The sequence below is a fragment of the Rhinopithecus bieti genome, unplaced genomic scaffold (assembly GCF_001698545.2).
Source record: "Rhinopithecus bieti isolate Rb0 unplaced genomic scaffold, ASM169854v2 scaffold_2247, whole genome shotgun sequence".
Classification (NCBI taxonomy): Eukaryota; Metazoa; Chordata; class Mammalia; order Primates; family Cercopithecidae; genus Rhinopithecus; species Rhinopithecus bieti.
This window is the reverse complement of record NW_016803732.1, coordinates 1,725,576-1,787,216: the sequence shown is the minus strand read 5'-3', so window position 1 is coordinate 1,787,216 and position 61,641 is coordinate 1,725,576. Positions and strand designations below refer to the sequence as shown.

Genomic DNA, 61,641 nt, shown 5'->3' with positions numbered 1-61,641 from the left:
TTTTTTTTTTTTTTTTTTTTTTTTTTTCCAGTTAGGTCATCTTGGGTTCAGAACAGATCTTGGATTCTAATATCATTTTCCAATAAAAGGAACCAAAGCTCCTTGGAGAAATGGATGATTCTAGGGCTGGGGTGGGAAAGATGCAAGGTGAGCCTGGAACATCTTGTGGTACAGCATACCTGTATTCCCAGCTACTCAGGAGGCTGAGGCAGGAGGTAGCTTGAGCCCAGGAGTTTGAGGCTGGAGTGCACTACGATCATGCCTATGAACAACTACTGCATTACAGCCTGGGCAATATAGCGAGACCTCATCTCTAAAAAACAAATAAATAAATAAATAAAAATAAAGTCTATTTAAAATGAAAACACTTAGAAAATAAAAATATAAGCCAGGCACAGTGGCTCATGCCTGTAATCCCAGCACTTTGGGAGGCAAACCTTGTGCTCAGTAGACAAAAAAGAAAAAAGAATCCAAGATCTGAGCACAAGGTTTGTCTACAATTATATATGTATGTACATGTATATGTGTCTATATATACACAATATGTATATATAGACACACATATATACACAAATATATCTATATAATTGCAGCAATTAAAAATATTAGAAACATTGGAGTATTAAGTTGTAAGAATTTCCTAGAGAGTAGATTAGAAAGGCAAATACTTAAAAAATAGGAGTGAAAGGATAGTAAAATTAGGGAGTCAGACCAGGAATTTCTACTCAAAAAAGAAAGGGCTGGGCACAGTGGCTCATACCTGCAATTCCAGCACTTTGGGAGGCTGAGGCAGGCAGATCACTTGAGCCCGGGAGTTTAAGACCAGCCTGGGCAACATGGAAAAAACCCGTCTCTACAAAAAATACAAAAACTAGCCGGGCTTGGTGGTGCCCACCTGTAGTCCCAGTTACTCAGGAGGCTGAAGTGGGAGGATTGCTTGAACCTGAGAGGTCGAGGCTGTAATGAGCCGAGATCGTGCCACTGCACTCCAACCTCAGTGACACAGTGAGACCCTGTCTCAAAATAAATAAATAAAAATAAAACAAAATAAAAAGAAAGGAGAAAGGACAAGAAGGAAATAGGAAAGAAGAAAGATGAGGGAGACAAGACAGGTGAGAAGAATAAAAAAATTTAAAAAGGGAAGAAAGAAAAGGAAGAAGGAAAAGAATGAAACAGTAATTATTACAGAAATAATAAAAGAAAATGTCCCAGAATTGAAGGACTTATGTTTTCAGATTACAGAGCTCAAAACACTAGGCAGAAAAATAAACAAGAAAGCTAAGGTTTATTGTTGAAAGTTTAGACCATTGGAGATAAAGAAATCCAAAAAGCATCCTGAGAAAGTTGAAGCGATACCTAAAGGGAAATCGGAACACCATCAGATTTCTGAACTGCATTGAAAGTTAGGATACATCTCCGGGAGCTTTCAAAATCCTAATTAAAATTACAGAATTCTAGACCCAGTCAAACTTCCCATCAAGGATTTATGCTCCATTCACCCTTTCTCAGGAAGTTAATACAGAATATACTACATCAAAATAAAACAATGCAAGTAAGTAAATCAAGAAAGATAAACCACAGGATCTAAATTTCAGCACGAGTAATCAACACATTTCTGAGGCCCATGGTGAGGAGAGTCCCAGGATAATATCCATTCAGTAAGCTCAGAGAACACAAGTGCAAACTGGAGCAAAGGGAGAAAAGGCTCCTAGAAGCATCTGGAGACCTCTAAAGAGATGTCTTGAGGAAAAATAATGGAACTGAGTGATTGTCAGATTTAACCATAAGGAATATTCTATCTAGTGCAAGAGTAGTCAACTCAAGAGTCGAAGAAATGTCATTTAATATTTTGTCTGTTATTTTACTTTGTTTCTCTAAAGCTAGGTAATTTTCTAGACTATCATATTAACATAAGTAGAACTTTAATATGGATTTTGAGAAGCCAATCAATATATAACAGTTGTCAAGGATACAGACTTTGAAGTCAGCCTGTCTGGCTTTATAACATGGATCTTGGCTTTATCTGCTATGTGATATGGGGCAAGTTACTTTACTTCATTGTGTCTCACTTGTCTCATCTCTAAAATAAGGAAAGCAATAGCATTTTCCTCCGAATACCCGTAAAGCACTCAGTACCTTTGGTCACCTGACATCATTGTGATTGCCTCTCTGTGAGCATTGGTAAAGAGAGGACACAGGAAGTGAGGAGATGAGAAGAGGGAGGATGATCTGTAGGGGCATGGGGAAGGAGGAAGATATAAATTGGGAGGAAAATGATATAAAGAGGTTTTATTAAGAAAGTCTTGCTGTGTGCTATACAATTCACCTCTTTCTGTTTTCTCAGAAAGCAATCCTCAGTAAAGACCTACATTACTTTTCTCTTTCTCTCTCTCCATATATATGTTCGTATATATATATTTTTTCTGAACAGATTTTCTGAGTTTTTTTGAGGGGGGAGGCGGTGGATGTGATACTGTACTAATGTCGGTTTCTAGGTCGTTTAATGTAACTCTTATTACATATTTACCTTAAAGGAGTCAGCAACTCCACCACAAAGGCTGTTGTGTTTAATAACCATCTCCATTGTGTTGGCAATCTGTCTGAAACATAGTAGGCACTCAAAACAAAACAAGCCAAGACAACTTGAACAAAATGAAACAAATAAGTGAAACAAAAATTTTAATTATAAAAGAAAACTTAGATGTTAGGCTTTTCTAACACCAATCGCAGTAAGAAAGATGAAGGTTACAAACGCTAATTCGCTTAGTACAGAATACTTACAAAACGTAGAGCAGGGTTTCTCGAACTCGAACTCCTGACTTCAATTGATCCGCCCGCCTCAGCCTCCCAAAGTGCTGGGATTACAGGCGTGAACCACCGCGCCTGGCGTAGAGCAGGTTTTTTCAACCTCTGCACTGTTGTCGTCTCTGAGCCGGATAATTCCTTGTTGTTAGGGGGTTGGTCTGGTGCCTAGTAGGGTGTTCAGCAACTGACTTGCGACTTGGCCTCCACCCACCAGTTGCCCCCCGCCGCCACCCACCCCCATTTGAGACAACCAAAAACATCTCCAGAGCTTGCCAAATGTCCCCTGGGGAGAAAACTCACTCCAGGCTGAGAAGTACCACATTAGACGTATTCGAACAAAAATAACCCTCATCTAGAAATGTAAACTTTTTGTTTACATAAATAAAATTACAGAACACGGTTACATCTAACTTATTGTTCTATAGCCAGTTTTTTTCTTCCCTCGGTAATGCAGCATTCACATTTTCATTATGTGATATCCCTCTACAGGATGAGTTTTAGTGGAGGCTGGTGCTAACATCGTATGAAATTGAGGTAGGAGGCGGGACTCTGACAACAGACCAGATTGAGGACTAGCTAATCATCGTACTTTACATAAGGAATCCGTAGTATTGGAGATTTGATTGTTTCAAATAAGGCTGGTTTCGTTATTTGGTTATTTCCTTAGAATAGTAACTCCAAATCTAATTATTTCCTTAGAATACATTCTTATGAGTAGAACTGCAGCTCAAACTAAATTTGGTGGTGTCCATTGGTATGGCGATGGACCTCAGAACATCCTCCAGTCTTGCTCTCACCCCACAGGAGCCCTTTACTGGGGATCCATTCTCACGCAGTCTTCCTCTGCGACCGCCCCGCGTGCGCTCGGCGGGATGACAAAGACGGCCTCGGGAGGGGTGGTGAGCAGTATCGGCCTCCTCCAGCAGGGGGCGCTGTGGGATCCGCCGCGGTCCGGGACGAACCAGCAAGCCGCTCTCGGTCCGCAGACTCTCTGCCGGTCCGCCAGCCCCTTGTTCCCCGGGAGGCCGCGGGGTTTGGGGAAGTGTTTCTAGGAGACGGCGCTCGCCGGCTGCGCCTGCGCGGTTGACGCTACCGGGGCCGCCTGACGGAGCCGCGTCGCTGGCTGGCGGAGGGAGTTCCCGCTTGCTCTCGGTCGCTGTCACCGCCCTGTTTCTCTAGCCCCATGGTACGCCCGTGAGACCGGCTGCTGGCTGACGTCTCCTCGCGATGGAGCATATCCGGACGACCAAGGTAGTCGAGCGCGGGACAACCAGTCTTCAGGGGCCCTGGTCTGACCCGGCTGAGGCAGGAGGAGACGAAGGCTCGGCTGGCCTGACCGGGGCTGGGGGCCGGCCCGGCGGAGACCCGGCCCGGGGCGGGAGGGTCTGGCCAGGCCTGGTCTTGGAGGGCAGGGTCAGCTTGGGCCAAGCGGGGTGCAGAGGCCCCCTGTACCTACGGGAGCAGGGGTCCCTCCTGCAGCATCTCGGAGTGCGTAGGGACAAGTCTGGGAAAACTTGTCACCGCCCTCCTAGCTCCACGTTTTCTCGGGCGAATTGGGGCTCCTTTAACTTTGGGGTCTTTCGGCCTTTCGTTGCCTCATCTACTGGAAAATCGGTCTTTAACATTATAATGCTGTGTAAGCTTGTCCTTGCTCACATTTCATTGTCCCGTGTCGCAGATTCACAATACGAGTTTTGGAGGAACGGAGATCAGCTCTCCGCGCCACCTCCCTTTGCTGTCTCGGTCTCCAGTCTTTCGGATCGGGTGTTCCCGTGTAGGTGCTTCAAACTTAAGGCATTGTCCTAAGTGTCAGTAGTCAGTTTAACAGGAGTTCTGGAGAAGGGAAAAATGTTATTCCATATTTTAAAAGGTGGGACGCAGCTTTATTCGATTAATCTTATTACACTCCAGCCTTAATTTTTGTGTGTGGAAGACCTTTATTTTGAGAACGAACAAATATTTTATTTCATTACACATTTAAAACGGAAGGAAATGACGTCAGAATATTACCAAATTACGTTTCCAACGACATTTAAGTTTAACTTTGGGAGGGAGAAAAACAAATCGAGACGGGAAAAGTAACATTTTAAAATCACTGCGAGCCCACTGCAAGGCAGCCTCTCCACGTTTTGACAAAGCTGAAGCCCTGTTAGGTGCTGCCCATCTTAAAGTTCCTGCTCATTTAGGGAACCAGCAGATGTTCGTTATCTTCATTATTCCAAGAAGAATTTGTTTTAAAAAATTTTTTTAAATGTTTCACAAACCTTTTAAAGGTACCCATGAATTTTATTAGAGTTTGTCTTTAACGTTGTGCATACCATATCTAATAAAATTGAAGATGCTGAAAACTAACCCCTTAAAACATTTTTTTAAGAGAAGAAAGATAAAATAACTTGAGAATGCAAGTTGTTGGTACTTAAATTTTGAAAATAGAAGGGTGCATAAGTCTATAACCAAACTAGTAGAAGGTGCACAGACGGAAAAGAGGACTAGAGTAGACATTGGATCAGGTTCTTGTATTGGTTCCAGATACGTATTATATAGTAGCTAAGTGCACGTGACTTACTTCTGCATCAGTTCGAACCTCCTCTGTTTTTCATGTGCTTTCTACGGTGCATAGCACACAATCGAAAACCAGTAAAAGGCTGGGCACGGTGGCTTATGCTTGTAATCCCAACACTTTGGGAGGCCATGGCGGGCAGATTGTTTGAGCCTAGGAATCCGAGACCAGCCTGGGCAACATAGTGAAACCCAGTTTCTACAAAAACAAACAAACAAACAAACAAATTGCCTGGGCACGGTGGCTCACGCCTGTAATCCCAGCACTTTGGGAGGCCGAGGTGGGCGGATCACTTGAGGTCAGGAGCTCGAGACCAGCCTGTCCAACCTGGCAAAACCCCATCTCTACTAAAAATACAAAAATTAACCGGGCGTGGTGGCGGGCGCCTGTAATCCCAGCTACTCAGAGGCTGAGGCAGGAGAATTGCTTCAACCCGGGAGGTGGAGGTTGCAGTGAGCCAAGATGGCGCCGCTGCACTCCAGCCTGGGCAATAGAGCCAGACTCAGTCTCAAAAGAAAAAAAAAAAAGCCGGGTGGGGTGGTGTGTACCTGTAGTCCCCAGCTACTCGGGAGGCTGAGATGAGAGGATGGCTTGAGCCCAGGACTTGGAGGTTGCAGTGAGCCAAGATTGCGCCATTGCACTCCAGCCTGGGTGACATAATGGGGGCGGAAAAAAAAGAAGAAAAAAATCAGTAAAAGTAAACTGAATCTGATCAACTAGAGCAAATTCTATTCTTAGGTGGATAAGAGTGAGCAGACTTGGAAAATATTTAGGATCTCTTGGTTATTTTAAATCTTTCCTCCTTCAATGTATTGTGAATATATATCTTTGTTTTTATTTGTAGAGTTGTAGCCCCTCTTATTAGCTCTTTGAAAATTGTCACCATTGACTTTCATTTTGTCTGATATTCCTCTTTATCAATGGATGACGTTTTCTTCAAGTAATGTTCTGATTTTGACTTATCTTTACACAGTGGTCCCATACTGGTGGTATAATAAGACCTTTTTAGAGATTAAGAAATTTCTGATGATTTTCTATTAAAACTACTTCTCAAATATGCTCTTTTATTACTTTGGGTTGTTTTTCTAGTATTGGATCACTACTCTGGAGTAATATTAAGTGAGTGTATGTAGACCACAAGTAAATATTTGCTAGGTACCTAGTATGTGCCAGATGCTCTATTGACACTGGGTATATCACAGCAAGATGGAGGTGGACCTCAGGGTACGTTCTGTTAATTGTTGTGGGGACTGTAACATTTTCTTAAATTACTAATGTATTGGGAAAATAACTTATTCTTAAAAGATTGGTTTGAACATAGCCAACCTTTTGTTTCCATTATGCATAGCCTTCATCTGGATTTAGTTAGTTTGCTGCAAAAATAAGTGTAAGTATTTAAAAACCAAAAGTGGATTGTTTTAGATTTATTAGCTGTTTTGACCTTTATGTAGTTTAGTCATTAGGATCAAAATTGACTGTAGAGTGTCCTTTATGACTATTTAGTGATTTATGTTGTTCAGTCAGCTGTATTTGAAAAGTAGTAATTACCATTTGTTGAGCAACTGTATGTCAGTATAGCCAATTATACAATATTATTGCTTTATAATATGTACAATTGCATAAATATGTTAATTTATACAGTATCATCACTGATCTCTTAAATAACCCTGTCAGTTGGGTAGTATTATCTCCATTTATAGGTGAGGAGGAAATAGGCTTAGGAATTTAAGAAACCTGCTCAATTAGCTCATGAGAGATATAATTAGTATTTAAACTAAGGTGTGTTTAACTCCAAAGACTATGTATGCTTTTTCCAGTGCCTCTCTAGTTTTAATCTAATTGTTAAATGTGCATTAGTATTAATTCAGAAATAAATGATAATAATTCTAAGAGCTTTCCCCCCAACCTCTTTTTGCCATAAATAATATTTATGTGGTATTGTTTTTAAATAATATTTAGGATTATTATTGCTTGCTAACCAGAATTTTATCAGATTAAGTATTTTAGCTGAATACTAATGAACATATATATCATTCTGTTTTGGTCACGTTTGGTTTACTAACTGTATAGCATCAAAGATGTCAAGTCCCTGAATCTGGATTTCTGAAAGAGCATTTCCAAGCTTCGCTTATGAATCTTGTGGCTACTGCCTATCGCTTTGAGCTCTAATTTTGCCGTCATGACATAGTCCTGCCAAGAAACAATGAGAAATGTGCGGAGGCGGTTCTTCATGCAGCCTTTCTCCTTTCTCTGCCAGTGCTTTGGCTGACATCTTATGTTGATGTCAAATGATACTGTCTTGTCTGTGAATGGAACTTTACTGAATGGAATGGAAGAACTTTTTTTAAGCTATAAATGAAAGACTGACTGCTAGGGTTTGTAATCAAATGGAATGTCTCATAAAAATCTGGTGCTACTAAGGCCCAAATTGAGTTATTACAAAAGTTAATGCCTAACTTGTTCTTTAGCTTGCTCCCTCTTTTTGTCATTAGAATGTGATATCATCCATGTATGTATACAAATATATCTTCCCTCTGAAAGAAGGAAGGAGATATACAAATAAGAATGAATCAAGAGTAAGGAGAAACTGATAGTATTTAAATTGTCTTTGAAATAAGAGCCAATAGGTTTTGAGGAGCACCTGAAGGCTTTTTTCCAAGTAAAGTGCTGTTTTGATTTTCACTAATACCATCCCATTTTACAGGTGAGGAAACTGAAACCCTTAGAGAATAAATAAAATAACTTGTCCTGGCTCGCACAATTAGCTCTGCCAAAGAAGAGGTGGAGGTGGGAACTTGAATTTAGGTCTTTCTGATAGCAAGCCTATTCTCTTAACCACACTCTCTTGCCTCACAGAATAATGATCTAATCAAGAGATTTGATTAGTTAGTTGGGGCAGTGTGAGTAAGAATACAGAGCAGGGGATGAATAGGAGAAGCTTAGGTGGTCAGACTTTTTCTAGTAGCTAGCTGATTGTGAGAATCTAGTGTGAGTGGCTTCAAGAGTAGATTTGGGAGGGAGTTGTGTTTAGGTAAATCATTGAAATTTCTATTTTGGATGAGTTTATGCAAGAATATGTTGAGACTCTGTAGAGAATAGTCTAAACATTTAAAAAGGGCAAGCAAGCCGGGCATGGTGGTTCATGCCTGTAATCCTAGCACTTTGGGAGGTCAAGGCAGGAGGATCACTTGAGGTCAGGAGTTTGAGACCAGCCTGGCCAACATGGTGAAACCCTGTCTCACTAAAAATACAAAACATTAGCGGGGCATGGTGGCGGGTGCCTGTGATCCCAGCTACTTGGGTGGCTGAGGCATGAGAATCACTTGAACCCGGGAGATGGAGGTTGCAGTGAGCCGAGATCATGCCACTGCACTCCAGTCTGGGCGACAGAGCAATGCTCTGTCTCAAAAAGAAAAAAAATAAATGGGTGGGGGGCAGGCAAGCAGAGGAGGAGAAGCCAGATGAATTTGGAAGAGGTGAAGCACAGATGGGAAGGGGACAGTCTTCCCTGTTCTAATTTCCTTCTCTGCTCCATCCTCTGGCTGCTTCCTCCTCCTTGGGCCAGGCACTGTTGTAGGTTCCGACAAAAACTCCTGCCCTTATAACTTATCTATTTGGAGAAGAGATAACAATAAACAAAATTAAGTTCAATTTATAGTATGTTAGATGGTGGTAAATGCTATGGATAAAAATAAAGCAAGCCAGGGCTCTGGAGAGTACGAGGGTTGAAGAGGGGGTTTAAGGGAGGACCGCTGTAAATCGAGTGGTTAGGGAAGCACTTACAGAGAAGGTGACTCTTGAGTACAGACCTGAAACTGGTGAGGGCGTAAGCCATCCCCACATGGGGGATGTGGAGGAGAGTCCCAACAAAGGGAACAACGGGAGCAAAAACCCTTTGAGGGCATGCCTGGTTGCTAAGAACAAGCAAGACAGCTAGAGCAGGGTGAGTGAAGAAGAGCATAGTGGAAGATTAAAGTTGGGGGACAGGGGCAAGTTACTGTAGTCTTGAAGGCCACTGTAAAGTCTTGGTTTTTTTTTTGAGTGAGATAGGAAGCCATTGATGGAATAAGCAAAGTAAGATAAAACTGAAAAGTGCCCACTGGATTTACAATCTGAGGTTACTCTCTCCCCTCTTGAGGTCTGTGACTGTTTCATTTCATAATTTATGCAGCCAGACACTGTTCTGGAAATTGGGATACATGAACAAAAAACATAATCTGGCCGGTGTGCTCTAAGCCTGTAATTCCCAGCATCTTTTGTGGTGAGGCCGTATGTTTATCTGTGTGTCGATCACGATGTCTATGAGTATCAATGATTTCATTCTCTGTGCTTAATATCGGCGTAAACCCTGTCCTGTCTCTACTTTAAAAAATACAAAAAACTAGCCGGGCGACGAGGCGATCGCCTGTAGTCCCAGCTACTCGGGAGGCTGAGGCAGGAGAACGGCGTAAACCCGGGAGGCGGAGCTTGCAGTGAGCTGAGATCCGGCCACTGCACTCCAGCCTGGGTGGCAGAGCAAGACTCTGTCTAAAAAAAACATAATCTCTGCTCTCCACTTCCTGCACACAACTTGAAGTGCTCCGTTTTTGAAAGCTAATTCTTGGCAGGATGTCAGTGTGGAATGATTCTGAGAGTCCCAGATGAGTGCCTGGCTATAGGAAAGGAGTGCGACAAGCCAGAGGAGCAGTGATGGTGCACTTTCTGCTTCAGTAGCCACCGTGTCTATTGTTGTAGTCATAGAATAAGTACAACTGTTGGTCACAGAAGTCTGATTGAAAGCCATTGGTCCCTTCCTGTCCCAGAGGCCACTTTTTCCTGAGGGATAAAGAGGTGTCTAAATTTTCTGAATGTGATTCTGTTTGTGAGACTCCCTTTGTTTTTCATTTCCAACATTTTCTTCTTTCTTTTCTTTTCTCTTCCTTTCCTTCCTTTTCCTTTCCTTTCTTCTTTTCTCTTTCCCCTTTCCTTTCTCCTTTCTTCTTTGTCCTTTCTCCTGTCTTTCTCCTTTCTTTTCCAGTAGGATCTTGCTCTGTCACCTAGGCTGGAGTGCAGTGGTATGATTATAACTGATTGCAACCTCTACCTCCTGGGCTCAAACGATCTTCCTGCCTCTGCCTCCCAAGTAGCTGGGTCTACAGGCACATGCCACCATGCCTGGCTAATTAAAAAACAATTTTTTTTCCCCTGTAGAGATGAGGGTGTCACTGTGTTGCCCAGGCTGGTTCTCAGACTCCTGGTCTCAAGCAGTCCACCTGCCTTGGCCTCCCAAAGTGTTGGGATTATAAGCGTAAGCCACTACACCTGTGATGGCCCCAACATTTTCTGAATGTGAATCCGTATGTGTGGGGTTCTCTGTATTTTCCAGTCCTAACTTCATAATTGGCTGAAATTTGAACTTTCTCCATAGACCATTAGGGTACCTTTTAGTGTAGGCCCATAGTTGGCAACGATTCAACTAAATAGTCCTTAATGTGTGTTGGCCTTTACCATTCCTCACCGAAGTGACATCTTCCAATTCCTTTCTCTTTGCCCCATTTTTATTCTTCGTTCTTTCTTTTCCCAAAGGCTTTTTTCTTTTTTTCCATTTTCTTTTTGGCTGTGATGAGACCTATAATTTAAGGATCCTGACAGTTTCTGCAGTACCTCAGTGATAGTGACCTGAAAGAGTTGTAGTTGCTTCCTAAACATCTGACTTAACACATTTCTCAGAACAGACTGGGGAAAATCTGTAGCAACATCTGTAAAATACTTTTAGTTCCTTGGTGAAAAGGGGAAATATAAAGAAGCAGTTGGTTTTTAGAAGTTGACTAAGTCTGTGGTTTGAAATTTGTATGTCAATGATTGTAGTAAAGAGAAATATTTGATTTCCCCTCCTTAGAGGTGAGGGGTGGGATTTGCCACAAAGAGCAAAATAATCAGTGTATTTTCTTAGAAATTCTCTTATTTTCTTGAGAACTTTAGTGTAAATACTAAATAAATGTTTTGGAATGATTTCAGATTAATTTCACTATCTGTCACTTTCATATAGAGATTACCCTATTGAAGCAGTTGTATGTAATGATTTTCTGTTATATAAATTTGAATATAAGTTGGCATATGCTAAGATAGTCCTCAGTTTGTTATATTAAAGACATCCTTTCTTTCAGACGTTTTCTTCTCTGTACTACTTTATCTTAGTAAATGGCAACCAGTGTGACAAGCTTAAAACCCTTAAGGAACCTCTGTTTTTCCTCCTCTCTTCCTTCCCCTGTCAGTTTTGTTATTATCTCAAGATGGACTTCCTCTCTATCACAGCTTACTCCAGGCCCTAATATGAACCAGTCACCTAGATGGCTTCATTAGCTTCTTACCTGGTTGCCCTTAATCAACCCAGCATTTTCTCCACATTGACACTGGAATGATCTTATAAGCGATATTTCTTAATAGACTACTGTGCTTAAAAACCTCTGTATCTTTTTTAATCTACAGTACAGATTTTGTACCTTAACATGTTTTTTTAATCAGATAAAATGTTGTGCCTCTGCTATTGAGACATAAATGTTGTATTTCCTATGTTGAGAATTTTATATTTTCCGTATTCCCATTAGTGAAGAACATTTTGTATTTTCTGTATTCCCATTAGTGAAGAACATTTTGCTGATCTTTGCTTTCATCATTTACAGTAGTTTTTTTCAACTGTGGAGCACCTTTAAATATGGAATTTGCTTTTTAAACTCCATACGTATCCTTCTTCCTTTCTCCATTTGAACTTAACTGGACAGTAGCTTGACATAGAGGACTGTCAGGGCTCTACCTACTTGACCAGATTACTAACTACAGTAGTTTTGCAAATATTTACTAGAGCACTTTATTGCTTATATTTATTAGGCAGACAAAGATAGAGTATGTGTATTAGTCCATTTTCACACTGCTGTAAAGAACAACCCAAGACTGGGTAATTTATAAAGGAAAGAGGTTTAATTGCCTCAAGTTCCACATGGCTGGAGAGGCCTCAGGAAACATACACTCTTGATGGAAGGTGAAGGGAGGCAAGGCATGTTTTCTCATGGTGGCAGGAGAGAGAGAGAGAGCAAAGGGGGAAAGTGCCCTCCTTTAAGACCATCAGAACTCAGGAGAACTCACTGTCAAGAGAGCACAGCATGGGGGAAACCACCCCCATGATCCAATCACCTCCCACCCGGCCACTTCCTCCACACATGGGGATTACAATCCAAGATGAAATCTGGACAGGGACACAGAGCCAAACCATATCAGTACCTGACATTTATTATCCAACCTTTCAGTGCTTTCTGAAAAGAGATTATTTTAGAGATTCAGGTAGATTGGCCTTTAGTTGACAGCCAGTACATTTTTGATGAGTGAATCAGAAAGCTCTTTTCCTGATATATATATATATATATATATATATTTATCTGCATGTTCTTCAAAGATGTATGTGTGTTTGGGTGTGTGCGTGCATGTAATGCAGTTATGCATCTTGTTTATTTTATGACAGAGTCTCGCTCTGTCACTCAAGCTGGAGTGCAATGACTCAGCCTCTGCTCACTGCAACCTCTGCCTCCATCCAGGGTTCAAGCAATTCTCCTGCCTCAGCCTCCCAAGTAGCTGGGATTATAGGTGCCTGCTGAGCTAATTTTTGTATTTTTAGTAGAGACAGGGTTTCACCATGTTGGCCAGGCTGGTTTTGAACTCCTGACCTCAGGTGATCCACCCACCTTGGCATCCCAAAGTGCTGGGATTACAAGCGTAAGCCACTGGGCCCAGCCGCTGATTTTTATATTTTTAGTAAAGAAGGGTTTCGCCATGTTGGCCAGGCTAATCTCAAACTCTTGGGCTCAAGTGATTGCCTACCTCTGCCTCCCAAAGTGCTGAGATTACAGGCGTTGAGCCACCACAGCCGGTAGCAGTTGTGCATTTTAAAGGATCAAAGTTGTAATAAGGTCCTTTAAAAAGTGGGAGAGGTGGATAAACTGAGCCCGTAAATATTTGGGAAAAGAGCCTAAAGGTAGAGAAGGAAGCTAACCTCATGTTGAGTCAGAGGAATTAATTTGGAGTTAAAAGTTAGAAGAAATACCAGTTGCATAAGAATGAGCAGGTGAACTTATGAAAAATATGGATTCTTGGTCTCCATCTCCTCAGATAGCTGAGTGAAGTTGGGGTGAGGCTTTGGATTTGTACTTTTGCAAAGTTTTAGAGGTGATTCATATGAGCAGCTGGGATTTGAATCGTGTATAGCTGACCAAAGTTAAAGATCTAACAAAGAGAATTTCAGATTATTTTGCATATAAAACTAGGCGGAGTCAGGAAATAGGCTTAGAGTGTTGGAAAGAGCATTTTCAGCAAAAATTTCCCGCCTTGATAAGAGACCCAGCCAGAAGGAACTGTACAGTTCTAGAAGAGTGATTTTATTCTAATGAATGATGGAGTAGAGATAGAGGATTGAAAGTCCAGATACGTACTACACACAGAAAAAAAACCCAAACCCCGAAACTGAACTATACATATGTATTCTATTAGTAGTTTTCTATTTACTTTTAGTTTGTTGCTGGTTTATTCAAGCATTACTGAATGAATACCTACTGTTCACCCACTGTGTAGGAAAAAGAGAGAGAGATGAGGAAAAGTATGATGGGATAAAGAAGAATCTTATTTAATAAATCAAATGATTTCAACAAAAGGGATCACTGGTAAATTGGGCACACCTTCTGGTTTTCACCTGGGGAAAATAATTTTTCTGTGGCCGTTCATCTTAGTTCAACAAACATTTATTATGTCAGACACTCTACTAGCTGTTAGGAGATATTCATGCATAAATGAAAGACAGTCTTTGCCCTGGGGTATGTTAGTCTTTAGTGGAAAAGACAGATACATGAACAGAGGCTTTCTTATAATTTAGGAATTGCTTTAATACTGGTGGAAGGGGCAGATTTAAAAATATTTAGGTGATAAAAATCATAGGAATTGGTGATTGATGGAATGTTGGGGATTGAGAAGAAGTCATAGGATGATTCACAGATTTCCAGTGTGGGTGACTTGATAAGGATGGAGGATTAACATTAACTCACATCCAAAATACAGAATTAGAAACCTATTTGTGAGGGGTGAGGGGGAAATCAGTTTTGCTTTCAGTATGTATAACATGGCTCCGTCACATCTAGTGGAGACAGTATAGCATAGTAGGAAGGTGTTTTGGCTTGGGAATCAGATCACGTAGGTTTATGACTAAGCTATACCACTAGCTGCTTCTCGCTGTGTGACTTTGAGATGACTAACCAACCTCACCAAGTCCCAGTTTCTGTGGGGACAGTACTAGTACATACTATACAGGAGTTGTCAAAATTAAAAGAAATAATGTATGGTAAGCACTTGTCACAGCAATAGGCACATATGAGACCTCACTAGTATGTCAAGAAATACTATCTGTGTAGCAGACAGTATGAACTCAGGAGAGAGGGGAGCTGGACGTACAATTTTGGGAGTCATTAACATATAGGCTTACATAATGACAGTAGGTAAGTTCCCTATAGAGAATGGACCCCTGAGGAAGAGTAATAGTGGACAGGGGATGGACAGAAGAGGAATAAAATCCAAATGAAAAGTGGTGTGATTGTTTTCCATGTATAGAAGCTTTATAGATACTTATGCCTCATAGATAAGTTACAATTTGAGATTTATAATTGGAGCAAGCACAACCAGGAATATTTATGATCTTCAAAAAATCCACAAATTTAAAATTTCACATGGATTTCTTTTTAAAGCAAACTTCCTATTTAATTAAATAGTAATAAAATCAGCCCCTCCCCACTTTTAAACTACTTGCCAGTAGACTTTTTAATTTTTTCTGAGAAGCTATTTGAAACCCTACTGAATGATGTGGACACAGATTATTTGCTTGAGTAGTGTTGATACTTTATGGTAACCTTTATTTCCATATATATTCATCTGTTGTCTTCTTGTTAGAGCCTTAAAAACTTGGTTTTAATAGCTTAGGAGATGATATGGTTTGGTTCTGTGTCTCCACCCAAAAAGATAGGTGAGATCCACATTGCGGTAATTGCTCAGTGCTGGTTGGCCACAGTGCCCTTTCCAGCCAAGTCACGCACAATGAAGAGGAGTAAACAGTAGTTGATCCCATTTGTCTTGAAAGGTGTTTAAGTTTGGATTTGCAGTGTGTTGTAAACTGAAGCTAGATTTTTATTTAAGGAAGAAATGGTCCTGAACAATGAAATAAATGTTGACCTCTAAGAGAAATCTTTATTCAGGTTTATAAGTAGAAAGCCTTCCTCTCTCGTCTCCTGCCCTCCCCTCCTTTCCTCTTCTTTTTTGAGACAAGAGTTTTGCTCTTGTTGCCCAGGCAGGATTGCAATGGTGCAATCTCGGCTTACCACAACCTCTGCCTCCCAGGTTCAAACGATTCTCCTGCCTCAGCCTCCCGAGTAGCTGGGATTATAGGCGCCCGCCACTATGCCCAGCTAATTTTTTGCATTTTTAATAGAGACGGGGTCTCACCATGTTGGGCAGGCTGGTCTTGAACTCCTGACTTCGTGATCCACCCACCTTGGCCTCCCAAAGTGCTGGGATTATAGGCGTGAGCCACTGCACCTAGTGGTGATGAAATATATTAATATATGGGAAAAAATTATAGCATTAATGAGCTAGTGATTAGCTATCTAGATGATTTTGAAGATATAAACAATTTAAAAAACTGTCTACAACCTGCTGGTACACATAAATTAACGTTTTTTTGCTTGTTTGTTTTTTTGAGATGGAATCTCACTCTGTCGCCCAGGCCGGAGTGCAGTGGCACAATCTTGGCTCACTGCGACCTCCACCTTCCAGATTCAAGCAATTCTCCTGCCTCAGCCTCCCAAGTAGCTGGGATTACATATGTGTGCCACCATGCCCATCTGCTTTTTGTATTTTTAGTAGAGATTTTATCATGTTGGCCAGGCAGTTAGGTGATCCACCCACGTTGGCCTCCCAAAGTGCTGGGATTATAGGCATGAGCCACTGTGCCTGGCCCAAATTAACATTTTTTAGGTTGGTAGTGGTTATTTTACTTTTTTTCACAAGGATGAATAATACAAAGATTCCCAGCAGTACTCTCCTGCACATTCCTGGTTAGTCCTAGTCCCACTCTCCACTCCAGCAGCAACATCGTGTGTGTGTGTGTTTGTGTGCGTGTGTGTGTGTGTCTGTCTACTAGTATTCATAAACACATACTATGTGCCTTACCAGCTCAGGCACTAGAGGAGGCCAAAGCAGCATAGGACATAATCTGTGCCAGGGAATTTAGAGCTACAGAGGAATACGAAGCCAAGACGTAAGTAATGAACGAATTCTCTAATAAGGATTAATGTTAGGAGGCAGGATGTTAGTGAGTCTTGAAGAATGCTTGCCACTTAGCTAAGCAGAAGAGACGATTTTAGAAGCAGAGAACAGTGTGAGTAAAAGCCCAGAGGTGGACAAAAAACAATCATTGCCCTGGTGTGGGATAGTGAGGAGAATATAGAGACTAGTTGGAGTTGGCAACCATTTAAATGTTTCCTGATTTAATTTTTCTGGTAGTTTACTTTAAAACTCTATATAATAATATATTTATTTTTTGATTTTCCAACTTTAGATAAAAGTGTTGACTCTTGGGTATGAAAAATGTTTTTGCTTATTTGTACTGCACCCCTCTTTCTTGCTACCCTCAATATAAGTGTTACTGTTTTCTACAATGTGGTTCTCTATTGGTTACATTTGTAACTGTAAATAATCTCTATGTTATTTGTGGCTTATACATTCCCCAAAAAGATATATGGAATTTAACAGTAAGTATTAAATAAGCTCTTATGATTTTAGACAGAATGAAGAAAAAAATTGAGAATGGTGCATGTAAGTCCTGGGCTAACAGAAAAATAATTTATACTACTTTTGAAATGAAAAATAATATCTTTTTTCTTTTAGGTAGAACAAGTAAAATTACTTGACCGATTCAGTACCAGCAACAAGTCATTAACAGGAACACTGTATCTTACGGCTACACATCTATTATTTATAGACTCTCATCAAAAGGAAACCTGGGTAAGGAGCACCGCAGCTATACTGTTTATCATACTAATAATGGACTTGGTCTGTCATGTTTTATTTTGAATGTGTATAACACAATATATAACACAATTTTTAATCATTGGTTACCTATCTCAACCAAAATATTTTTTGGTCTCCAGATCACTCCTGCCCTCCCTTCTAATAAATCAGTTACAGAAGAGTGTGTAACATGGAATTCTATAAAATACCACACTCTTATCTCCATAAATAATTTTGAAATACCTGTTGTTCCTAGGCTGGACACGGTGGCTCATGCCTGTAACCCCAGCACTTTGGGAGGCCAAGTTGGGTGGATCACGAGGTCAGGAGTTCAAGACCAGCCTGGCCAACATAGTGAAACCCTATCTCTACTAAAAATAACAAAACATTTCAGCAGGGCGTGGTGGTGGGTGCCTGTAATCCCAGCTACTCAGGATTGTGAGACAGGAGAATTGCTTGAACTCAAGAGGCGGAGGTTGCAGTGAGCCGAGATTGCACCATTGCACTCCAGCCTGGGCAACAGTATGAGACTCTGTCTCAAAAAAAATAAAAATAAAAATAAAATACCTATTGTTCCTTTTAATTTTTAAAAATCTAAAAAATATGTACATGTTAACAGATCAAATGGATTGTTTGGTATATTCCACAGTGTTTTTATACAAATTTTAATTAGGGTATTTTTTTTTTTCTAGTATAAATATTGCAGTATGCATATACATGTAAACAACATTTTGTGTATTTATATGAGACATATATGTTTCTTTCTGTATATTTGCCAGAGTTCCTCTGGGATATTTGCCTGGGAGTAAAATTATGGGGTCTTGAATAAGCGCATATATAACCTTACTAAGTATATCACCTCTTCAAAATGGTTGTTCCAATTTATTCTCACTAGTGTATTACACAATGTTGTACATCCTCAACAACATTGATATTGTCAGTTTAAAATTTTGTGCCTATCTAGTAGATGTCCAATTGTAATGTTAATGAGCTGATTACAAAGAATTTACCCTTTTCAGATAAAGAAAAAGGAAAGGGTTTCCTTTTCTTTTTTTATTACATTGTCTTTTATTGATTTTATAAGAGTTCTGGGCTACAAATAGAATTACCATTCAACCCAGCAATCCTGTTACTGGATATAAACTCAAAGGAAAATAAATCATCCAACCAAAAAGACATGGGCATTTGCATGTTTGTTGCAGCACTGTTCACGATAGCAAAGATACGAAATCAACCTAGGTATCCATTAGCAGTGGATTGGATAAAGAAAATGTGGTGCATATACACCGCAGAATACTATGCCCCCTTAAAAAAGAACAAAATCATGGCCTTTACAGCAACATGGATGCAGGTGGAAGCCATTATTCTAAGTGAATTAACACGAACAAAAAACCATATACTGCATGTTCTCACTTACAAGTGGAAACTTAACATTGGGTACATATGAGCATAAAATGGGAACAATAGACATTAATAGACTCATAGAGGTGGGAGGGAGGGAAGTAGAGGAACAAGGGTTGAAAAACTACCTCTTGGGTACTGCGTTCACTATCTGGGCTATGGGTTCAGTTGAAGCTCAAACCTCAGCATCATTCAATATATCCATATTACAAATCTGTACATGTACCCACTGAATTTAAAAAAAAAAAGTATTACTCAAGAAAAGAAAGAGTTCTAGGTTATAATGCTTTGTCAGATGTGTGTGACGTAGATAGCTTTTCCCAGTGGGTGGCTTGTGTTCTGTGTTTTTTATGTGTCTTTCAGTTAAAGTTTATATTTTTAATGTTATAGATTTTTCATTTTTTTCTTTAATTGTTTGTGCTCTGTTGTGACTTAAGAAATCCTTTCCTATGTCAAAGTCATAAAGGTTCTTCTGTATTTTCTTCTAAAAGCTTAAGTTTGATCCTGTAAGTTGTTAATACATCTGGGAAATATTTTGGTGTATGACGTGAATAGGGATTCATTTTTATTTTTTCTTATAGACAACTGGCACCATTTATTGACTGTTTCATTTCACTCATCTTTAGTACCAGCTCTGTCATTAAAAACATCTTCCATGTATGTGAGGCTTTGCTTTTGAGTTTTCTCTTCTATTCGTTTGGTATACTGACTACACTGTACCACACTGTTTTATTGACTATAGCTTTTAAATGAATTTTGATATCAAGTAGAGCATACCCTTCCAACTTGTTCTTCCAAATTGCCATGGCTATTTTGGACTCTTTGTTTTTCCTTTTCTGTTTTAGAATTCATTCATTTATTCATTCAGCACACATTTATTGAGCATCTACAGTGTGTTTCATATCACTATTCTAGATATTTTGGAAACAATAACCAATAATAACAGGTACGAATTCTGCCCTCATGGAGCCCACATTCTAGTGCTGAGAGATATGGATAACATCACCAATAAATAGGTAAATAAGTAAAATACATAGTGATAAGTGCTAAGCAGAAAAAGAAATAGAAAAGGGAGTTAGAATATGGGGCTTGTGTCTCTGTGCTTGAGAGGAAGAGACTTGGGCATGTTTCTGTGCCACTAGCTCTGCCAGGTTTTAGAACCTCCACTTTATAGATGAAGAAGCTGAAGCTCAGCGAAGTGGTAATTCATTCAGTGTTACACAGGCAGTGTCACATAGTAAAAGGAGCTCATGTAGGCTGTGTTGTCAGGTAGCTTTGGGTTCAAATGTCAGCTCTGCTATTCACTGCTTGGGTGACTATGTCAGGGTACTTTTGGCTGTAAGTAAATGAATACCTGACTGAACATGGTGCCAAACCTTGCAAAGCAGGAGAGGTGGGTAGGCTTTCCTCAGTAGCCACCTCTCCTTTTATCAGGGAGGAGAGACTCTCTCAGAAGGGCCCCCCAGCCGACTTTCCCTAACATCTGATTGTTTGAAAATCCGGTCACTTAGCTACTCCTACCTGAAAAGGAGGCAGAGAATGCAGACCCTAGTATTTTGGATCTCTTGAGGGAAAAGGGTGTTTACAAGTAAGGAAGGTGGGGAGGAATGGCAGACCAACAGTGTCTGCCAAAAAGTACGTAACTTTCGAGCTTAGCACCCACGTAAAATGGGTATATAGCATCCGTCATCATGTAGGGCTTTCGTGAGTCTTAGATGAGAGAAAGTACGAAAAACATCTGTGCCTAAAACATAGTAGTGGCAGTAAATCATAGCTGCTCATACTACTTTTCTAAGCAGTAGAATCAAGATTAGAGGTCAATTATGCCTCCCAGTCCAGAGATTCATGTTGCTCTGTGGTACACCACTGTACTGCACACATTGTACTCTTCTCTTTCTCTCTTTGATTGTCCCCTTCTGATTTCCTGAAGAAGGCTGACCAATTGATATATGATTCCATATCAGCTGTTAAGGAAACTCACTTGAGATACTGATCTCAGAGAAGTTGTATTCCCTAGAGGCACTGGATCCCTTCTCCATCCAGAATTGCCAGAAATTTTACCTAGCAGTACCTTCTGGAATAATTAGTCATAATGTCATCCACTCCATCTACCCCTCCTTTGTCCACTTGCTTCAGTATGTTCTCTATTGTCCGTCTCATAGAGATATAAATGAAGGCTTTCCATATAGCTATTCCTTCAGCTGCTAGGAATATAGTTTGAGGGGCAGCAAAAAGATATCTGTGTTATTCTCTACTCTCCTATTGTTGTCTTTTAAATGCTTTCTTATCAGTATATTCCCTTATGTTTCCCCTAAATGAAGTGTGTTTAGTATACTGGAGCTGTAGAAATGAACATTTTAGAACCAGAAGGGGCATTACCAACCTTATGTCCTTTTTCTCACTTTATAGTTGATTGTGTTTTCAAGATCACATAACTAGTTAGTGGTAGGACCAGGTTTCTTCATCATTTTCTTCCTGCAAATGCTTTTGGGTCTTTATAGTTAAAATCAGAACAGTGATATACAGGTTGAATATCCCCAATCCCAAATTGAGCACTGACATGATGTTCAAAGGAAATGCTCATTGGAGCGTTTCAGATTCCAGATTTTCAGATTAGGGAAGTCAGTTGATAAGTATAATAAGTATAATGCAAATATACCAAAATCTTTAAAAATCCAAAATTTCAAATACTTCTAGTCCCAAACATTTTGGATAGGGGTTCTCAACTTGTAATATTACAGTTAGCTTTTGTTCCTTATTCTCTGTTTAAATGTTATTATTAGATCATTTTTGGTAACTTATCACAGTCCCATTAATATAAGTGATAATGGTGCTGAATCTTAGCCGTAAGTAAGGGCCATATATGTGTGTGTGTGTTAATTATTTGTTCTCTGTGTAGTTTTAATTTCCATTGACAGCTGCTTCTCATTATTGTTTTTCAAGCTTTTCTTGATTATGTGCATTTAATTTTGCAGGTGAACTTTAGATTTAATATGTATAATTAATATTAACATAGTATTATAATTATATATGTGTATTATATAAATAATCATCCCTCACTCACTACAAAACAAAGCAGATTGGAATTTTTAAACTGAAATTTATGTTGAATTTTTAGATTAATTTGGGATTAATGGATCTCTTGCCATGATTAGGAGCCTATGGTCTTTTGTTCTCCAGAAAAGTTTTCTATAAATACTTTAATAGGAGTGGTATTAAGAAAAAGTAGGCAATTTTAGTAGCGAACAAAATGTTACTGGTAGTAGGTGAGAATGGTAAGCATATATTGAAAATGCCATCAAGTATTGAATTTGTAGTAGGGCTTTTTACTCATTCATTTAGTAAACTCTTATTGTGATAAAGGAGGCATCAGGGATGACATCCATATTTCTGGCTTGGGCATTCACATTTAAAAAATTAAAGTTGAAGTGTGTGATATATAACATTTGTAAGCTTTTTGATCTGAGGGGGGCAATTATAATGTTCCAGGTACTGTGTTAGGTGCTGGAGATGTAGTGTTGATCAATGCCGCACCATGCCACCCGCGGGCCCTGGGCCTCCCTCCTGTGCTCATGGGCACCCAAAGTTTCAGCCTCAGAAGTAGTTTCCAGAGGGGCCAAGGCAGCCAGGGGTTGGTGTGTCAGTGCCGCCCCAAGCACATGTACAACCAGCTAGGTCACGGCAGTACCTGGGCTGGGCTATTGGGATATAGTCCACAACTTTGCTCTACCACAGAGCAGGCAATGGGAGTGGGAAGAGGCCAGGGAGTGGCAGCAGGCACTTTTGAACCTGCAGGGGGAGGGGTTTCCTAGGCCCCCAGGAACACAGGGATGCCTGGGTCCAGAGCCCTGGCTAGGTGGCTGCAGCTGTGCCCAGGAGTGTGGCTCCTGCCCTGCCAACTCGGTAGGGCATGGGGCTTCCGCTGGGATCACCTGTTCCCAGGTCTTGCCTGCTGTGCAGAGGATGCAACCCTGGCTGCACCTCCCCCACTGCAACTGGCTTCCTCGCAGTGGCCACTCCAGACAGGCCGCTGCTGCCATCACTATGAAGGGAAAGTATAGTTTGAGCTGCAGTAAGAAAAGGGAGGGGGCCTAACTTACTTGGGAAGGGTTGTGGGGCATGTCAGGCTACACTTTTGGTGATATTATGAGTTTTGAGCAAAGGCCAGTAATGTGTCTAGAAGTTCTTAGATGAAGAGGTAGAGTTACAGTATTCCAGTTAGTGGGAGCATCTGACCATGTGTGAAGGAGCTTGGTGCATTTGAAGAGCCAAAAGAAAGCTGTTGTCACTAGAACATAGTCAATGATCGGGAGAGGGACTTGAAATGACTAGATTGCCTTCCTTTTTTTAGTCTGCTTTTCAATGTTCACTACTGTGTTGTAGAAGATGGATCAGAGGGTCAAGCGTAGGTATGGAGAGAGCATTTAGGAGCCTGTTCATTTATAGTAGTTCAGATGAGAAACAGTGGGGACATTACAACTAGGGATGTGACAGTAGATATAGAGAGAAGTGGATAGGTTACAGAAGCATGTAGGCGATGCAGTTCCCGGGGTCTGATAATGTATTGCGTATGTGGAGAGATGGAGGAGGGATCAGAGTGACACCCCTATTTCTGACTTGGGCATTCAGTCATTTAAAAACTTGAAGTTTGAGTGAGTATGTAACATTTGCAACTTTTGTTGAGGAGGACATTCTTAAACTTGTGCATTCTAGAAGAGAATATTTAGTGCTTTCCATGTTGATGACCGGGATGTTTTTTCATGCTGTAGATATTACACCACCATATTGCCTCAGTAGAGAAACTTGCTTTGACTACTTCTGGATGCCCCCTTGTGATTCAGTGCAAGAACTTCAGAACCGTGCATTTCATTGTTCCCAGAGAAAGAGATTGCCATGATATTTACAACTCTTTGCTACAACTGTCAAAACAAGGTATTGTTCTTAGAGACCAAAGCTTAGATGCTCAATTTGAGATGGATTATCTAAGATACTTTATTTAATGTTTTATTATTGTTATTTTATCCTTTTTTACTCTGACAGTCAGGTTCTTGTGTACTCTATGTCTCCCAAATTGGCCTGAAAGTAATTAGAAACTATTGATCTGATATAAGAATGGTATAATCAGAAGGGGTAATGTAAGGAAAAAGTAAAGCATTTATAGTAGAGACTTACAAAACCACAGTTTTATATTAATCTTTTAAGTCTATTGATAGCAAGCACAACATATTTTTTAAGAGGGTATTTCACAATCAAAGAGAATGACTTGGAAATTGATATTACGGAATAAAAAGTTAAGGAAGAAGGTCAAGGTCCTTTGGTAGCAGTGGGACTAAAATATTTAATAGATTTGAGTGGGAGATACAGAAGATGAGCAGAGAAACAAGAGAGGGTGAATTCTATTTGAGTAGAAGTAAGGTTGAGTTCAGTCCTAAAGAAGAACTTTTTTTTTTTTTTTGGAGACGGAATCTCACTCTGGTCCACACTGGAGTGCAGTGGCGCCATCTCAGCTCACTGCAACCTCTGCCTTCCGGATTCAAGCAGTTCCCTGCCTCAGCTTCCTGAGTAGCTGGGATTACAGGCAGCCACCACCACACCCGGCTAATTTTTGTATTTTTAGTAGAGACGGGATTTCACCATCTTGGCCAGGCTGGTCTTGAACTCCTGACCTTGTGATCCACCCTCCTTGGCCTCCCAAAGTGTGGGGATTGCAGGCGTGAGCCACTAAAGAAGAATCTTGTAACTACTTATGCCCTGTGGATCTGGTGACTTCCTTCCCTCAACATGACTTGAATTATATGTTGGACTGGATTTTGGTTGAGCAGTCTGGGTTGCCGCCTGCAAGAGTGATCTCAGAGCAGGTCTTTGTTCATTCTTCTCTCTGAGGACATAAGCCTGTAACATCCCATTGTCTCAAGCCAGAGTTTCTAGTAAAGACGATTCTGAAGCGCCCCCAGAGCTCTGTGCAACAGTTGCCATTTTTAGTCAACAGTGTCCGATAGGGATGTATAATGCAATTTCACGTTCTGTATGCTATCTCTAGCTTCTCATTATAATGTTAGTCTATTTTACATCTCATTTGAGAAAGTGATTAGTAGGAAATGTCTATTAGTGTCTTTATAATTTTACTTTTAAGAAAAAGAAATATTGCAGTAGAGGATTTAACATGTAAGTCTAACTGTATTTATTAGCTTTACTTTTGCTGATGACAAAAAATCCAATCTCAGATTGATATGTGTGCTTTTTAGGTATAATCATTTGCATACTGAATATCAAATATATTCAGGTATTAGCCATCTCTTTGAAGATTTTGAAGAGAAAATGAAGGAAAAAACTGAAAATTACATTTATTTGTAGTGTGTCTTATCAATTGCACTTAACACTTAAACTTTTGTATTCTGTAGCAAAATATGGAGATCTCTATGCATTTTCTTATAATCCCAAACAAAATGATTCAGAACGACTACAAGGCTGGCAGCTCATTGATCTCGCTGAGGAGTATAAGAGGATGGGAGTGCCAAATTCTCACTGGCAGTTGTCTGATGCCAACCGGGACTACAAGGTACCTTAACAACGTTTTGGAGAAATTCAGAAAATGTTAGTACCAGAGGGTTAGCGAGTGTCAGCATAGCAAGTTGTCTGTGTGCTGAAATGTGCTGTTCTTGCGTTTAATAAGGTTTCAAGGTGTTTAAAGAGGTTTTGAACTGAGATAGAATGGTTATGTTTTGTTTGATATTTACAGATTTGTGAAACGTACCCCCGAGAACTGTATGTTCCCCGGATAGCAAGCAAACCCATCATTGTTGGTAGTTCCAAGTTCCGGAGCAAGGGAAGATTCCCAGTTCTTTCCTACTATCATCAAGATAAGGAGGTAGGATGCTTTTCTTTCGATTTTAGAAGTAAGGTATAACTCATCTTCAGGGTTAAGTATCTAAAATAACACTTTGTGTTTTTTTTTTGAGACAGGGTCTCGCTCTGTTGCTGAGGCTGGAGTGCAGTGGCACGATCTTGGCTCACTGCAACCTCCACCTCTTGGTTCAAGCAATTCTTGTGCCTCAGCCTCATGAGTACCTGGGACTGCAGGCGCATGCCACCATGCCTGGCTAATTTTAGTAGAGACGAGGTTTTGCCACGTTGACCCAGGCTGGTCTTGAACTCCTGACCTCAAGTGATCTGCCCGCCTTGGCCTCCCAAAGTACTGGGATTACAGATGTGAGCCACTGCCTGGATCAAGAACACTATTTTTTACATTAAAAGATTGCTAATGGCCGGGCGCGGTGGCTCAAGCCTGTAATCCCAGCACTTTGGGAGGCCGAGACGGGTGGATCACGAGGTCAGGAGATCGAGACCATCCTGGCTAACATGGTGAAACTCCGTCTCTACTAAAAAATACAAAAAAAACTAGCTGGGCGAGGTGGCGGGCGCCTGTAGTCCCAGCTACTTGGGAGGCTGAGGCGAGAGAATGGCGTGAACCCGGGAGGCAGCGGAGCTTGCAGTGAGCTGAGATCTGGCCACTGCACTCCAGCCCAGGTGACACAGCAAGACTCCGTCTCAAAAAAAAAAAAAAAAAAGATTGCTAATGGAGAAGCACTGGCTTTTTGTTTAATTACATTTTTGCAAATTTAAAACAAAACTACTCAAATATAGAAATTTTCGTACTTCTTGTCATCTTTTCTTGACCCTCCCTTCCTTCCAGCAGTGACTTGAAAATAATACAGTTAGTTAACAGATAGGATCCTCTTTCTTTCCTGTGGTTCTCTTTTGATTCTGCTTATATTTGGGAAAACCTGTTGGTTTTGATAAGATGACCGCTGAGACAAGGGAGAGAACCAAGGGCATTTCAGAGTCCCATTTTAATAGTAAACTCAAATCAAAAGGATTTTGCAACATGAAGCAGTGGAGGAGGCATCTTTGTAGTGAGATGCTGTAATAAGGTTTGCTTATATTAGTAAAACTTAACCTTTGTAGCCTGCTAATAGAAGGCCAGGAGGCACTGTATGTTAAATGCTTTGTATGCATGTCTTCCTAACTTTGTAAGGTAGGCTTTACTAATTACCTGTAACTTTCAAGTGGGGAAACTGAAGTTCAAAGAGAGTAAATCACTTCCTTGTCTCACAGCAAGTAAGTTGAGGAATTCTATGCCATTTCTGACTCCCAGTCCTTTGTGACCTGGTTTTGTTTTCTCTGAGAACCTTTAGAATCTTCTTTTTCCCCAGTGTTCTGAAATTCCTTTTTTTTTTTTTTTTTTTTGAGATGGAATTTCGCTCATTGCCCAGGGTGGCGTTCAATGGCGTAATCTCAGCTCACTGCAACCTCTACCTCCCGGGTTCAGGCAGTTCTCCTGCCGCAGCCTCCCAAGTAGCTGGGATTATAGGCACCTGTCACCATGCCCAGCCAATTTTTGTATTTCTAGTGGAGACGGGGTTTCACCATGTTGGCCAGTCTGGTCTTGAACTCCTGACGTCAAGTGATCCACCCGCCTCGGCCTCCCAAAGTGCTAAGATTACAGGTGTGAGCCACCGCGCCCTGCTTTGTCTCCCAGGCTGGCGTGCAGTGGCACAATCTCGGCTCACTGCAACCTCTGCCTCCTGGGTTCCAGTGATTCTCCTGCCTCAGCCTCCAGAGTAGCTGGGATTACAGGCACGTGCCACCACGCCTGGCTAATTTTTATATTCTTAGTAGAGATGGGTAGGGTTTCACCATTTGGCCAGGATGGTCTCGAACTGCTGACCTCAGGTGATACACCCGCCCCGGCCTCCCAAAATGCTGGGATTGCAGGTGTAAGCCACCATGCCTGGCTTTGGGATTCTTTCTGTTGTATAAGTTGGTTTCCTTAAAGAAGAAACCTCTAATTTTGGTCCCAATGTGTATAGTAAGTCTGGCCGTGATCCAAGGGTGAAAAGAGTGGTGGCAGGATCTCACATTTTGTTATGTAGACTTTACTTAATGCTCTCAGTTTTTGTGAGTATAGGGCTTCACCCCTGCTCACAGCTGTGTGTATTGTCTATAGAGTCTTCAGGTTCATCCTCATCATAGAATAAACCTTGTCTTCAAGGTAAGGGAGAGTCTGATGGTCTTAGCTAGCCCTCATGCAGACATTCCACCAGTTCTCCTTTTTTTCAGTTATATCCCTGCTCAAGCCTTCAGAGGTTTTGAGCCTTTTGGGATTTTGCTGCACAAAATACCTTGCTTCTTATTGACTTAAGGGAGTTAGCAGCTTTCTTTGTCCTGTAAAATTGGGTATCACTTGCTAGTCAGCTATCATCTCCCCAAATTTTATTGACATCTCTATGTCTTTTTTCCCATTCTCTTTGTCCCTGTGGTTTTATACATTTTAACTTTCTTTATTAGAACCTGACTTGGATTTTGGGAAGGAGCAGAGGCAAAGGGATAAGGGTTTAGACAGAAATTTCTAGTCTACTTTTCACAAATAAATCATAGAGAGGTTAAATGGTTATGGCCTCTCGACACAGCCATATGTGTAAACATTGTTTATTGGAAAGTTGGGCTGAAAATAGTTATTCAGTGAACAACTTAACAGATCAGAAAGTAGGTCTGAAAATAATTTAATTAGGCAATACTCATTTTCTACTATTTTATCATATTTTCATGGTTTTATTTTGTGAGTTTAAAATATGCAATTGTGTGAATTTGTATGTATTTTTGTTTTCCATTGGAGAAAAAGTATATGGGTCTAAATCTTTTAAATCTTTTTTTAGGACTTTAAACAATAGTAGGCTGGGCATGATGGCTTATGCCTGTAATCCCAGCATGTTGAGAGGCTGAGGTGGACAGATTGCTTGAGTCCAGCAGTTGACAACCAGCCTGGGCAACATGGCAAAAACCCGTCTTAACAAAAAATACAAAAATTAGTCAAGCACGGTGGTGTGTTCCTGTAGTCCCAGCTACTCTGGAGGCTAAGTTGGAAGGATTGTTTGAGCCCAGGAGGTCAAGGCTGCAGTAAGCTGTGATCGCACCACTGCATTCCAGTCTGGGCGACAGAGCAAGACCTTGTCTCAAAAACCAACCAAACAAACAAAAAACAGTAAATAATGAATCCAACCATTCACTACTTATAGATTTTCTTGCTCTATTCGATTGACTGTATTTTAACCCAAATTTGAATTGAAGCTCATTTTTCTCATTTTATATTAAGATTGCTGATTTCTAATTAGAGATCTTAAAGCCTTTAGAAAGTAAAAGTTCCAATGATGCTACTTAAAATTCTTGTTCTATTTTATTGACTAATCTTTTACTTGAACGTCAGTTGGAAGTATCCTGTAATCTAAATGGAACGCAGAATGCAGGTATCTTAACAGTAGGTTACTTAACAGAAGATTACTTAACAGAGAATTGACTGGGTGTTATTTCTTAGGACCCAGGGTTTTTTCATCAAACTAGATAAGGAGGTGTTTAGTTTTCTTATGAGAAGAGACTATTGGGAAAACTTAGGGAATGTCAAGATATTGAAGTAGTATTTAATTCAAAGAGGATCTTAAAGTTAATGCCTCCTAATTTTTATATTTGATTTTAACACTTTTGGCTTTTTTTCTTGTAAGCATTTTTAAGGATACATTTTAGAGATATTTGCATAATCTGTTTTCTGTTCTTTAAAAAAATAGGCTGCCATTTGTCGATGTAGTCAACCACTCTCTGGATTCAGTGCCAGGTGCCTGGAGGATGAACATTTGCTTCAAGCCATTAGTAAAGCCAATCCAGTTAATCGCTATATGTATGTCATGGATACCAGGCCAAAAGTATGTATTTTAAATACGGTACAGTCTGCTAGTTTAATTATCTTTATTACTTTACTTAATGAGAGTTAATAAACTTGCCCATATTTAAAATATCTGAATCCTAGTTTTAAATTAACTAAGGTTAATCATACTAAGGAAATCAATCCTTTATTTAAAGGATACCAATTTAGAAGACCAGTTTCTGAGTAGCTCATGGTGATTTCTTATGTCTTCTGATGTATATAAATTCAGGAAAGCTGAATTGTATATTGAGAACTCTTGCTAGTATCTAAGTCTTGTGTTATTGTGAAGAAATAGTAAAATGTGTGTTGTGAAAAATAAATTGTTACTATTCTTTTTTTTTTTTTTTTTTTAAAGACAGAGTTGCGCTCTGTCACCCTGGAGTGCAGTGGTGTGATCTCAGCTCACTGCAACCTCTGCCTGCCCGGTTCAAGCAATTGTCCTGCTTCAGCCTCCTGAGTAGCTGGTATTACAGGCACGCACCACCATGCCTGGCTAATTTTTTGTATTTTTGGTAGAGACGGGGTTTCACCACGTTGGCCAGGCTGGTCTCGAACTCCAGGCCTCAAATGATCTACCCACCTCAGTTGACCTCCCAAAGTGCTGGGATTACAGGCATGAGCCACTGCGCCCATTCTAAATTCTTATTATTCTTTTTTGTAGAATTTTCAATTGGCAAAACATTTTTATGCTAAAATAATGGATTTTAGCTTGAAATATTCAAGAAAATAAGGAAAACAGTTAACTTAGGAAACAATTTGAACCAGAGAATTGTAAATAGTGAACAGGAATTTGGGTTCTCTTAGGTATCTGTGCTGTGGGGCCAAATTGTTATCACTGGAACAAATGTCAGAGTCCCGTCTTTTTATTAACATAGTTAAACAAGCAATTCATATAGGTTCCTAAAACTGAAATAACTAAAATCCTCAGTGGTAATAGCTAACATTACTTTTAATTTTTGTTATAGCGTCGCATGCAGAGCTGGTGGGCTACACAAAAGGACATTGGCAGAATTATAGTGAGGATTTCTTCAAAAATCCAGAATGATGAGAAAATAAGAGAAAGCAATGAGAAAAAGCGAGTGAGCAATATAGAACGCAAGTGGTTTTTAGGCAGCTTTGTGAAGGGAATGGTCACTATTTTAGAAGTGATTCTTATCATTATGCAATTTCACAAAAGATAATCTAGAAAACAGAAGAAGAGATTAAGTTGAGTAAATTGCACTTTGGGAGGCCAAGGCGGGTGGATCACCTGACGTCAGGAGTTTGAGACCAGCCTGACCAACATGGAGACTCTGTCTGTACTAAAAATACATAATTAGCCGGGCATGATGGCGAATGCCTGTAATCCCAGCTACTCAGGGGGCTGAGGCAGGAGAATTGCTTGAACCTGGGAGGTGAAGGTTGTGGTGAGCCGAGATCACGCTATTGCACTACAGCCTGGGCAACAAGAGCGAAACTCTGTCTCAAAAAAAAAAAAAAAAATTATTTGGCCGGGCATAGTGGTTCACACCTGTAATCCCAGCACTTTGGAAGGCTGAGGTGGGTGGATCACCTGAGGTCAGGAGTTCCAGAGCAGCCTGGCCAACATGGCGAAACCCCGTCAGTACTAAAAATATAAAAAATTAGCTCAGCACGATGGCAGGCGTCTGTAGTACCAGCTACTTGGGAGGCTGAGGCACGAGAATTGCTTGAACCCAGGAGGCAGAGGTTGCAGTGAGCCGAGATCATGCCATTGCACTCCAGACTGGGTGACAAAAAATATATGTAATTATTATTATTATTTAAAAATAGAAATTGATAACTTTGATAATCTTTTATTAAAATAAAAGACTTTATTAAGAGTTGAGAGTGTTGGTGATATCTCTTAGAAAATTCTAGAACACTTTTCGATAATATTAGATATAAAAGGCTATTGTAATATGAGAATTTTGAAGATGAGGTCTGATACAGTGATTTGTTTTCAGGACCTCGTAGCTCTTATTTATATAATTATCTTCTTCCCAGAAAATATATCATTCTTTGTTTTACTAGTTAAATGTAAATCAAGTAGTAATAATGTGGAAGCATTTTTTAGCATCTAACTGTAGATTTTACAGTCAGGAGGATACAATTTAACGGTACTTGTTACCAAACTGAGGTCAAATCCACAAAATGAAGAGCTCCTTTTCTTCTAATTTAGGCTCCATTTTATCCATGTTCATAAGAATTTTTAATAAATTGTGTTAACATACTATATGAAATCCTAGCCTGGAAGAATAGAGCATGACAGATCCTAAGGGGACCGCTGACAACATTTTGATCTAATAGCTAAAGACCATGGGCCTGTGAGCAATCTATTTTTTCCTGGAGACCAGTTTATTTTTGGTCCAGTTCTCAGAGATGTATCTCGATGGCCGGTTATATGCCATATTATATGGTGTATGGGCCTCCAATAATTTCTCATATAGAAGACCTCAAGTAATCTGAAGCATATTTCAGATCTGATTCTCAGTTCCCTGTGGCTTTCAGAATGATCAGTGCTCTAGGCTTGTTCTGAAGTAAACTTATAGGTTCATGCTGTAAAAGAAAAGTCCCCCAGCCAGCTCTGCTCAACTGAATCATTTAAAAATTAGATAGGAGACATTTATTTCTAATTTTAAAATATTAGAAACATATGGAAAACTGACGAAAACATAAATGAATTGGTTTCATGAACTTATGAGAACTTTGACCTTTCCATTATATAGCAATCATATTACTTTATTATTTCCTTCATTACTATTTAATAACATGGGGCATTTTTACTTATTAAAAGATGAATGGTAGCTTATTCAGTTTTGATGAGTTCCTTTAAACTCTCTCCTAGCTAAAACACGGCTTATTTAGTATTTTCATGACATTTTGGTAAATTAGAAGAGAAAAGTAATTTGTCTCTAAATTTCTAAAACTTTTAATTTTAGCTGAATGCAATGGCCAACAGAGCAGCCGGAAAAGGTTATGAAAATGAAGACAACTATTCCAATATTAGATTTCAGTTTGTTGGAATTGAAAATATTCATGTCATGAGGTCCAGCCTTCAGAAATTATTGGAAGGTATATTATTGCTTACTTTTTTAGGCACCCTTGTCCAAAAGAAATCTAATGCTAGTCACATGTAATTTAGAATTTTCCAGTGGTCACATTTTAAAAATTAAAAAGAAACAAGTGAAATTAATTTTAATGATATCCTTACTTAATATATTAAAAACATTATTTTAACATGTAATCAATATAAAAAAATCAGTAATGAGATATTTTTCTTTTCAACAACTCTTAGAAATCAGGTGTGTATTTTACACTTACTACACTTCTGAGTTTGGACAAGCCATATTTCAAATGTTTTGTAGCCATATTTGGTTAGTGGCTACTGTATTAGAACAATTCTAATGGTTTTGCAAAAAAATTGTTATTAGATAGATATTCTTGAGTAGTCAGTACAGTAAATACTAATTTATGGTAATGTTCATTTAAATATTCCAGTCATAGTATGGAATTTAAAAAATTAAAATAGAAGATTATTTTAGTTAGATGCTTGTGCTACAATGTTTTAGAGAGATTGGAGCATTTTGTAAGCACAGGTATAATAGAAAATATATCCAAGAATCAGTTATTGAGCTTTTAATAGCATCTTTTCATTTATAGAGTCTTGCCTATTTATTTTGTCTTCTTTCTTAATTCACTTATCTAGAAAGATCTTGAAAACACAACACAGAAACTCTAGCCATATTCTAATTGAAATATTTTTATCCCTCTTTTAGTCAATGGCACTAAAGGGCTTTCTGTCAATGATTTCTACTCCGGTTTGGAGAGCTCAGGATGGCTTCGCCATATCAAAGCTGTTATGGATGCTGCAATCTTCTTGGCCAAAGTAACACTTTATCTTTCATATTTGGTCTTGGGGTCTATAATGATTGGGAAGGAGTAGATTCATTCTGTTGGGGGCTGGTATCTATTCATCAGGTAACTTTTATTATTTTTTGCTTTTTTAATGAGCTTCACTTTATTTTCAGCCTTAAAAATATCGTGTAGCACTTAATGTAGAAACTTAAAAAGATGTTTCTAAATACTTTGAAGCAACATTTTTTTCTTTGTTTTTTGTTTGTTTGCTTGTGTGTTTGTTGTTATCGTATTTTGTTGCATATTTTGGAAATCGTTGCTGTGACATTATTATTGCAGGCATAGCACTTCTTTGTAACAGTACCTGGTAGTATGGTTTTCAAGTAGAACTTACTGGTTTACCTTAAAGTATGCTAGAATGTATGTGATCTTTCTTTCCAGGCAATAACAGTTGAAAATGCAAGTGTGTTGGTGCATTGTTCTGACGGTTGGGATAGGACTTCCCAGGTTTGTTCCCTGGGTTCTCTTTTATTGGATTCCTACTACAGGACAATCAAGGGATTCATGGTAAGGATTTATTTGGTTAGACCAATGGTTCTTAAGTAGGAGTAATTTTATGTCCCTCCAGAGGACATTCGGCAATGTTGGAGACAATTTTGCACTAAAGGAAATGATGAGACTGGCATCTGTGGGAGTGGCCAGGGATATTGCTAACTAAACATTTTATAATGCATAAAATTTTTGCTGGGGGGGTCAGCCCCACAGCAAAGAATATTCTGGCCTGTAATGTCAGTACTGTTGAGGTTGGGAAACCGTGAATTAGACTCATTTCCATGTGTGCTAACGCTGACAATAAACTTTAGATTTAAATAACTTTTTTTTCCTAAAATGTTGCAATGGAAATATTCAGTATTTTGTCCCTCATTTTTATCTAACAAATACAAATAATGTAATACAACAATGCACAAATAAGAGTACTTAAAATTAAATTCTGAAGGAAACCTTCTATTTAAAACACCTGCATTTGTAAGTGTAATAACATGTTAGCCATGTTTTATATCTGAAGATAAAATTTCTGGTTGAAAAGATTTTCTCCTTTGTGAAGATAAAGGCCTAGTTCCTGCTTTTTGTTTCTTTGCTTTTAAAGGTATGATCAGATTTTTATTTGCTTGCTTTTAAACGTGTGATCAGATTAACTTATGTTTTCAAAATTTACATCTTAACTCATAATTAAATGAAGAGATGTTAGAAAATTTTCATTAGTTTAGAATTATTAAATACAGTGCCATCTTAAAGCAAAGGAAGATTTAAAATCACCAGTCCCTTTTCAGCACGACTATTTTGTGCTGCTAACATACTGACTCTCGGACAGGCCAAGCGGGAATGCTGCTAGTAAGAAAATAATGCTCAGCTTACCTTGAGAGTATATGATAAGGAATATTTTCTTTGCCTTATTTGGTTTTAATTATTTATTAGACATCCAAATGAAAATAGGTAATAAATGGGGATGATGTGAGAGCTTCCCAGGCAATAAGAACAGTGTGAACCAAAGCATAACCTCTTTTGGTGACTGCAGGTAATGTGTGATGGATGGAGTTCAGAGTGAATATTAGAATAGAAGGCTTGGCTGCAGAGGAATAGAGTGGGGTCAGGGCCTGAGGAAGAGAAGGCTGGAATGGGGCTTTCCCCTCTTTGGATAATGGGAGCTATTAAAGAGTTTTAAACAAGCAAACAGTAACTTGATTAGATGTGCTTTTTAAAAAGATGGCTTGGTGTCTTGAAGGCCAGAGGGAGTGGGAATGGAGGCTAGGAGGCCAGTGTAGACACTGTTACACTAACTTACGAGACAAAAGTTTTTAATTTTACCACACTAAAAGAGTAACACACAAGTGAAGGGGGAAGTGATGGGTTCCAGGGATGTTTAGAGAATAGAGTCAGTGGCTGGGCGCAGTGGCTCACTCCTGTAATCCCAGCACTTTGGGAGGCCGGGGTGGGTGGATCAGGAGGTCAGGAGTTTGAGACCAGCCTGGCCAATATGGTGAAATCCTGTCTCTACTAAAAATTAGCCGGGTGTGGTGGTGTGCACCTGTAGTCCCAGCTATTCAGGAGGCTGAGGCAGAAGAATCACTTGAACCCAGGAGGCAGAGGTTGCAGTGAGCCAAGATTGCACCATTGCACTCCAGCCTAGGCAACAGAGTGAGACTCCGTTTCAAAAAAAAAAAAAAAAAATAGAAAGCAGAGTCAGTAAGAATTGGTCATGGATTGGATATGGGATAGAAGAGAGGAGTCTTCCTCTGGGGTGATTTCCAAGTTTCTGAATTAGGTGCCAGGACGGATGGTGCTGCTTTCTGGCTCTTCACTGAGATAAGCCGAAGAATACATTTAGTGAGAAAGATACTGAGTTATGCTTTAAACGTGGCTGTGCAGAAGAATGGCAGAGAGACCAGAATAAAATCTGTAGCTTCAGCCAAAAGATCACTTGGCCAAGGTCACACTAAGTGGTGAAGCTGGGATTGGAGCCTGTGCCTGAGCTCCAGTGACTACATCCTCAGCCACATCGGTGTATAGTCTTCTGCCAAAAGCAGAGGCTTGAGAAAACTCAGAGAAGCTAAAACCGGCAGTTTTGACACTATGAAAAGAATGTGGTTGGTGACTGTATAATGAAGTGATAAAGTATACTAAATACTACAAATATTTGTTTAGATTAGACTGAAAAAGTTAGAAATCTGTTTTTACAGTGGAGTGGGTAAGTAGAGAAGCTGCAGCAAGGAAAACATAAAGTCAGTCCATTCAAGAGGATAGATGTTAACACTTGGATTTGAACATGAACTCAAGTAAGATGATTTGATTAAAATAATTGGTCTTTTTATCATCAGTTTTTTTTCTTCAAAAGAGTAGTATATAAATAATATAAAGAATGTACAAGTAAGCCAAAAGGTTTAAAATATCCACCTCAGTCTACCACCTAGAGTTAACCTTTGTTAGCAGTTTTGGTTTACATTTTCTAGCCTTTTCCTATGATATATCATCTTCATACATACAAAACTTAAATGTAATACTGCTTTATAACATGTTCTTTTCACTTAAAATGTAATAAGTTCAATGGAAATAATTTAAGTCACAAAACTACTCTATTTCTTTTATGCGTTTTATTCTTCTTTAACCCCACCTCGAATCAAGGTTTTGGCATTCTTCTGCCTGTGGTTTTTTGTACTGTTTTGTTTATAAGTTAAAAGTGTACAGTAAATACTGTTTTTAAACTAATAAGATTTAATCCAGCCTAAACAAAATAATTGAAAGTAGTCAGAAAGTGAATTTTACTTTTTCTCATTAAGGTTTTAATAGAAAAGGATTGGATCTCTTTTGGACATAAATTTTCAGAGAGGTGAGTCACAGTTACACAGTCATATATTTTATAAAATTAGTAAACCAAGTTTAGAATGCCAAAATGTTTCTGTTCCTTATGAACTCACATGCGTGGTGGGAGGTAAGAGTGTCATGGTTTTTACTGTATTTTACATGAAGATGTTTAATTTTTTTCTGTAATTTCTTTCAATTCTAGTACACTTGACTATTTATTACCTTCCTTTTTGGCTGCATTATATTTAGAGATGGTAACAGATCCTTTAAAGCTGTGGTTTAAAACTCATAAATGATTTCAATAAAATTCTAGTTTTTTGTGCTAACATAACAGTGCTTTAGGAATATTTTGTATGTTTAAGATTAACAATACCTGAACAATGGACTCTTTCAGAGGTGTTTTAAAAGCTTGTACTTTCTGTGGGGTTAGGTGTGGCCATTTGGATGGTGACCCAAAGGAAGTCTCACCAGTGTTTACTCAGTTCTTGGAGTGTGTGTGGCATTTGACCGAACAGTTTCCACAAGCCTTTGAATTCAGTGAAGCATTTCTTCTTCAGATCCATGAACATATTCATTCATGCCAGTTTGGAAACTTCCTTGGAAATTGTCAAAAGGAAAGAGAAGAGCTCAAGTAAGATGATTCAATTAAAAGGGTCTCCTTTTCCCCCTACTTAGCCGAGGTCTAACAAAAATCGTGGTTGAAACTTAATAAAATATCTTGACAATTTGAAATTTTGTTGTAAAGATTTTATTTTTTGTATTTCTAAAGCTGAGTACCCTTCTAATATTCCCCTGCCTTTCAGGTAATAGTAAAAACACATTATAAAGTGTGTTTTGAAGTGTAGCATACATACAGAAAAGTACATATAGCGTAAGTATGAAGCTCAGTAAATCTTACCAAACTCACACACCTATGTCACCAGAACCCAGAATGTGAAATGTTGCCAACACCCTGGGAAGTCCCCTCATGCTTCTTTCCAGTCTGCATTAATATATTTTAGAGCAGAGAAATCCTTATGCTGTTTTATTTCCCAGAGTGTGTTGGTCGCTAGTTTTAAAGTGTAAAATATTTTAAACTGTTGGTTTGTTTTAAGGTAAGATGGAGCCTTATAGCTCTCCCCACATTTCTAAACAGACAGTTCTTTGGGGAAAAGAAATCTAGCTGTGTTGACTCTAGCGCGTCTGTCCAGAGAAAAGCTCTGAGATGCTACTTGACCCTAGTTCATGTTATTTCCTGACCAGTCTTTGGGGATAGGGGGTTTTGCCTGAATTCTGCTACAAGGAAGATCTCTGGAGTAGGTCTTAGAGGTCCTATGTATATTGTTTTAGGTTGGGCTTCTGAGTTTGGATTTCTTTATTGCCTCTTACAGTAGGCAATAAAGAGCACTTAACAGACTTTTGAACATCCAAGGGACATACTGAGGAAGCTAAATCTGGTAGTATTTGAAGATAGCCACATGCTCACACTCCCAACAGAGTTAACAGCAGAACTGAGAGCATGTGGAAAATTCTAAAGGTGTGTAAAGGGAATAAAAAGTGAATAGAGAATGGCGGAGATGAACAATCAAAGAACATTGAGACTTTAGCTCTATGCTACAGTGATTCAAAATAGTTTATTATAATTTGGAGCACAGAGGTGACTCTTTTCCTGGAGTACAGAGCTATTTTAGGAAAAACTATTCTTAATTAGTGCCAAACATTATAAAAAATGGAAAGATGGAAATAAAAGTAGATATTTCCTAGTAGTTTTTCTCTAAGACACACCTATGGGTCATCTTAGGAGTTATGGAAAAATGAGATTTTCCGCTTTCCCTCTGGATACCTACACTATGTTTACTTGGCAAATGTGCAGTCTAAAACCATTCTTACCTTTGCCTACCTACTCTTAGATTTGCAAAATAATTGGCTTTTAAAATTCTTGCATAACATCCTGATTTGGCCTGTTTCCCTTTTTGTGCCCACTCACACTTACGTGTGTTCCTGCCCTGTGGTACTTGCCCCTACAGCCCAGATGTGCGGTTAAGAGAAGAAGGCCAGACAGAAAGATACATTAGTGTCTTGTTCTATGTGTATGTTTGTGGTGATTTGAAGTAGGTGAAACACAGACCAGGTTTTTGAAATTGTGTGAGTTGAGAGGAATCCCTTAAAATGTGTGGTTGTGAGAGAAAGTGTTATACCTGTGTTGTGTTCAAGAAACATGGCTTTATTTATTACCTAATTATGAATGAAAAAGGAGAATAGAGAGAATATGGGATTCTGAGACGAGGTTAGACTGTGAATAGAAGAAAAAACTAAAATTTAAATCTGCTTCAGAAGCCATCGCCTGATTTATAAAAATGAATATTACCATTCCTACTTTGCATCTATAGGAAAGATCTCTATGTTCTTCTCATTACATTAAGGTTGAAGGAGAAGACTTATTCCCTGTGGCCATTTCTTTTGGAAGACCAAAAGAAGTATTTAAATCCTCTCTACAGTTCCAAATCTCACAGATTTACAGTTTTGGAGCCAAATACAATATCTTTCAATTTTAAGTAAGTTGACATCATTGAAGTGTTTATATTTGAATTTTCTCAAACACAATTTATTGAAACTTTTTTTTTGTCATAAAGGTTTTGGAGGAACATGTACCACCAATTTGATCGAACACTGCATCCTAGGCAGTCTGTATTTAATATGATTATGAATATGAATGAGCAAAATAAACAATTAGAGAAAGATATTAAAGACCTAGAATCTGTAAGTATTCTGATGTATCTAATTTAATATATTTGGAATGTGAAATTAGTTTACAATTAGACTAATACTTGTATTGTTGGTGTAAATCAGCATATAAACTTCTGAAGTAAGCAGTTGCTTCAAAATCAGGTCAACCCTACTTTGATTGAATATGTTAGTTCGAATCACTTTCTTTGTATTTTAAAATACATTAAAATACTAGAAGTATATAGCATAATGTATAGATAAATACAATAACTATCTGTGTACCCACCAGCTAGCTTTTGTGGGATTTTAACATTTACTATATGTGCCTCAGATCTTTCTCGTTCTTGTTTTAAGAAATAAAACATAGGCCGGGCGTGGTGGCTCATGCCTGTAATCCCAGCACTTTGGGAGGCCGAGGTGAGCGGATCACGAGGTCAGGAATTCGAGACCAGCCTGGCCAGCACAGTGAAACCCCATCTACTAAAACAATTTAAAAAATTAGCCAGGCATGGTGGCGTGTTCCTTTAATCCCAGTTACTTGGGAGGCTGAAGCATGAGAATTGCTTGAATCCGGGAGGCGGAGGTTGCAGTGAGCCGAGATCGTGCCACTGCACTCCAACCTGGGCGACAGAGCGAGATTCCATCTCAAGAACAAAAACAAACAAAAAAAGAAAAAAACATAGATCTATTTGAAGACCCTCTGTACTCTTAGCCAGTCTTCACCCATGTATTTTGAGGTCTGCAGATTCACTGTGCTGAATTTGCTCTTAGTCATTCTTGTGCATGTTGTTATACTTTTACTATATATGTTTGCATCCACAATTTGTAATACTGTTTTTCTTGTCTTAAAATATTTTTGTTGTGTATTGAAAAAATACCAAAGACTATCTATAATGTTTGTATGAGGTGTAAAAGGAAACAATGTATATGCCCATATGCCCTCCACTCTGCTTAAGAAACTGATGTTTTAAAACTGTTACCTGACCTCGTGATCCGCCCGTCTCGGCCTCCCAAAGTGCTGAGATTACAGGCTTGAGCCACCGCGCCCTAGCCGGGCGAGGTGGCGGCGCCTGTAGTCCCAGCTACTCCGGAGGCTGAGGCAGGAGAATGGCGTAAACCCGGGAGGCGGAGCTTGCAGTGAGCTGAGATCCGGCCACTGCACTCCAGCCCGGGCGACAGAGCGAGACTCCGTCTCAAAAAAAAAAAAAAAACTGTTACCATACTGTTTATGTGCTTCATTTTGCTCAACATTGTTTTGACATTTATCCATGTTGATACATGCAGCTTTTATTCATCTGTTTTTTTAGTGACTACTGTGTAACTTTCTATTGTATGAATATATCACAGTCTATCCATTCAGCTATGAATGAATATTTAAATTGTTTTCAGTTTTGGATTTCCATGATTACAAATGAAGTTAAATGACTTTCCATATTTGTTGGCCATTTGGTTTTCCTTTTCTGTGAATGGACTGTTCAAATCTTTGCTCATTTTCTGTTGGCATATTTGCCTTTTTCTTATTGATTTGTAAGAGTTGTTTATATGCCAGGCACTAATTCTGTTAGTTATATATATTACAAATGGCTTTGTCCAACCTATTGTCTTCCACTTTATTTATGGTATGCTATATATAGATGTTTTGAATTTTCATGTCAAATTGGCCAATGTTTTATGCTTTCTGGGTGTGTCTTGTTTAACAAATCCCTCTCTACCCTAAGACTTTCCTATAATCTTTTTTCTGCCATCCTATATAAGCAAAAAGGATCAGTAAGTACATATATATTTTTAAAATCCTAGACAGTTGTAACAGTAAGACTGTCTCATCTACCTCTCAGGCAGGAGTCTCCCTTACTCATCTTTTGTATAAGGAGGTAACGACTGCTTGAGTAAATTGTAGAAGGATATGGTCAAGAGAGGCAAGCCCAGGTTAATAGGTAATACAGGATTATCAGGACAGTCCAAGAATTTAACAGAGCGTGATACTCTGCCACAGGACACTTTAAAAATCTTCTGTTAAAAAAATAAAAGTTCTGTTGTGTTTAAAATCTGTTATTTTTTCCTAACAAATCACTGTAGGAAAACCATGTAAGAAAAACTCTTTATACAGTGAGCCCTTTAGCTACACAAGATTATTTGTTGTGTTTTTGTGTTTCATATACTTTTTTTTTTTTTTTTTTTATAAATGTTTAACTGTTATGCTTTGTAGGTAATATATGTCCATTTCAAGTGTGGAAGCCTAGTGATCGCCTGCAGTCAAGTCTTGCTGGATTGTTTGTTTAATAAACATAAAAACTAACAATTTTCCACAGCAAAAAATTGTACACAATTAGGATTTTCAACCATGTCATATGCATTAAATGTTTCTAATTTTTTGAGATTTAGTTTTGTTATACATACAGAGAACATGTTTTGCAAAAGCATGTTTTCTTTTTTTCATGTAACGTATTGTGGTATATGCAATTAGTAATTTTCTTTTCAAATTTGTGTTTGTTCTAGAAAATTAAACAACGCAAAAATAAGCAAACAGATGGCATCCTCACCAAGGAATTGTTGCATTCAGTTCATCCTGAATCGCCTACCCTCAAAACTTCCCTGTGTTTTAAAGAGCAGACTCTGCTACCCGTACATGATGCTCTTCGAACTATAGAGGGCAGCAGCCTGGCAGATAATCGTTATAGTGAATATGCAGAAGAGTTTTCTAAATCAGAACCTGCTGTGGTCAGCTTAGAGTATGGTGTGGCAAGAATGACTTGTTAGACTCCTAGAGTTTTTTCTGCAATGATTGCAATACAAGAAAAGGATTATTGTGAGGATGGTCTGTAAGCAAGACCAAGAAGAATTTGTCTAATAAAAATTTTAGGGTTTAACGGTAGGCTAATAGTTGAAGGAAGGATAATAACTGCCCTTGTGAGAGAGATAAGTCATTTTAATTGCATTTCCAGCAAGGAATGACATTCAATTCTGTAAGAAACGAGTGGTATTTGATGTATTTACTCAAAACACAATTTGCACTGTACACTAGTGAATTGACATTTATGATTTATGTTAATTCAGCCAAACATAAATAGCCTTCCTTAAGTACAATTTAACTTCAAGAAAACAAAATTTGACAACATAGTTTCCTAATAAATGATATGGCATGTGCTTTCAATTATGTAGCTTTGTAACTATGAATATTTACATCTTTTGCCTTTTAGTGATATTTAATGTTGAAGTGCCATGAAAAATATTTCTAAGGAAGCCTTAAATTCCCAGTGGATTCTTTACCCTTATGTTTTACAGCCTACAACAAGATTTTTTGTTTTGTTTTTCTTTTGATCAGCCTTGTTTTGTTTGTAAAGAATTGTGCTCTCATTACTGCTGGGGTTGCATGCTACAATACTTCTATATAAACACTTGTAGAAGTACACTGTTCACATTTAGCCTGCCCCACTTTCGTATTCAAAATTAATGAAACTGAAGGTTTATTCTGATCATAATTTGTTTAGTGCTATTTGGTAATTTATTATTTACAGCTTAGACAGATTATTGATTTCTTGAATACGTATAAGCACATTTGACTGTCTTTTATATATGGATTACTGCGTTCCATTGATTTTTATTTTGTGGTTGGCTTTATTTCTTTCACAACTATGTAAGTTTAAAGAGCTAAAGCTCTAAAACTGTTCTTAGAAACGGTGAATAGTATATGTATACGTATATTTTTAAACTACCTTATTGCTCAGTGAGTTGCTGTTCCTGGAGTATCTAACTTTCAGTTTACCCAAAAACTTTTGGGTAAACATAAAAGGGAAGTATAGATAGTTTAGGTTGTGCATGGTTGCATGAATTTTGAAGTCATTTCTATGTGGAGCATTATTTTTCTTCTTGTTAAATATAGAAAAAAAAATTAAAGAGATTCTACTACAAAGTTATTGTTTAACAAAAGCAACTTAAACTCTGGGAAAGATTTCATTTTGCCATGTTATATTTACTGTTTATTCTGTTTATTAAAGTACATATCTTTAAATTACCAAAAAACAAGAAACAAAACATAAAAACCCCAAAACTATCGCTTGGAATTAGCAATATCACCCAACTGGCTTTAAATTTTAAAATTTATATAACATGGTGGCATGAGGTACAATTTGAGTATTAGGCAATTTGCATAGGGTCCCTCATGCTGCTTTCTGTTACACCTCTATTATATTAGTTTTGAACATAAACATCTTTTTCAGACAAAAAAAAAGCTTTATTGTATGAGAGCTTATCTAACCCTGTTTATTTTCCATTGCTTTTCTGTAATACATTATGTAATTTTAAAATATTCCTTTTTAAACAGCAACAGAAATGCACTATAAAATATAGTATGTGATTAACCAATACTGCTTCCATATTTAAGCACTGGGAATGGAAACTTAATCTCTGTGACTACAAAGGGAAGTTTTTGTGCCTTGGTGTTCCAGTCACTGATTGTGGTTTTAGAATCTTCTGTGGCTGACTTCTTGTATTCAACTCTGGTGTATTATCTTAATCTTCAACTTTAGACATATATTTGTGTGTTTATATGCTCACAGGTGGACTGAGAAATCAGTTACATCTTAAGTGACCTACAGGGTATATGTTGGCAAAAGCAGGCTGTGTATATGTCTTATAAAAGTTGGATTTGTGTTCAGTGTTTTTGGAAGTGTATAGCATGTAAATTATTTCATATATTATTTAAAGGTAATTAAATGTTCACATTTAACTTTGAATGTTTTTCTTCTGGATAAAACAAATAGAATCAAGTTGTAGTTTTTTTTTTTTTTTCTCTTCTCACATGGGCAAGTAGACTTGCCCATTACATTAACCTAACAGCATAAGGTTTGAGGAGTTTATTTTCCAAAAGTTTGTTGATAAATCATACCTGTTTCATACAAAAATAATTTCCAGAATATTTAAAATAGGTATAGTGGGCTAAAAGGCCCATCAGATGTAGGTAATAATGTCATTAAGTTTTCCTTTTGTTTCTGTCACTTGCTCATGTTACAATCAGTATTCTCTTGTGCCCTTGCCAGCTTGATGGAAGGCAGGGTCCGGTGAGTACAGACATTCAAGGTGAAATGTCTCTCCAAAGGCAGATCTGGATGTAAATATGAGGAAGCAAATGACTGGCTGAGAAGAGGATAATTTTATTGAGGGTGTTTTGAAAAGGTCAGCTAGGCTAGAAGTAGCTCAGGGAATCTTGAGTAAAGATGAAGGGAAATCTTTAAAAACAAATTGAATTTATTTGGTCGGGCAGCAGAGCAGGGAGATGGTGTCAGTCAAGCCTGTTTTGAAAAAGGGGTTTTTGCAGAAGGCCAGTTTTAAAATTTCGAAAAATTTCCAGTTGACATGCTAAGTTGGATTAAATGCTGATCATCTATAAAACTACATAGTTGCTGCAAAAGTAATTGGGGCTTTTGCCATTGAAAGTGGTGACAAAAACCACAAGTACTTTTGCACCAACCTACTACTACAGTTGCAGACTTTTATTAGTGACATTGATCTTCATTAGTCAAGTTTTAGTTAGTTTGTTGGCTTTTCCATGTAGAATTCCAAGTGACATTAACATGCCTTGATTAATTAAAGAAAATTTGGAGACTTTAAGATATATATCTAGATATCAATGTAAACTAAGTTTTAGGAACTTACATCTAGAAGAAAGCCTATAATCTAGAATAATTATCTCAAAAAAGAATATATATACCATTGTACTTGATATAAGAAAATGTAAACATGAAACCCTGACATTTTAATAAACAGTATTTGTGCTACTCTAGTTATTTCTAGCAAAGTAAAATATCCATTTAAATGGCAACTTTTATAAAATAGTGGCCTGCATAACTGAAAGGAACTTTCAGAAGCTAGTAGTAGACTCTCCAGCCCTGGTGTTCTGTTTGCGATTCAGTAGTTAGGGGTTGGGACTCTGGAGTTAAAATTACTTGCATACCAATAAATTGTTTGCATTTAGCAATATTTTGGATATTGTGATGCAAATGGTTGGGGAATCATACTTTGAGAAACACTGCTGTAAACTGTCCATCATGGTCAGTAGACATCTCGTTCGTCAAGGGATGCAGAATTATTATTATTATTATTTTTTTTTTTTTTTGAGACGGAGTTTTGCTTTTGTTGCCCAGGCTGGAGTTCAGTGGTGCAAGCTCGTCTCACCACAGCCTCCGCCTCCGGGTTCAAGTGATTGTCCTGCCTCAGCCTCCAGAGTAGCTGGGATTACAGGCATGCTCCACCACAGTTTCGCTGTTCTAGTAGAGACGGCGTTTCTCCATGTTGGTCAGGCTGATCTCAAACTCCTGACCTCAGGTGACCCACCCGCTTTGACCCCCCAAAGGATTACAGGCGTGAACCACCGCACCCACCTCAGAATTACTCTTGCATAAAGAGCAACAGGCTGGGGAGCATCACACTTCTGAAACATTGTGATACAAGTGAGAGGGAGAAATAAACCTTTGTTTTAAGCCACTGAGATTTTGGGCTCTTTGTTACTGTGGTGTAACCGTGCCCATCCTGAGGGATGAAACCATTTGTACCAAGTTCTGTTTTCCCATTAGTTCCCAAATGGCCTTCGTCCTGCTATTTTGCGTCAGTATCCAGCTGAGGTTTGTGCACTACATTTGGTTATAGCCCATCCGTCTCTGTGTTGAACAGCCGGTCACCTCTTGCCCTCTGCACTGACCTTTTTGCACCAGACCAGTTGTGGTTTCCCCACTTTCTGCTTTTGTCTGATTGTTTCTTCCTGGTGTGATTTAACTTGTTCCTCTGTCTACTGTAGCTGCTGTCAAGTAGGTACTAGATGAAATTCAGAGTTTACATTTCAGGAAAGATGCTGTGTACTTCATATTGAATTACTGCAGGAGGATGTAATGCCTGGGGGTTCCACTGTTGGTGACGCTAAATTTAATCACTTGGTTATCTTTTCCTTGTAAAGATACATTTTTTTCCCTTTGAACTCAGCAAATGCTCTATGGGGCGATATTTTGGCATCAAATTGAGTATCTCATCCCTAACAACCTATCCATTAATTATACTTGCCCAAATCAGTTATTTCGTTGGTGTTACAAAATGCTGATTTTCTCATTTTGTCTTAACTTTTTACATGCATTTGCAGGCCTTTGTTCGTTTGTTTGAGACGGAGTCTTGCTCTGTTGCCAGGCTGAAGTGCAGTGGCGCAGTCTCGGCTCACTGCAACCTCCATCTCCTGGGTTCAAGCTATTCCCCTGCCTCAGCCTCCTGAGTAGCTGGAACTACAGGCATGTGCCACCATGCCTGGCAATTTTTTTATATTTTAGTAGAGATGGGGTTTCACCATGTTGGCCAGGATGGTCTCGATCTCCTGACCTCGTGATCCCCCACCTTGGCCTCCCAATGTGCTAGGATTACAAGCATGAGCCACCACGCCCGGCCTTGCTGGCATTTTTTAAAGAAGTGCTGGGTCCAGTGAGTGCACATACACTGGAATGCAGTGAGAGGTGAAGCCAGCTGGACTTCGTGGGTCAAGTGGGGACTTGGGGAACTTTTCTGTCTTGCAAGAGGGTTGTAAAATGCACTAATCAGCGCTCTGTATCTAGCTAGAGGTTTGTAAAATGCACCAATCAGTGCTCTGTAAAAACGCACCAATCAGCATTCTGTGGCTAGCTAGAGGTTTGTAAAATGGACCAATCAGCAGAACATGGGCGGGGACAAATTAGGGAACAAAAGTTGGACACACCCCACCCCGCAGCCATCAACAGTAACCTGCCCAGGTTCCCTTCCACGCTGTGGAAGTCTTGTTCTTTCGCTCTTCACAGTAAATCTTGCTGCTGCTCACTCTTTGGGTCCATGCCACCTTTAAGAGCTGTAACACCACGAAGGTTGTGGACTTCATTCTTGAAGTCAGCGAGACCGCGAACCCACCAGAAGGAACAAACTCCAGAAACAGCAGGGCCCAGTGAGCGCAAACATTCAAGGTGAAATGTCTCTCCAGAGACAGATCTGGTTGTAAATATGAGGAAGAAAATGACCGGCTGAGAGGAGGATATTTTTGTTGAGGGTGTTTTGAACAGGTCAGCTAGACTAGAAGTAGCTCAGGGAATCGAGTAAAGATAAAGGGAAGTTTTTTTTTTTTTTTTTTTTTTTTTTTTTTTTTTTTTTGAGACATGAGTCTTGCTGGGATCACCCAGGCTGGAGTGCAGTGGTGTGATCTCAGCTCACTGCAACCTCTGCCTCCCTGGTGCAAGCGATTCTCCTCAGCCTCCCAAGTAGCTGGGATTACAGGTGCCCTCCACCACACCTGGCTAATTTTTTATATTTTTAGTAGAGACAGGGTTTCACCATGTTGGTTAGACTGGTTTTGAACTCCTGATCTCAAGTGATCCACCTGCCTCAGCCTCCCAAAGTGGGGAATTCTTATTTAATTACTTAGAGTCTCGCTCTGTTGCCCAGGCTGAAGTGCAGTGGCACAATCTCGGCTCACTGCAATCCCCGCCTCCGGTGTTCAAGCAGTTCATGCCTCAGGCTCCCAAGTAGCTGGGACCACAGGGACGCGCCACCATGCCCAGCAATTTTTGTATTTTTTGTAGGGTCTCGCCATGTTGGCCATGCTAGTCTTGAACTCCTGACCTTAAGTGATCTGCCCTCCTTAGCCTCCCAAAGTGCTGGGATAACAGGCATGAGCCACCACATGTAAGTAAACATCCTCCTTAGACAAGATGATATAAACAAGTCAGGAGACAGACAACAAAGGCACCCTTTATTAAAAATACTATACTTCATTATAGCAATGAAAGAGGAAACTCTTGAACTAAGAAAACTGTTAAGACATGCACACTCTTCCATTCTTCTACATAGGATTGTAGTCTGTAAGTTTTGAGCATGGTAAAGATAGCATTGATGGATAAGGCATCAATTATTTTTTCATTTTTTTCATGCTTAAGGTCATTTGCACTTTTCTGTGAATTGTCTGTATCTTTTGTCTATTTTTTCTAAAAAAAAAAAAATAGGTATTTTCTTAAGAGCTTTTTATATTTTGTGATATAATGTGCAAAGGAACAAAGGTTCTGTTGGACAAATGGTTGATTCCAAAACTGAAGGGAGAGGACAAGATGAGCCTGAGGTATGGGAAAACAGACATGCAAATGATACTTTCCCAGTTTGTCATTTGCTGCTTATGTTTTTTGCCTTGTAAAAGAGTTTGACATTTAGGAGGTAGAATTTTATTAGTCTTATATTACTTCTTGTTTTGAATCATAATCTGACTGCTCTAATACTAGGTATAAAGGATTCACTCAGTTCTCAATATTTAAAGGGTTCTATGTTTTTGCATTTGATTGATCCATTTGGAATTCATTCTGATACATAGAAAGATGTATGGATCCAAATTTATCTGTTTCCCAAATGGCTGTCTGGTTGTTTGAATCATTTATTAGTAAGTTCATCTTGCCAGTGATTTGAGATGTCACTTTTATGTAGTTCTTAATTCTGTTCTGTAGCATGTGTATCTGTATTAATGTGCCGAACCCATCCAGTTGTATTTATCTAGGCTATATGGTAGAGCTAGCTCTGCCTCATCACTCTTCTTTCTCAGGGTTTTTTTTTTTTTTTTTTTTTTTTTTTTTTTTTTTTCTATTTTGAAACAATCCAGCCACACTGAAAAATTGGCAAGTACAGAAGGGACATTTTTTCCTGAATCCCTCTGAGAGTAAGATGCTATGATACGATGCCCTATGTTCCTTAAGTATTGAAAGTGAGTGTCCTGTAAGAACAAAGCCATTTTCACATGACCATACTCACACTTATTTCCTAGGTTTTCTTGAAAACGTTGTTTCATTATTCTCTTGCTTTGTAACATCGTCAGGAAGTCTGAAGCCAACCTCATTTCTTTCCCTTGTCAGTGACTTGGTTTCTTGCCTGAAAGTCCAGTGGGGTTTTTTTTTTTTTCTTTTTAAAGTCAATAGTTTTGCAAAATTATGTCTTGACTCCTCTAAGTCAGTTTTCCCTGTGTACAAGCATGTAGATTCAAGTCTGCTTGTATTTAGGCAGTTTTCTTGAATCAGTTTTAAACATTGTTTCTCTTTCCTTCTTTAGGAACTCAAATTGTACACGTATTAGATCTTGTTTATCTTCTATACGTATTATTTTCTCTCTGATCCTGTTACCATCTTTTGTTAATTTCTATTTAATTTTTTGGCACTTTTAATTTCTTTCCTTTATGATTCTTATTGTATGTTGTTATTCATATTTCCCTTTGCAAACAAAATTTAATTTTTATTTCTGAAATATTTTCCTTTTGCTTTAGCTTATTATTTAAGTTCAGTAGTTCTTGTTTCACTTTGTTCCTTTGTTTTATTCTGAGTTTTGTATTTATGATAAGTGGTTGTTTATCATATCAGTACTTGCATTTTTACTTATATTTTAATCCATCTTTTAGTTTTGGTACCATTTGCCTCTGCCTGTAATCTTTCTCTTTTGGGTTTCATCTATTGAAAAGTTTTATGTATAACTTTTTTTATTAATAACTTCACATGAATGCTTGTTTGTTTTTCATTTTCTGTTCATGAGTATTTGTGATGGATTTGCCTGGACCAGTGATAACAGACAGTCCTATGTAGAAGAATGGAAGAGTTTGCGTGTCTTAACAGTTTTCTTAGTTCAAGGGCTTCCTCTTTCGTTGCTATAGTGAAGTACAGTGTCCTTAATAAAGGGTGCCTTTGTTGTCTGTCTCAACTTGTTTATATCATCTTGTCTCAGGAGGATGTTTATCTTTAGCTGTTTTCTTCTCTTCTGTTACCTCTACCCTTCCAAGATATTCTTTTCAAAGATATTCTTTTAGAAATAATGTTTTCTCAAGACTGCCTTTCTTTGACTCCCCAGTTTCAGACATGGTGTCAATATTTTTACTGAGAGAGGGACCCTCTCTTTCTGGGAATGAGCTCTAGTTGACATTTACTGATCTATCACCAGCAAAACCTCATTGTACTCTGTTCTGCACATTCTTTACCTGATTGTGTCCACTCAGGTATAGACGGTGAAAACTGGAACCAGAGCTACTGGTCTCAGGCCTTTATTTCTCCAGTCATATTTAAATTGAAATTTATAAAATTCTCTGACTCTTAATCATGCTGCAAGTGTACACCAGGGGCAACCTAGTTTGTCCTCCCTGTTGATCTGTATGGTTGTTTTGGTGGATGTGGAAATTCTAATTTGGGTAGCTGCCATTTATCCTGTGGGAACCCATTCCCCTCAAGTATTCTTTTGTTCATTACTATTGTGGTAAAATATACCTAACACCAACTTAACATTTTAATGATTTTTAAATGTATAATTCAGTGGCATTAAGTACATTCACGATGTTGTACAACTATAACTATTACCTCATCCACTTTTCATCATCCCAAACAAAAACTGTGTACCCGTGAAACAGTAATTCCTCATCACCCCACCCTCAATCCAGCCCCTGGTACCATCATTCTACTATCTGTCTCTATGAATTTGACTATTCTAGTTGCTTCATATAAGTAGAATACGGTATATGTCCATTTCTGTCTGGTGTGTTTCACTTAGCATGTTTTCAGGATTTATCCATGGATTAGCATGTATCAAAATTTCATACCTTTTTTCTGGCTGAATAATATTCCACTGTATGTATAGATCATGTTTTGTTTATCCTGTCATCAGTTAATGGACACTTGTGTTATTTCTACTTTTTAGCCATTGTGAATAATGCTGGTGTGGACATTGGTATATAAGTCTTCAAGTCTCAACAAGAACTGAATAAGAATTTTAATTCTTTTTTGTATATACCCAGAAGTGAATTACTAGATTCTATGATAATTCTATGTTTCATTTTTTGAAGAACAAACTTTTCCATAGCGATTGTTTTACATTCTTACCAACAATGCCAAAGGGTTCCAGTTTCTCACATCCTTGCCAACACTTGTTATTTTCCACTCTGTTTTTATGATAACCATCCCAATGGTCATTAGGGTATAAAGTAGTATCTCAGTATCTCATTGTGATTGTTATTTGCGTTTTGGTAATGATTAATGATACTGAACATCCTTTCATGTGCTTATTGGCCATTTGTATATGGCCAATATTCTTTTCCTTTTTTTTTTTTTTTTTTCTGAGATGGATTCTTGCTGTTGTTGCCCAGACTAGAGTGGAGCAATGCGATCTCAGATCACTGCAACCTCTGCCTCCTGAGTTTCGGTGATTCTCTTGCCTCAGCCTCCTGAGTAGCTGGGATTACAGGCACACAACACCATGCCTGGCTAATGTTTGTATTTTTAGTAGAGACAGGGTTTCATCATGTTGGCTAGGCTGCTCCCAAACTCCTGACCTCAGGTGATCCACCTGCCTCAGCCTCCCAAAATGCTGGCATTACAGGCATGAGCCACCATGCCAGGCCTGTATATATCTTCTTTAGAGAAATGTCTACTCAAGTCCTTTGCTCATTTTTTAATTGGGCTTTTTGTTGAGTTCTAGAAATACTTTATATATTCTGGATATTAATCCCTTTAGATGTATGACTTGCAAATATTTTCTCCCAGTCTGTGGGTTGTTTTTATAGTGTCATTTGATGTACAGAAGTTTTTACTTTTGATAAAGTCCTATTTTTTCTTTAGTTGCCTGTGCTTTTGGTGTCATTTCAAGAAATCACCACCAAATCCAATTTTGTGGAGCTTTTGCCCTATATTCTAAGAATTTTATATTTTTATGTCTTACATTTATTTAGGTCTTTGATTCACTTTTTGATTCACTTTGAGTTAACTTTTGTATATAGTGTTAGGTAAGGGTCAAAGTTTATTCTTTTGCATATAGAGAGCCAGTTTTCCTGGTGCCTTTGTTCCTTTCCTCCATTGAATGGTCTTGGCACCTTTGTTGGAAGTCAGTTGACCACATATGTGAGGGTTTATTTCTGAGCTCTTTATGTTATTCCATTGGTCTGTATGTCTGCCCTTATGCCAGTACTACACTGTATTTAAATAAATAAATAAGCTTAAGTATTTATTTAATAGAGACAGGGTTTCACTATGTTGCCAAGGCTGGTCTCGAACTCCTGGCTTCAAGCAATCCTCCGGCCTCAGCTACCCAAAGTGCTGGGATTACAGGCATGATTTACCCTGCCAGCCGACACTGTTTGATTATTGTAGACTTGTAGTAGGTTTTGAAATCAAAATGTGAGTCTTCTAACTTTATGCTTTTTCAAGATCGTTTTGGCTATTCAGGGTCCCATGAGATTCCATATGTATTCTTCCATAGGTTTTTCTATTTCTGCAAAATTGCTATGGGATTTTGATAGTTATTACATGGAATCCATAGATTGCTTGGGGTAGTATTGACAAATTAACAATATTGTCTTCCAGTCTGTGAACATGGGATGTCATCTCATTTATTTGTGTCATCTTTAATTTCTTTTGGCGATATTTTTTGGTTTTCAGTGTACAAGTCTTTAGTCTCATTGGTTAAGTTTATAAGTATTATTTTTGATACATTTTAATGGAATTATTATTATTATTATTATTATTGAGACAAAGTCTCACTCCAATGCCCAGGCTGGAGTGCAGTGGCGCAACCTCGGCTCACTGCAGCCTTGACCTCCAGGGCTCAGGGGATTCTCCCACCTCAGCCTTGTGAGTAGCTGGGACTATAGGCATGCGCCACCTTGCTCAGCTAATTTTTTTTTTTTTTAATTTTGTCTCACTATGTTGCCCAGGCTCGTCTCAAACTCCTGGACTCAAGTGACTCTCCCGCCTTGACCTCCCAAAGTGCTGGGATTCTAGGCGTGAGCCATTGTGCCTGGACTAATTGTTCTGACTAGAACTTCAAGTACTATATTGAATAAAAGTGGTGAAAGCTGGCGTCTTGATCTTAGAGGAAAAGGTTTTAGTCTTGCACCCTTGAGTATGGTGTTAGCTGTGGGGTTGTCATATGCTGTATGGCCTCTGTTATGTTGAGGTACCTTTCTTCCATTCCTAGTTTGTTGAGTGTCATTTTATTGTGAAAATGTGTGCATTTGGTCATGTGCTTTTTCTGCACCAAGATGATCATGTGGGGTTTTTTCCTTCTTTCTTTTAATGTGGTGTATTACACTGATTGACTTTCGTATGTGAACCACTCTTGCATTTCAGGAATAAATCCCACTTGGTCATGGTATATAATCCTTTTAATGTGCTGTTGAATTCAGTTTGCTGGTATTCTGGTTGAGGATTTTTGTATCAGTATCCTTTTTTTCTTGAAACATCTTTTCTGGCTTTCATTCAGCTATTCCCTAATGTTGGCAGAATATAGGTTTGTAAACTAGAGGAACGGTGGTCACCATGAAAAGCTGACCACTTCGGCAAGGAAGAAGGAAGAAAAATGTTTCTCACCTTTATTAACTGAACCGTCATCCTTTTGCTCATCTTAAATTGCTCTGTTGGTATGGTTGTCAAAAATATGAAAATTAAACACACAAGGATCATATACGATAAATGAGAAATTTTAGGTGCACTCTAGCCCAGCTATCTGAAAGCAAACATGGACTACCATAAAAGAAATGAAGTTGGAGATGTTGAATAGAACACTTGAGTGTGAAATTGGCTGAGTCAGAAGCTCTTATTCAAATTATCAGATCACCAGACATTATTATCAGAGGATGTTGCTGTTCCTCAAGTTAGTTTCAAAAGCTTGACAGAAGAAATTGTCAGCTTCTCTGCCCTCTGTTTTTAACTGATCCAACTGCATGCTTGTATACAAGACAGTTCCTCCAGGAAGATGTAAATTCCGAAGTCTTTATCTAATAATGTATTCGCTAGAAATAGCAGACATTGGGCAGACTGTCAAGAAATAAGGCCTCGACAAGCAATCTTGGCATTTGAGGAGGGGAAGGAGGGCTGGTTGCAAAGGCGTTGTGGCAAGGGAGGGCGTAGGGGAATTGTGGAGGATTTAGGGCTCACTGGAGCCAGGAGAAGGTAGATTATTTTGAGCAGCTGGTAGATAGTGAAACAAAACATCAGAGAGTTTGGGAACATAAGTTGAGTGGGCAGAGAGGGTGGCCTCTTCCTTCTTTGCTTGTCTTTGCGTAAGTCCGAGGGAGGTGTGTGTGTGTGAGAGAGAAGCAGAGAGGCCTGTGGGACTGGGTGACTCAGGTCTCAGGGCTCAGCATCAGCTCCTCTGCTCATACAAGCCGCAGCCTCGTTCTGTATTCCCCTTCAGCTCCCTCGAATTCCTCACCCGCCACAACGTCTGTTTAACATATTGAATATATGTCCTTCGAGATGCTTGTCCTGCGAGTGTGTATGTGTGTTTAAAATTTACATAGGTGTTACTGAGTTCCTCTTTCTGCCTCTTTTTTTTTTTTTTTTTTTTTGAGATGGAGTCTTGCCCTGTCGCCCAGGCTGTAGTACCGTGGCGCAATCCCAGTTCACTGCAACCTCCGTCTCCCGGGTTCAAGCGATTCTCCTGCCTCAACCTCCTGAGTAGCTGGGACTACAGGCGTGTGTCACCACACCTGGCTAATTTTTTGTATTTTTAGTGGAGACAGGATTTCACCATATTGGCCAGGATGGTCTCGATCTCCTGAACTCATGATCCGCCCTCCTCAGCCTCCCAAAGTGCTGGGATTACAGGCGTGAGCCACCACGTCTGGCCCTCTGCCTCTTCTTTCTGTCCTTGTCTTACTCATATTATCTCCTTACTCTTCTTTCCTGTAATTATTTTTCCACTTTGCCCCCACTCCCCCCAATTTCTTTCAGTCACTTGGCATTTATTGAGTGCCTAGTGCATGCCAAGTAGGCTGCTGGGTACATTATAGGCATTATTTGGTTCAAGATTCACGGTAGCCCTGCAAGGACAGTGGTCTTTTACTTATTTTTGTAAAGAAGCCAATTCAGCAGTTAGATAACGTGCTCACCATTACACAGCTAGCAATCTGTATTCACACTTAGCCTTGCTATTCCAAAACCCTTCTTAATCTTCATTAAAAACAGTTCACCCAGCTCTCTCTTAAATGAAGAAATGATACTGACCAACGTGGCCATCTCTTAGGACTTAGGTAATCTCACTAACGGCAGATTTGTTGGCGCTCCCAGCTAATGTGTGTTCAATGCTCATGGGAGGCAGCACAGGGCAGTGGTTAGAACGCAGACCCTGGAGCCTGGCCGGTCCCTGCCCTGCCCCAAGGATCTGTGAACTTTGGGCAGGTTGGTCATCCCCTCCCTCGAAAAACAAGCCAGGTTTGATGTGGTCAAGTGATGAAAAAGAGGTTTGCATGTTTTTAAATTCATTCATTTGACAAATATTTGATATGCCTACCACATGCCACGTATTATTGTAGAAACCAGGGACATAGAAGAGGACCAAATACAAAAGCCCATGACCCCAGGAAGCTTACCTTCCAGTGTCAGCAGGTAAGATGGCTGCTATGAAAGGAAGGACAGGGTCCAGGCGTGGTGGCTGACACCTGTAATCCCAGCACTTTGGGAGGCTGGGGTAGGTGGATCATCTGAGACCAGGAGTTCAAGACCAGCCTGGCCAACATGGTGAAACCCCGTCTCTACTATAAAAATACAAAAATTAGCCGGGCGTGGTGGTGGGCACCTGTAATCCCAGCTACTCGGGAGGTTGAGGCAGGAGAATCGCTTAATCTGGGAGGTGGAGGTTGCAGTGAGCCAAGATGGCACCATTGCATTCCAGCCTGGGCGACAAGAGCGAAACTCCATCTCAAAAAAATATTAAGGAAGGACAGGGACCCTAACTTGAGGACAAGCAGTAGGCTGATAACAGTGATGCACCGCTGTCTGCCGTGTGCTGGAGCCTGCTTCTGACTAATTGTATAGTTCATTCTCCAAGGGCAAGATTTTATTTTCTAACAGCTTTATTGAGATATAATTTACATACTTAAATATTCACCCATTTTAAGTGTACAATTCAGTGGTTTTTGGTAAATATAGAGTTTTGCAACTGTCACTTCAATCCCGTTTTAGAACATTTCCATCACTCCATAAAGCTCCTTCACACGAGAGGAAGGTGTCGTTTTTGGAATAAATGAAGGGAGGTGGTGCTTTTTGAGGAGAGAGTGCTGGCCCAAGGACCAGGAGAACCAGGACCTAGTTCCAGCTCTGTACTGGCCTCCGGGAAAGGCACCTCCTCACGGGGTCTCAGTCTCTCACCCTTTACGTGAAGGCATTGTTTGCCATGTTCCCTTACAGTTCTAAGATCTTGTGATTTAATTTAAGGAAGATCCATGTATCTGGCAGTTAGAGAGGGATGGGATGGAGAAGAGAGATTTAAAATGTAAGAGGAAAGGGAGTGTTGCTAAGAAAATTATCAGAAGGCATTCATGTGGGGAATATGGGGAGTTAAGTAGGGAGGGGAAGACTCAGGGCCTTCGAATCCAGCCCAAGCATTTGAGTCCATCGACTGTCAGGGAGGTACCAGTGAAACTTTTGGTCATTACTTTTTTATAACAAAGAATGACCCAATATATTGTAGGCTGAAATGAGGCTCAAGTTTAAATCCTATCACTAGGAATGAGAGTTTGAGCAAGTTAACCCCTATAATCTTCTGTTTCTTTGTAGAGAAGATCAACCTCACTGAATTGAAGTTAGTTGACAGCTGTGTGTGAAGCACACAATCAGGCTTGGTGCCAAGTACTTGATGTTTTAATACAAAAGCTATTTTATGAATATGAATTTGGTGGCAATATGGTGAGTGGATTGGAGGAGAGCCAGTAGTTCAGTGTTTCTCAGAATCTGGTTCCCTGATCAACTGTGTCAGCATCACTTAGAGTACCTTGTTAAAAATGTAGTAGACTCTTGAGCTCAGTCCCAGATCAGATGATCTGAGCATCAGACTGGGCCTTGAAGACCAGCATTTTCATAGGCTCCCAGGGGATGCTGATGCACATTTAAGAACCAGTGTGACTAGTTAGTCCTTAGTAAATGTTACTTGTTTTGTTGTTGTTTTGCTGCTGTAAATTATTGCTCTTACAGCATAGAGAAGTCTAGCCTGGGGAGGGGTCATCAAAGGCTTCCTTTTGACCTGCTTTCATATAGGAGTAGCCTTTGGATGAATGTATAGTCTTTAGCCAGGTAGGGAGGGGAAAGTTATCCGGTTAGAATATATACAAAGGCAAATAAGGGAGATCATGGCTTTTGGTGGGGAGCAACGTATTTCAAAATTTGGTCATAATGAAAATGTGACTAGCGAGTTGTAAGAGCTGTATTGGATGTCACATTGAGGAAGATGGAGAGGCAGTTTGGAGCTTTGGTTTTAAGCAAGAGGGATATAAGGTCAGACTGAATTTAGAGGGCCTAGGTATGAGCATTTCCAGGTTTTTCACAGGCTGACTGGGATGGATGGGGCTGCCGTTCATCTAGGAAGGGCATAGAAGAGAAGAATCGGGTACGTGGGAAAAAGGCTTGGGTTTTAGGTGTATTACATGGAGATGTCTCTGAGACATCCAAGGGGAGCTGTTTTATACAAATTGAAATGTGGGACTGGTGTTAAGGGAAGAGACGTCAATTAGAGAGGGAAATCCGGAAGCTACCAGGTTATAGTGCAGAATTAAGCTATGGGCATGCATAACACTTTTCAGTTCTTAGAATAAGATAAGAGATCTGAGACGGAATCCCTCAAAACTGGGCAGACCTTAAGAAAAAACAGCAAAAGAGAGACCACTGGAAAACCGAAGAGAGACAGAATGCAGGGAAGAAGTTTGAGAAAATTATTAACTATGTCCAGTGCCACCTAGAGGTTATTTATTTATTTATTTATTTATTTATTTTTGAGACGGAGTCTCGCTCTGTCGCCCAGGCTGGAGTGCAGTGGCCGGATCTCAGCTCACTGCAAGCTCCGCCTCCTGGGTTTACGCCATTCTCCTGCCTCAGCCTCCCGAGTAGCTGGGACTACAGGCGCCCGCCACCTCGCCCGGCTAATTTTTTTTTTTTTTTTGAATTTTTTATTAGAGACGGGGTTTCACCGTGTTAGCCAGGATGGTCTCGATCTCCTGACCTCGTGATCCACCCTTCTCGGCCTCCCAAAGTGCTGGGATTACAGGCTTGAGCCACTGCGCCCGGCCCAGGTCATTTAAAGGGTAGAAATTGTCCCTGTTATTTTCATTTGGCAAGAGCAGTTTCAGTAGGGAGCAGAGGCCAACATTAGGTAGTAGAGGCTTTATAGTTTAATGGGACATGAGTAAATAGAGACCATGAATGCAGACTACATTTTTATCTATATAACTTTTCTAATAAAATAATTGAAGTAGGGCTGGGCATGGTGACTGACGCCTGTAATCCCAGCACTTTGGGAAGCCGAGGTGGGAGGATCGCCTGAGCCCAGGAGTTCAGCACCAACCTGAGCAACATAATGAGGTTCCATCTCTACAAAAATTTAGGTGTGGTGCCATGCATTTGTAGTCCCAGCTACTTGGGAAACTGAATTGGGAGGATCATTCGAGCCCAGGAAGTCAAGGCTACAGTGAGCCATGATCTCGCCACTGCACTCCAGCCTGGGTGAAAGACCAAGACCCTGTCTCAAAAAAAAAGAAGAATTGGAAAAACAGAATCTATTAAAGATGTCCTAGGGACTGGACGTGGAAAAGGAAAAATGACTCATTTCTTGTCCTGGACTGTAAGGCTTCTTAGTGGCAGGAAAGTATTGTCCTCTTTTTATCCTCAACACTTAAGCACAGTGCCTGCCATCCCACTGGTGCTCAGGAAGTCCTTATTGATTGAATAGATGGGTGGATGGATGGATATACAGGTCCAGACTTTTGAGGGTTATTTTTTTCAAATTTCAGATTGAGTTGAGAGGAAATTTAAAGGAACCATGTTAAAATATTGCTACATACCAAGAATTGTACTTTCAAATTTCAGATAGCTTGTGACTTTTCCATTTGCTAGAATTGCTTTTTTTTTTTTTTTTTTTTTCTTTTCTTTAATTTTGAGACAGAGTTTCACTCTTGTTGCCAAGGCTGGAGTGCAATAGTGCGATCTCGGCCTACTACAACCTCCACCTCCCTGGTTCAAGGGATTCTCCTGCCTCAGCCTCCCAAGTAGCTGGGATTACAGGCATGTGTCACCATGCCTGGCTAATTTTGTATTTTTAGTAGCGATGGGGTTTACCATGTTGGCCAGGCTGGTCTCGAACTCCCGACCTCAGGGGATCCGCCCGTCTCTGCCTCCCAAAGTGCTGGGATTATAGGCGTGAGCCACCGCGCCTGGCCCTTTTTTTCTTTTAATAGGGCTTTCTCTTTCCTTCCCCCTAATTTGAGGCAAATATTTATTCTGAATATTTGAGTGCATTACAGAGTTAGAAGTGAGCTAGGATTTCAGTTTGAATATTAATACTAGATAGAAAGCAGGATCATAATGGGATGCATCCAATACAGCTAAGAGCCTTCTGCCATTGGAGAGACCCCACTTAGAGGACCTCTGCTCTGCAGCACCTCCTGGCAGTGGGGCAGGGGTGGGGGACTAGGGCCACACCTCCAGGAGTCAGGCCAGGTGGCTCTTTGCCAAAAGCTTTCTGAAAATGTGCAGTAGTAATAAATGTTTCATGCTGCTCCTTCCTGTGCAGCTGCTAGGGAAGCACTTTCATCTCTGGGAGATGTAGTGTTTGTGGCTGTTTTCCCTGACTGTTCCCACTGCTTTAACCCAGTTTCTCACTCCGCAAGGACCATTCATTTCTCCACTTACCCTTTCTGGAGGCATTTCACTCCAGATCCTCTGATTTAGTGTCCATTTTCAAGTCCCTGGGGATTTTGACGTGAACTAATAAATGTACAGCGGTTGCTCTTCCAGGACTATATTTTAAAGGATATAAAAGGGAGGAAGCTTCTCTGCATGGTGAAGATGAGTAAGTGGTAGAGGAATGGAACCCTCAGCTGTTCACATCTGACTGTGTTCGTTTAACCCCTTTGCCTGACCACTGTTGATAAGGGTTTCAGGTGTACTTTATTAGGACAAATTTTTGGTTCCTCCATGCGGTTACGTGGCACATGGATTAAATACTTAGCAAAGTGGCTAGTTCATTATATGTGACTCATTCATGTTGCTCTTCAGGAAACATTTTGTGAGTGACTTATGGGTCAACCATTGTTTAAGACACTGAAAATGCAAAAATAAGACAGAAGAGTTTCTGCCCTGAAGGGTCTCATAAGATAGTTGGGAGAGAGGCGGCATGTAATACAAGAAAATGGACAGGCCGGCTACACCATTCCACCCATGACATGGCCTGTGATGACTGGGTTTAGGAACAAGAGAGGCGTGCTTTTGCTCTCCCCCTCTGTAGGCCAGATGGGGGCATGTGGTAGGAGTCAGGAGGGCTCCACAGGAGAAATGATAGTTGGGATGAGTTTGAGGTGATAAGTAGGAATTCACCAGGTGGAAGAGAAGGAACATTCAAGATAAAGAGATTAACAAAAACAAAGGAATGAGGCCAGGTCATGGCTCATGCCTATAATCCCAGCACTTTGGGAGGCCAAGGTGGGTGGATCACCGGAAGTCAGGAGTTCGAGCCCAGCCTGGCCAATATGGTGAAACCCCCATCTCTACTAAAAATGTAAAAATTAGCTAGGTGTGCGGTGGGCACCTGTAGTCCCAGCTACTTGGGAGGCTGAGGCAGGGGAATCGCTTAAACCCAGGAGGCAGAGGTTGTAGTGAGCTGAGATGGTGCCACTGCACTCCAGCCTGGGCAACAAGGGCAAGACTCCATCTCAAAAAATAAATGAATAACAAAGGAATGACAAAATCATGACTAGTCCAGGGTGCTGCAGGCACTCTGATGTGTTGGTGGGGATAGGTAGATGGGAGATGAGGTCAGAAGGTGGCGGTGGCCAGACGGTGCAGACTATTCTACTGGGAGCAGTTGCTGCACTGTAAGCCTCCGGGAGCTGGAGGATTTTAAGCAGGAGGTTACATAATCAGACACACTTTAGAAAGATCTTTTGGAAGGAGGGCAGATTTGGGTTATCGGGTGTCAGATGCCTCTGGAGCCTTGCCCACACCCCTTCACATCACTTGGGGCAGTGAGCACTTTCCTGTGGCTTGGATACACCTGGCACTAAAGCTTTTTTCCCAAGAGTACACCTCACACCTTTTGCACCTGCTCCAGGTATTCTCCAAAGCCGCTGACTCCAGGTAGG

The 61,641-nt window shown here is 39.6% G+C and overlaps 1 protein-coding gene across 2 annotated transcripts; it reads left to right on the top strand.

The window, feature by feature from the left end:
* Nucleotides 1-3,232: 3,232 nt before the first annotated feature.
* On the top strand, nucleotides 3,233-45,297 carry MTMR6 (myotubularin related protein 6). 2 transcript variants are annotated; one of them, XM_017852366.1, is made up of 15 exons: nucleotides 3,233-4,056; nucleotides 17,318-17,434; nucleotides 23,611-23,773; nucleotides 25,243-25,400; nucleotides 25,581-25,709; nucleotides 29,461-29,595; nucleotides 30,563-30,676; nucleotides 32,537-32,669; nucleotides 33,374-33,483; nucleotides 33,894-34,019; nucleotides 36,788-36,837; nucleotides 37,243-37,443; nucleotides 39,215-39,346; nucleotides 39,425-39,551; nucleotides 42,015-45,297. In XM_017852366.1, the coding sequence occupies exons 1-15, from the start codon at nucleotides 4,033-4,035 to the stop codon at nucleotides 42,273-42,275; spliced, it is 1,980 nt and encodes a 659-aa protein (XP_017707855.1). In that variant the 5' UTR covers nucleotides 3,233-4,032; the 3' UTR covers nucleotides 42,276-45,297. The 2 variants fall into 2 exon arrangements, with proteins under 2 accessions (XP_017707855.1, XP_017707862.1); XM_017852373.1 differs by lacking the exon at nucleotides 30,563-30,676 and having other exon boundaries at nucleotides 3,236-4,056; nucleotides 42,015-45,292.
* The last annotated feature ends 16,344 nt before the right edge of the window (nucleotides 45,298-61,641 follow it).

What these genes read in the sequence shown, in the direction of transcription:
- MTMR6 (XM_017852366.1), top strand. Translation starts at nt 4,033, where the DNA reads ATGGAGCATATCCGGACGACCAAG. An exon ending in CTCATCAAAAGGAAACCTGG is followed by an intron (nt 17,435 to 23,610) that starts GTAAGGAGCACC and finishes TTCATGCTGTAG; the next exon opens with ATATTACACCACCATATTGC. An exon ending in TCATGGATACCAGGCCAAAA is followed by an intron (nt 29,596 to 30,562) that starts GTATGTATTTTA and finishes TTTTTGTTATAG; the next exon opens with CGTCGCATGCAGAGCTGGTG.